We start from the raw sequence: 72089 nt of genomic DNA, 5'->3' as shown, positions 1-72089 counted from the left end.
ACCATCTTGCCTCAGTGCGTGCTTGGTGCCCGACGCTCAAACACCCCATGATTGACACCACCCATCCTCATCTAACATGCTTCCATGCACTGTCTTGACAAGGCTGTGGCCAATGATGAAAGCCACACGCTCGCCTATGCCAATGACACTTCTTAAAGGTTTAACACCTAGCCCCTTCAATGACTATGCTTCACCTTTGCAATCATCTACATTTAATTATGATTTTTTTATTTGATTTTTTTTAGTTTTATATTGTTGTTTAAATGGGAGATGGTGTATTAGCTCATAAGTTTGTTGTGTGAATGGGGTTTACAAATGGTGAATGCGTTTGATGTGGAGATGGATAAATTTCATTGTGGTGATATGATGTATTTCGATTAAGTTTAGTTATAGAGGATGTATTAATTTGTATTTTGCATTGGCATTAGTTTGGACAACTCAAATTGATAAGTTATTAATTTGCAATGAGTAAATGACATATTCCTACCCAAGGTTTAACGAAACCCCGATTGGTACCCTTAGTTTCAAAAATTCCAGATCTCTACCCTTAAATGGACGTCATTAGTGAAGGATGGGTTCTAACAGAAGGGCAAGGTTTTTTTTACCAAACTGCCCTTGGACCTTCTTCTTCTTTATCTCCCCTCATCTTTTTCACAATTGTTGACCTTTTGGTTGCCTCCCAACTGATTTTTTTTAACCAATCATAATAGGAACACTTCTCCAAATTACCACCACCTAGCCACTACTGCTGAACAACAAACCTAACCCAAAACTCATTCAAATTGGCTGGCTGTGCAGTAGGAGGGAGAGTTGCACTCAATGCTGGTTGGGAATTAGTTAGGGCAATACGTCAAGTAGGTGGTGGGCGACGACAGTGGCAAGGAAAATCAGTATTTGATGGCGGTGAAAATAGCTAGAAAAGACCCACAACCAATCAACAAGTCATATTCACTCCTAAACACAACAAAACCCCATCAAATCGAACTTCAAACAAAGGCTCCAAATCAACCCAAACCTAGTTGTGAGGGAAGTGACGGACGATGACCAGCAACCAAATGATTATCAGAGATGGAAGGGGTTTTTGTGAGGGGAGCGCGGTGAGGTAAATGGAAGTGATGGGAGGGATTTTCGTTGTCGGAATCAACAGGAAAATAACAAAATTGCAACCCTAGATGAGCGGTGGTTGATGATTAAGGGGTAATCATGGGTGGGGTCAAAGGGGTTTTGGTTTGTTGGTTGAAAGGAAGTGATTTGTGGTGATAGGCATGTCCGGTGATGCAAAAATCAAGAGACTAGGCGTTGCACTCAAAGGAAAGGCAAAAGTCGCATGGGGAAGAATAAAAAATGGAGAAATGCAAGAGGGAGATGGCTAGATCTAGGCTAGACAGACACAATCATTGGAAAGGATTAGAAAATGGCTGGTGGTGATGCCAACAAAGATGAGGGAAAGTAGAAGATGAAAAGATTGATTTGACAGAGTTTTTTGGATCCTCTCTCTTCTTTCTCTCAACAAATTACCACTTTACCCTTTGAACGTTATATTAAACAATTTTCCGTTAATATCTGAAATTTATGAAACCAGGGGTTTCAACTTGGGATTTCGCTAAACCTCGAGTGGGAATATGTCATTCACTCATTTGGAATTAATTTCTTATTAATTTAGAGTTTCTGATTAATTGAAATTTTGGTTAATTTGAAATAAATTAATCTAAAAATAATAAGACAAATCATAACTATCTCTAAGCCTCTATATAAATGCTAGAGCTTTCTCATTCAAGGCATCATGAAACCTTCATTCACCAATCTTTAAAAAATTCTTAGCATTCAAACATCATTTCGTAACCACTTAAACCAAGAGATTTTATTAAAAAACCCTAGCCGCTTTTACTCTTTGTCCATCACTAAAACACTCAAACATTACATCCATTTTTTTCGAACACATCAAACATTAAATTAGTCCCCAAACACCATACAAATCACACTAATGAATCAAAATCGCTTTCTTTCCACAAACATCAGAATCCAATCCCCTCTTTGGGTTTTCTCTTGCTACCCTTTTACATTTTTGAGAGATTAGTTTGTCATTTTACATTCATTAATCCCTTAGGTAGTTTTTCCATGTTAGAATGAATCTTTTTATGCCCAAAATTGAAGTCAAAAGACAAAACCTTGCAAACCCTATAGTTTTTTCGTAAGCTATTTGACACAATCTACATTAGATTGAAACAATGTTTTCTTTGAATTTTCTGCATTTTCAAAATATGATTTTTCTACGAATGTCTTTGGCTTTAATTTCAATATTATACTCACTTGGAACATTTTTAAAACATGCAAACATTTACTAACTTGTTAGATGTTTGACTCCCACTCCTTTTCTCTATAAAATTTGCCTTGGACTTCTTTGTTTTGACTTTAGTGATGACAAGGCTACAATAGCATGCTCCTTGGAGTGACTTCTTGTAAGGAGGTCATGGGTTGGCTCAAAGTTATTTAAAAGCGTGGTCGAAGTCCAAGAAAAAGGTGCAACGATCCATCATTAGGCCCAAGTCAACAATGGACCCTTCTCAATTTATAATCTATATTTTGTTGTATTTATTATCTTTTGTCAATTTTTCATAAATACAAAAAATCGCCAACAATTGTTAATTTGTCATTAATAATTATTTGAAATATATTTATTATTACTTTTTTTTTTTGGTTATTTTGATAATCCAAAAATCTAAGGGGGAATTTAGTCATTGCCTTATGAATCGGTGTCAGATAGGGATGGGCACGGGCTGGGGCAGGGCCGGGGATCCCTGTCTCCGGCCTAGGCCTGAAAGCCCAAGGGGATTCCCCAATCCCGGCCCGAAGCCCGTTTGGAGAATTCAGGGAATCCCCGAAAAAAGCTCGTTCCCCGAATTCCCCGTTTGGGGGTTTTTTTGTATTTTTGTATCCTTAGTTTTATTATCCTTTTCTCCAAATTATATATACCAACCAAAAAGAAAAAAAAAATTAAATATATAATATAAATATTAAACATAAAGACCCTATCATCAAAAAAGAAATTAAATCTATAATGTACATATTAAATATAAAAACCATCATACTAATATACAATATATAATGTATAATGTCAAATGTATACCATATATAATGTATAATATATAATGTTGAATGTGTAACTTTTGTTTCATAGCATTAACACACACACACACACACACACACATATATATATATATATTACAAATATTTATAATGATTTATTATATTTAATCTAATTTTATTTATTACCTATTTGTATATAGTTTCATAAAATACTTACACAATTATAATTTGTTATTGTACAATGTATAATTGATTTTCAAATATTAAAATTATTATAGGTATATATGATTGATTTTCAATTATTAAAATTAATATATATATACGGACCGGGGCAAAACCTATCCTGACCCCAGCTCGTCCCCGAATTCTGGGGCTAATCTTGGACCTGATCCCGACCGAAAGCCCAAACGATTCGGAGAAAATCTGCCCGATTCGATACGGGTTCCCGCAGGGCCGGGCTTTGTGCCCATCCCTAGTGTCATAGAATAGCTACAATTTTCATCTTCCTGAATTGGTATTAACTATTAACAAATACTAACAAAGGGTGAAACGTTTATGGTTTTTGAAATTGAGGGTATCCTTGAGTAAGACCAAACTTTGGGTGGGAGTTGGTAATTCGGCCTTGCAGCAATGAGCAAACATGTTTGCAACTGGAGACTTTGAGACTCGTGGTGAATGGTAAGTGGTGACCAGCTGTGCTTCTTTATCCGGTACCTATTGTCTCCAGGCTCCAGCCGATCAGAATTCTGTCAAATTGCTTGCGAATCTGTGATTTTCAATTGTCCTCACTCCCAACTCGGTCATTATAGGTATCATGCCCGACTTTGATTCACTATTCTTTCCATCTTAATTTTATTAACTTTCTCTTATAAATGTGACGTAATAATTCACAATTAATTAAATAAGATCTATTACAAACTGACAAACTACTAATTGTCACATTGCGTTTATGAGAAAAGTTTAATGAGAAATGTTTATGTAATATTACTTTTTACAAATTTACGAATTAATTTTATAATTATTATTTTTAGTTTGTAAATAGAAATAGTATTTGAAATTCATACCACTATCACTTGGTATAACAACGGTACAGGAATATTGGTATGGTAAAATTAACTCCCCCTGTTTAATAAGATTTTAATATCATAAAATTAAACCTTAGTAATCCTCAAATTTGATAGATTCAATGACTTGAAAGAAGCTTGGATCCACATCACAAAGTATTGAGTCGTGAAGTCAAAGAACGGAATTAAAATGATGCTTATGGAATTAAAATGATGCTTACTCCAAGACGAAATGGTTTTAAGTTATCCAATGGCGTCGATCCAAAGGCAATTGATCAAATGGATTATTAATAAGAGGGAAAGACTTAGGTATAAAACATTTAATTACCATTCATCTCCCGTAAAACCGACACTCAACATACTAGAGTCTACACACTCTTCTCTACGCTTGTCTATTTAATCCCATTACTGTTCTCACGCCACTACCCAGCACGTGAATATCACATTCCACCAGAAACAAACAATCATCTTCATCTTCATTTACAATACTCTCATGTGAATTTTATATTGGACCATCTTTTATCCTCTACTTTCATTCTCACGCTACCATCGATCATTGCGTTGATTTATTCTATATTTCCTCCTAATCATATGAAAATTTAAACACATTTTTAAAATTACTGTTTAGTACCTATTCAAACTTCTAATACAACTGGATTCATCATTTTAAATTTTGTAAACCAAATATCTTAGAATACTGTTAGTCTGTTAGAGAATGAAAAATCCTTGTCATTTTTAATTTTTTTTAAGTCAAGTCAATATATTCATATCGTTTTGAATTTTCATTTACCTTGCTGGCATTAACTAAAGGTCTTTTTAGGTATTATGTATAATATATTAAAATCTTTAAATAGTCAAAATTATTTATTAAAAACAAGAATTCCTTTTGAGACTAATAAATGCTAATTTATCATCTCCTCAAATTTTACGCATATATATTAATGAATCATAAATCATTCATCATTCTTTAAATTTAAATAGTAATAAAAACATGTGATGTATTGTACGGTTCCACAGATGCTCACGGTGTGATCAGCAGCACCAGATCATAACCTTACATATTCTTTAATGAACCTTGACAAAACTAAAGGACGCGTCAAGCCAGCCTGGCTTTCTTCCTCTCTCTCTCTCATTCTATCCTCTGGTCCCTTCTCATCCACCATAGTTCTAATTATTCGAATAATAAAAAATAAAAAACTAAACAAAAATGCCTGTCACAACTCCTTGTTAGTTAGCTCTTTTTTTTCCTCAAATCTCCAGAAATACTCCAAAAATTCTTACACTATGACACTCCAATTCCTCTCTCTTCTCTTCATTCTTTCAACAATTATTACCACGGCACTCTCAACTGACCTTCCGTTGTACAGAGAAGCACCGGCATTTCGAAACGGCGGAGAATGTCCCAAAATGGCATGGTCCTCACTACACAAAAAATCTCTCAATCCTTTGGATGTTATTCACCTAGCCATGACTCTCGATTCCACCTACCTCCGTGGCTCAGTCGCTGGCGTCTTCTCCGTACTCCAACACGCCACGTGTCCCGAAAACATCGTCTTCCACTTCATCAGCACTCAGCGCCAGCGCCCTGAGTTACGTCGCATCATCACCGCCACATTCCCGTACTTAAACTTCGAAATCTATAACTTTGACACCAATCTAGTCAAAGGAAAGATCTCGTATTCGATTCGTCAGGCGTTAGATCAGCCCTTGAATTACGCGAGAATTTACTTGGCTGATCTTTTACCGTCGGGCGTTGGCCGCATTATTTACTTTGACTCGGACCTTATAGTGGTTGATGACGTGGCGAAATTGTGGAGTATTAACTTAAGAGGACATGTGCTAGGTGCACCGGAGTACTGTCACGCTAACTTCACAAACTATTTCACGTCAAAGTTCTGGTCAAACCCGGTATTTGCGGGGAGTGTTAAAGGGAGAAAGCCTTGTTATTTTAATACGGGCGTGATGGTGACCGACTTACGGAAATGGAGAGAAGGAAAATACACAGAGAAATTGGAGTACTGGATGAGAATACAAAAGAAGTACAGGATTTATGAGCTGGGGTCATTGCCTCCATTTTTGCTAGTGTTTGCTGGGGACGTTGAAGAAATTGAACACAGGTGGAACCAGCATGGACTTGGCGGAGATAATCTTCAGGGGTTGTGTAGAAATCTTCACCCCGGTCCGGTTAGTTTGCTTCATTGGAGTGGTAAAGGTAAACCTTGGTTGAGAATTGACTCAAAGAATCCTTGTCCGTTAGATTACTTGTGGGCCCCTTATGATCTGTTTCGTCATAAGTCCTTGTTCTCTGATAGCTGATGAGAGTTTAATTAAGTGGCGTGATTAACGGTCGTTGATTTTCTTGAAAATGGATGGATTGGATGAAGTTTGGGTTGGGGAACATTAGGTGGAACATGGAGATTCGATGATGATGATGATGTATGTATGCATGCATGTAAATGTAATGGGTTTGATTTTGATATAAAATAGTGGAAAGTAGGAGGTTTCAATCAGGTGGTTCTCCTTTCGCTTTTTTTGGCCAACATTATTTAATTAAAGTTTGTTTCTACTTTTTCTAGATTTATAAGTGGATTCTCTTCCCTATGTAAATTGCCATCGATAAATAATAATAAATTTTTTAATTGAACAGGATTTTCCCTTTTTAGTTACAATTTTTGTTCCATAAATTGTGGGGACATGTTATAGATAATGTTAGGGGGTTGGATACTGTGGTCTTTTAAATAAAGTTATCCTAACTAATTAAGAATTGGCCAATGGCCTCACTTCTCCAGATCTCCTCGTTCAAGCTCTCTTTGAAGAAGAAGGGTAAAACACTCTCTTAATTATTTTTTCCTCATAATTAAAGTGGATCAGTTTATTGACCTTATTATATATGCAAAAATGAAAACCCATGCTATCACTCAGATTACTTGGAGATGGAAAATGTTACATCGACGATCTCTTATGGTAAACTTTTTTTCACAATTTTGATGTGACAGTTTGCAATTGGTCAACTCGTAATGAGTTTCATCTGATAAATTACGATTGATCAATTATGAGCTGTCACGTCAGGGTTGTGAGAAAAATTTTGTAAGAAGAGGTTATGATTATAATATTACTTTTGGAGAATACAAGGTTTATAAATGACAATTAATGAATATTTAATAGTGAAAATGGGTTAAATTTAACTGAAAAAAAGGTACAAATATAATTTCATGGGTTTATTTTATTTTCTCACCTGAGATCACTTTATATTAGCTCGTTTGCTTTCTTCCAGAAGTATTAAATACTTTATCAAAGAGTTTTTGATATTTTTAAAGGGGTTTTTAATACTTTTATAGAGGTTTTTGACAATCATATATATATATAGTCCAATTCTAAGCAAGGAAAATGAAATAAACCCATAATTTCAAAAGCAAAAATAAATTGCATTATAAACAAAAACATGAAAGTCAAACATTAAAATAAGTGCCCAATAAAAAATTACATATGAGATGAGCAAACGACATTTTCCCACCAAATCCCAAGTTTATACCCTTAGTAGCATTTATTCTAAATTTTCATCCTTAAACTAACATTGCAAGTTAATTTATAATTCTGACTTGTGCTATAACCATTCTGCCCTTCACTTTTAATTTCACCCTACCTAGCCACCATCACCATCACCATCACCATCACCATCACCATCCAGCCACCACCACCACCCACCAAACCAACCTGATCATCGTTCAGGCCTGATCTAACTTGATTTCCGCACCAATTGACCAATCCAACATCACCATCAAGGTCCTCTCATCTCTCTCTCCAAAACCCCTATCATCTTCGACTACGTGTTGCCATCATTCGTCGACCACCATAATTTTTTTGTTCGCGTGCTTCAACCAAAATTCCGTCTCTCTTGGCGCTGAAAATCAACCCCATTACCACCAATAGCTTCATTGGCATCCCACCTCAAAAATCCCCAACAACCTCGATCTTGGTTGCCTGTCATTCGCTGTCAATCACTCCCCTTAGGATTTTGCAATTTTGGTGAAAATTATGTTTAATTGGAGGTTGATTCAAGGTTTTACGAGGAGTTTGTGGGTTTGTGATTGATTGGAGGTTGATTATGCTTGTTTTCGAAGTGTTTATGTGTTGTTTTTTTAGGTTGGATTGATTTCAGGTGGGTTTGAAATGGGGTGGTTTGGTTGCAAATTGCAGCAGGTGGCAGCCAACGATCAGGAAGCAACAGTGGTCAGTTTCAATAAACAAGGGAGGATAAGAACTTAAGTTGAGAATATAAGGGAAATGTGATGTCTACGGTATTATATATATATGGGTATTGCTGTCAATCCGCAAATTGGGTGGTCATTTTGGAACCTGGAAAGAGTTTAGCATGTCACACCTAGGGGTGATCGGTTCTGGGCACCCTGCATTTTTTGAAGAAATCGAAACCAGAACCAAAACTGACGGTTCCTGAAATTTGGAACAACAATCAGAACCGATGGTTCCGGTTCCTGGGTGCCCAAAATCAGAACCTGTAACAATGGTTCCAGTTCCGGGTACCTTAGAAAATTACATTTACCCCCTAAAAGTTTATAAAATGACAAAAAAACCCTCAAAAACATACAAATACCACCCCCCTGAAAGAAAACCATGAAGAGGTGGCGGAAAATGTAGATTGAAAGCATGAAAGGGTTGGATTAATAGGATTCAAAAAAATTTCAAACAAAGCTTGAAAACATTATACCTTCTAACATGAAGAGGTGGCAGAAAATGTAGATTGAAAGCATGAAAGGGTTGGATTAATAGGATTCAAAAAATTTTCAAACAAAGCTTGAAAACATTATACCTTCTCCTTTGCTTAAGGTTGATGAAGCCAAGATCCAAAAGGATGAATCCTCCACACTTTAACACCACCTTGAGAGAGTGAGAGAGTGGTCGAACCCTAAGAGAGAGAGATTGTTTTTCTTTGAGTGAACAAAATGAAAAACTTGACCTAAAATGCAACCATTTGCATTTATATATACATGGGCCATTTTGTAATTAGTTATTTTTCACTTGTATGCCCCAATAAATTTTTTTTTAAAAAGGAGCCCAAGTATTTATTAATTTGCCCTTTGAATAATCAATATTATTCAAGGGCCCATTTAAACTAAACTAGTTTACATTAACAACCCATAAGTTTACCCTTTTGCCCTTTAACTATTAAAAGGTTATTTTAGTTCATCTCATTTATCTTAATGCTTTAAGATATAATAATTAAATATAATTAATTATTGCTTGACCATTTTAACCCTTAAAATGTCACAAATAATTTTCTATGTAACTATTACCATAAAAATCGTGTTATTACCCTTGGAAGGTGCTAGCCCCCTTCAGATAATCATTTCTCTCTCTTATCCTTTTCTAACTTCTCAAGGCTATTGGTGTGATCATGTAGGCCACCGTGGATTAGTCGTGAGCTGGTTCTGGATGAATTCTGAAAACCTATCCAGAGGCCCAACGACTATGGTAACATCTAGTAATGTGCCATAATCCTTAAACCACGATGAAGAAATACTTCATCGAACCCATTCCAGATCATATGTACCATGCAGGTAAAGTCCCTCTATTGATATATCTTGATCGAGTACGGATTTATGGAACGTCAAAATCCTAAACTCAATCTTTTATCGAATCGTCGATCAATATGTCCGGAACTCGTCATCACGAACTTGCTTTCGTATGACAAATAATAGACTCTGGCCAGAGATTTCAATTTCTGACATTTATCGACATTTGTCCAGGAACTTGAATCCAGATGGAGTCAGTGGTACTACTGATCCTATATTTTCGAGTCAATGGATCATTTCTTGACCATCGTTTGTTTCCGCATATGAACAACAGATGACCAATTAGGCTTTATCATGCGAAACATGACTAGTCTCGTATTTATACACCGTATGAACCATACGCATCTGTATCGGATCCGACCACAATGTCTCAAGTCAAAGGACTACATCGTGCACTGATATAATCAAATGATAAATCATTGACTACATGCTTTTCCAAATGATTTGTCGTTATTTGGTCACGTTCGAAAAACAGTTCACCAATTGCTAATCCATACTAATGCCCCAGTGACATGACTATCATCGTCATCCGTACTTATATCAACTATGATATCTTTCGGAAACATCCAGTATGCCTACTATGCAATATAGTTGCCCAAATTATATTGCTTCCATAGGGAACCTTTTTGATAATTCATTTACCAATTAAATAAATCATCTGGACAATTCATATACATACTTTATTTTAAATGCATGATTGAATAAAGGAAGCAATTTATATATATGAATTGAAGAACTCTTTCTTCTATTATTTATGATATATTGATACAAGACAAAATGCTATGAAACCGACAACACGAATGGTTTCTAGGGCATACGTTAATATATACTCACATTACAAATTACAATAATCCATTGAAAAATCACAAATTCAACTTCAAAAGAATTTAAAGTACATATAATGTTTATATATCTTTATAACAAAATGGTTCCGGTTCTAGTTCCTGACTACAGGAACTGGAATCGAAATTGCACAATGTCGGTTTCAGATTTTTGGAATCGGAACCTACTTGTTGACGGTCGGTTCCGATTAGGAACCAGAACTAAACCCCAAGTACTCGCCAGTTCTGGTTTTGATCGATTCTTTTGAACACTCCTACTCACACCAACATAGTTTAGAATTTTGATTAGGCATAGGCCTTAGCTAGACCGAGGCTGAATCAAGAGTAGGCCATTAAAAAGTAATTTAAAAAAGAAAAAAATAAAAATACATATTACAAGGATATTGTTAGGGCCAAAAAATGCCCTCGGCCTCAATAGGCCCAAAGATGAGGACACCTTTAACAAAGCTCGGAGCCGTGGCCCAACATCGATTGAGCCCACAACAGAGTTCGCATATTGGGTCCGCTCATTACACCTACCATGTTGCTCACTGCCTAAGCCCAATCAATAAAGGCCCCGATTCGTTTAGGCCTCATCATCAGCTTGTCTGGGCCCAGGCCCATTGATTCAAGATCATCTACTGGACTTAGGGTTTACTTAGACCCCAAGGTTGCCTACTTCCTATTTTAGTACTATCTGGATTCTACCGAAGAGATCTATTACTATCATAATCGATTTGAGATCTGCATCTTAGACCAACTAGGACTCCCTTTCCCACATAGGTAAGGAAGTCAAAGACTCTCCTTTTTTACTAAACCTCAACTCTCTATGACTCGAAGATCCTACAGCTGCTATTTGAACAAGAGGCCAGTCCTCTCACAGAGGAGGACATTACACTTTCTAACCCCGTAGTTCCCATTCTTGAGAACTTTCCATCACAGTCGTAGTTATAGTCTCCGAATAAACTTTTGATAACTTTCTCTTTCCTTAACCCTCACTAAATTAGCCTCATTCAGCTTTGCTGACTTGAGCGTCGGAGTGCCTACAGCAAACACCACCCCGATGTTTTTCGTTTGCTTCATGCTTGTTTTCTTGCGTGTGTAGGTACAATAGATTACTGGTGGCCTTAACCTCATGGGATCAGACCATATTTTCATAACAATAGATTTTTTACATCTACAGTTTGGCGCCCACTATGGGGCCTCTGGCAATCATTATTCTTTCAAACACTGCTTCGCAAGGAAACTCCCTATGGCTGAAAATTCAAATAACGCCAATCTTGGTCTTGAGGGTAGACTCGAAGCTCTAATTGCTCTTATGCAACAGCACTCAAACAAGGTGATAGCATTGGAAGCCGAGAACGCCGCCATCCGGACTAGGGATGTATACGAGCTGAGTTGAGCTGAGCCGACTATCTCGGTACTTGAGCTCGATTCGTGATGAACAGTAATGAGCTCCAACTCGAGCTGAGCTTGGTCGAGCTTTAATATCAGTATTCGAGCTCGAGCTCACGAGTATTAAGGTGCGCTCAAGCTCGAAAACTGCTCGTGAACCAAAAAAATGTTGTAGATCTAATTCATCTGAAGGCAAAACTCGCCCATAATTCAACACAATCTTTAATTTCCAACACCAACAATCTTCCAAAACATAAAATGAAATGACAAGTTTAAAGTTGTTGGATGAAATATGCATTACAATTGTTTGATATATTTGTTGGATGTACATATGTAATATGCATTTCTTGCACAAACACAAGTGTACAACTACAAAAAGGTAGACACTAGACACTTAGACAATACACTTCATGAAGCTCTGTACAAACACATGAAGCTATATACAAACCAAAAGTACACTCTATGAAGCTATGTGCCTATGTCCTAACACATAAAGCTATATACAAACACAAAAATACACTCCATAAAGCTATATACAAACACAAAAGTATACTCCATGAAGCTATATACACAGACAAAAGAGTAGAAAACTAAAGCAAGAAATATAGACTTTGGGACAACAAAATCCGAGAAGACCAGGAGAGAAAAACCCAAAGCCACCCAAATCCAGGCCTCCCACGGTCCCACTTGCAAAGTGTAAATACAAAGGAAGCAAATAGTTTGCAAGTCAAATGTTTGCAATTCACCATTCACCATTCACCAAATTAAAATCAACATAACAATCACCATTCACCAAATCAAAATCAACACAACAACATCATAATATCCCTCTGATACAAACCCCAAGCTTCACCTGCAAAAGATCACTCACAAACAACCACCCAGATCACTCTGAAATTCCAATAATCAATAACCCAGAATTTCCAATCACACCAGAACAGTTTAATCACTTCAAAACAATTGAAAAACACAAGCAATACTGAATAATCTCAATATCTATATTGAATAACCAGGTTCTCTGTATAGAAATTAAAAAAACTACAAAAGGGCTATATATTTACAAACCTGCGAATATATGTTGGAGGGTCAAACAATCTATTCTATCCCTTCAAATGAAGACATAGGAAGGGTAATCTCCAGTGGGTCCTCATCCGTCTAAAACATATATAGGAAAAAATCAGAAAGTTTAACGTTAGAGTAAAAGAAAATAATATTCAAAATAAACGAGACATAAAAACAGTAATAATTTAAGGGTTAATTGAACTTACTTCATCAATCTTCGTTAGTCCGAGGAGATTGCGACACCAATCACCTACACATAGTAGTGCTTGCACTATGTCCGGAGACAGCTGAGATCGATAATCGTCAATAACTCTACTTCCCGCACTAAAGGTAGCCTCCCAAGCAACCGTGCTAATAGGAACGACAAGTATATCATGAGCCACCTTACATAACACTGGATATTTCAAACTATTTGCTTGCCACCACTTTAAAGCATCGAACGCCTCATAATCCACCTGACACTTATAACATGGCTCTTCGAGATGAGAATCTAAGTCTGATTTTTTGAGGGCAACAGTTTCAATTACGTCCACATAATTCATTAAATCTGACCAACCAGAAGAGTCATCATCTGCATTCGTCCCACTCCCACTCCCACTCCCACTCCCACTCCCACTCCCCCTACCCTGCTTGGTTGCAGGCATATGTCGATCAGTAGATGATTGACTATCGGCCACATATTCCCTGTACAACTCGTATAAGGCATCCTGAACTGTTGTAGAATGAACCCATGCTTCAAGATTACCATAAATCTTGGGGAAAGCATAGTCCAACACTCTCATTTTGCACCTAGGGTTCAGAATAGTAGCTATAGCTATCAACAAATTGCACTCCCCCCAATATTTATCAAATTTCCCTTTCATCTTCCTCACCATGGTCCTAACAAATTCATTTTTGTCCTTAGCATGTTTATCCAACAAAATTTTCACCTTACAAAGCTCGGCAAGAAATCTATTTGATGTTGGATATTTAGACCTTGAAATGATGTTAGTGGTAACATTGAAAACCTTCAAAATTTCACAAACTCTCTGCATTTTATCCCAATCTTCATCAAGGGGATAAGAAGTGAAATGTTGGTCTCTTTCAAAGTATCTTGGAAACACCCTTTGGAATTTTAGTGCAGTTGCCAACATCTCATAAGTTGAGTTCCACCTCGTTTTACAATCCACTATCAACTTTCTGTGAGGCAACTGCAATTGCTGCACAATTTTTGAAAGGATTTGTAGTCTAATCTCCGATTGATTGATGAAGTAGACACTATCACAAACGTCTTTGATAATGTGCCTAATCTGATTAATACCATCTTGCACCATTATATTTAATATGTGGGCGCAACACGTAACATGAGACAACTTTCCCCCGCAAAGAAGCTTCTTGGTTACAAAAAAGTTTTCCTTTATAACCTTGATTGCCAAGTCATTAGTGGATGCATTATCAACTGATATCGTGAAGACTTTGTTCTCAATTCCCTATTCCCGCAAACAGTTAAATATGCTATCAGCAATCTGGACACCACCACGAGGAGGCGGTAAACGAACAAAACTGAGCACACGTTTATTCAACCTCCAATTAGTATCTATCCAATGCCCCGTCACAACCATGTACTCAAGTTTCTGATTACTTGAATTCCACAGATCAGTAGTCAAACTAATTCTATCAATATTATTCAAAACAGCCTTCAACCTTTCATTTTCCATTTCATACACCTTCATACAATCATTTTTACTTGTAAAGCGTGATATTTTTTCCCAACCAGGCGTCAAATATTTTAGCAAATTATTAAAACCCTCTTGCTCGACAACTCTGAATTGGTGCTCATGCATAAACACCCCTTGCGCTACTAGTCCCCTCATCCTAGCCATCTCAAACTTCCCACCTATAAGAGGAGGCAGCGAACTACCTGCTGCCATTGAATCTGCAGCTAGAAAGTTCAACTGTTGTTAATTATTGAAAACCCTTCGCCTTAGACACCCTTTCAAATGTCTAGCAAATTGAGTTGTGCTTCCAGTTGCATTAATGAACAATTTGGCCTTACAATGGATGCATTCTGCCTTCTTCGTATTGTCGGGTTGAAGAACCTCTCTAAATTCTGCCCATACAGGATATGTCTTCGCTCTTTTCTTCCTTTGGAATGAGTTATCAGCAGCATCATTTTCTTCTTCAACAGATGGACTAGTACCACAAGTTGCACTTACAGTTGGATCCGGATTACTTCTTGGGGTTTGAACTGGTGAACTTGAGTCAATCAACGTGGGTCGGCTACTAGATGAGCCTTCCATACCTATAATTGAAGAATAAAGCAACTATTAGCATTTGTATGAAATATAAAAATCAAGCAACTATATATGTAATTGAATGCATTTCAAACCATTAAAGTACAAAAATAGTGTGACTATATGAGTGTAACTGTGTAATGTGACTGATAGTGATAGGAACCTTGATTGTTTCCACTTCCAGAATACATAAATTCACTTAAAGATGTAATAAACATGTACAACCTTTGTTTAAATAATTAAAAAAGATTACTTGACAAATATGCCGATTATTATATCAGCTTATATGAAATAATTTGTATAAATAGTTTATATATGTAATATCACTCAATTAATTAATATTGAGCTGCAGGATCAACAAATTTAGTGTGCAATATTCTATGAAACAAGCTCTATTTATTACTGTAGAACAATCTGCCAAACCAAATATCTATGTAAATTTTATGCAATAATGGGAAAGAATGTCTCAGGTCTTACACTAACTTTTATTAAAAGGTGTTGTTATGATTGATGCTGCTAAAGTTGTAGTACTTATATGGTTTTAATGAAGGTTCGCCAGCATTCCAGAAAACCTGATCTATGTTTCTGTAAACACAATAGCTAATAATTCATCACTTGTAATTACATATTCAAGAAAACTACAATGCATGGGACGAGTCATTCACATAACACATCTCTAAAGGCTTATTTTTCATCTCCTAGTACAACCACTTATGAAATAATTGTAAAATTTCAATATGATAAAATTCCAATATGATAAACTTAATGAAAGATACTAAACTAACATGATAGCAATAAGATTAAGTGGGTAGCTAAGTACATACAAACGCAAACTAGATCAAACAAGGCATGCCTAATTCATAACTTATGCAAAAAACAACACACAATGCGTACAACTAATTTAACATAATGAGCAAAACAAATTAATAAGCAAGACGAGAACCCCAACTGTACAACGTAAGAAGATGGCTAGAAACAAAATGCTATGCAACAATGACATAAAGACAGGATGAACTATAAATGTCAAAGATATCTTATAAATCATTGCACAAGATTTATAAGATTTCCAATACTGCATACCTAGTTCATCAGGGATCTAACAAATAACTCGACATATTAGTAAGCTCTTGCAGACAAGAAATCTTTGGTAAATAGACAACCAAGGACCAGAACCTCAGGCTCCATCACCCATACACATTCTTAATTACCCAAAACAGCCTATATGTAAGACTGTGAAAATTGTAAGTGTAATTTCAACCAATTCCTCTTCATTTATGGTTTAAGTACTTTTAAGTTTTAAGATTGTGTGAGGTCAAAATCTATACAAAATAACATTTTCTTTACAATCTCATTAATTATTATTTGAAGTCCAGATTGTATGAAAGTTTGGTTCCTAATAATGGGCAAAGACTAGGAAATAAATAGAAGAAAAAAATATTACCGACAACATTCTACATTCAACATGATATCTGATATTAATCTTGAGAACAATAACTATTGCAATTTATGTAATTACCTAGAACCAAATCACTGGTTAGGACCTTTAGCATGATGGAGATGACGGTGACAGCGAATGGCAGCGGAGACGTTGTCGATGATGGCGGCGTGACTTGTGAGTGACTGATTTACAAAATGGCAGCGAATGGGATGTTTGGGTATTTTAGAGCTAAGGAAGCAATTGGACTATTGGAGAGTGGAGATGACTGTGACAGTGAATGGCAGTGGTTGAGTCGTCGTTGATGACAGCATGGGGGAGTGATGGGAATTAGAGTTAGGGTTGAATGAAAAATCCCAAATGGGTTTATCATTTTTGTTTGAATTGTAAATGGGTGTTGTTTGTCATTTTTACAACTTAAAAATAAAACAAAGTTTGAAATCTTGCAAATTGGCCCTCAGAGCTAGTTTAAGCTCGCAAGCTTGACAAGTCGAGCTCAGCCCGGATCGAACTCGGCTTGATACTGTTCACAAGCGACTCGAGCTCGAGCTCGAGTCGATTGGCTTAGAGTCGAATTCGAGCTTTCGACGAGCTGAGCTCGAATAGCTCGCGAGCTACTCGACTCGTGTCTCATCCCTAATATGGACCGAAAACGCCTCCATCTGGGTCGAAAACTAGTCCCTGAAAGAAAAGGTGAGTCAATTTTATGACCTTGAGCTTCAGCCTTGTCAGGTACAACCCAATCGTTTCTGCGCATCGATTCTATCCATGCAGCCTCTCTAGACTCCAGATCACAGACTGACCGCCTTAGATACTAGATAACGTCAACTCTATTACACGCTAGTGTACGATTAAGCCCAAAATCCAATTAAGCGAGGATTGCCAACAGAGCCACTCTCGGTCGACCCACTCCAAGCACGAGATCAAGACATCCAAATAACAAAAAGCCCACCGTAACAAGAGCCACCCATCCTTACCATCCCGCCTCATCTCCAATCAATCATTCCTACCCAAACCCCACTCAGCTCGACTCGTCCTCGCGGGTCAAGTGGGCTCCCTCACCTTCAATCTACCCCGCTCGAGTCCATCTATCCCCACGAACCGAGTGACTCCCAAATAACTCCTCTCACCATCCATGTAGGCCAAAACACCCGATCAGTCACAATGTGAACCATCCAACCTGTGAGAATGAATGGAGAACCAAATTACCAAGCAGCACATAATGGAATGATTTACCAAACTACCCCACACGACTTGACCCAACGAAACATGTCGAGTGCGAGTCATATGACAAACCAAGCCAACCAAGCCGACCTGGTGGCCTCTGCCTCTCCCATGGAGCAAATATTGGCCAAACGATTGATCGACATAGAGGCAATGATGACACGTATACCTGGAATGCCAATCCCAACCAAAAAGAGTCAACCTCACAGCTATGCCGATTCACCCTTTGTGGATGCAATTGCACTAGCCGAGATGCCACACAAATTCACCATCCCCAACATGAAGCCTTACGATAGCACAACCGACCTGGATGACCATATAGCCTCATACAAGCAGTGGATATTCGCCGCCTCAATACTCAAACGTTGAGGGAAGCTTGCATGTGTAAAAGCTTCGGCTCTAGCCTCTTTAGACCAGCCCTTCAATGGTACACTAACCTTCCAAACAACTCAATCAACTCATTCGCCCAGCTCACTGACACTTTCGTTGAACAAGTCGCCAACAGCAAGAAACTCGATAAGTTGTCAGCCGACCTATATAGAGTCTAACAGAAGTTGGGGGAGCCATTGAGAGAGTACGTAAGCAGATTCAATAAAGAAAAAATCTCCATCCCACCCTATAATCCAGAGATAGCGGTAGATGCTTTCAGAAATGGTTTCCTCCTAGATGGAGAACTATACAAAGACTTAACAAAACTTAGCTACACCACAATGGAAGACGCCCTAACCAGAGCAGTGATCCAAATCATATGGGAGGAAAACAAGGCGAATCGAATGAGGCATGCTAGATATTATGACCGTCACCAAAAGCGGAGCGAAAGAAGGCCAGAGTCCAGATCGTTTGAGCCCTGTTATCAACTCCTGCCCCACAATCCAAGCAGAATAAAAAAAACCATATGATAGCTAGCCAACCAGAGCCACAAATAGGCAATCTGGATCAAACCAATTCAAGATTCTAAAGTACAACCTCAACGTTGAACCAGTTCAGGTCGTGGCAATCATAAAAGGGATGGGACCTATCGTGAAATGGCCAGCCAAGCTCAATCCTGACGTAAAGAGGGACACGACCAAGTGGTGACAATTTCATGGCGACATGGTCATAACACTACCGATTTCATTGCCCTAAGATTGAAAGTTGCAGCATTATTGAAGAAGGGCCATCTCCAAGACCAGTTGACAGATAAAGGGAAGAATACAGTCAGCCAGAGAAGATCGAAAGAAACATCTCCCCCTCCACAGAAACCGACATCGAAAGGGTTCTACTCCATTATCTCTGGAGGGTTAGAAATCAGTGGGGTGAGTTATTCCTCAGCCAAGCAATACGCTCGAGCCAGCCATCACCTAGTAGTCCGGTCTATCCATCCATCCCCTCGGATGCATACCAACCAGATTATTAGTTTGAAGATGATGCGCCAACTATCTTAGTCGCCCCTCATCACGATGCTTTGGTCATCTCCCTCCAGATTGCCAACATCCTAGTCAAGAGAGTATTTGTAGACGGGGGATCCTCAACAAACATCATCTTCCTTGAAGCAGTGAAAGCCATGGGACTAGTTGAATCAAACATTAGCAAACACCCAACCATTCTGGTTGGGTTCAGTTCTAAGCAGAAATACACTATCGATGAAATCACTTTGCATGTCTATGCCAGCGGAATCAACAAACAAACTATCTTCCTAGTACTTGATTGCCCCTCACTGTACAATGTCATCTTGGATCAATCCTGGATCCACGACATGCGAGTTGTCTTATCCACCTTCCATCAAACTATCAGGTTTCCAACAAAATGGGGAGTAAGAGAAATCGAGGGTGATTCTAAGGCCTCCACAGACTGCTACAAGAACGCCTTCAAAGGCAAAAGTCATGCTTCATAGCAACTACAGTTCCATCCAACCCTTTCGACCGAGCCAGATCAACCATCCAGGTAAGAGTTGGATGAAGTGCAGATACATTCGGACCACTCCGATCGAAAGACCCAGCTATGCTTAGAGGTGGAACAAATGGGTCGGGTTAGGCAGGTTAACCCTAACCTGGCCTAAAATGAAGAGGGTTGAACCCGGACCGCCAATAACGTGGGCCGGGTTGTAAAATGGCAACCCGTCGACCCACAGGTTGCTGTTTTGTCCTTTTAAAAGAAAGGACCGCCAACCCACGGGTTGGCTGTTGTCAACCCGGCCGGTTGGCTGTTATACAATAACGGTCAACCTGCCAGGTTGACCTGTGGATTGGCCGAAAAAAATAAAAATAAAAATAAAAAATTTAATTTGTTTTTTCAAATTACGCATTTACCCTTAAAATATAGCCGTTTTATAGCCGTTGGAGGGGTTTTTTTCGTCATTTTCCTTTCCCCTTTTTTTTTCTATAAATTGGCCCTAAACTCTCACATTTTTCTCACAACTCAAATTCTCTCATTCTCTCACATTCTCTAATCTCTAATCTCTCAATTATTCATTTATTCTCTTAATCTCTTTGTTATCAATTTGCTCGTATTTTAATTTTTATTAGTTTTTGCAATTTTTAATTCATATTTCCAATTTCCAATTCTCTTTCTTTAATTTTTATTTCTTCTATATCAATTTTTTTTCAACTATAATGGATAGATATTTCTCTCACATCAATTACAATGATGAAGGAAACTACTATCCTAGCCTAGTCCCGCTGATTTTACTAACATAAATGCAGGAGGAGATTCAAATAGTCTCGCTTTCCCATTCTCAGAATTCGATACACCTCAAAATATGCCCTCGATTCCAACTGCTCCCGGTGGTTCTAGAAGTCGTCCTCGTAATCGTCGTGCTCGTCCAAATTCATCTCAAGCTAAGGCGGGATCATCAACTACCGTCGAAACCGAAGATAGACACACATCAGACGTTTGGGCGTATTTCGACAAGTTTTACGAGATAGAAAATGGCGTTCAAGTCAAGAAAGCGCGATGCAAATACTGTGAAAATATTTATAAAGCTAATTCAGGTAATGGTACTAGTACTTTAAAAAGGCATGCTAATAAACATATTAATCAACATGGAAATAGAGAAAGCAATCAAACTCCAATAACTAATATGGGTACTACTTGGCGTTATAATTCTGATGTATATAGGGAACAATTAGCTTTATATATTGTTGCAACTGATCAACCTATTAATATGGCTGAAGATAAATATTTTGAAAGATTTGTTCAAAATTCATTTTTTCTAGGATTTAAAAGTTATTCTAAAACTGCAACTAGAAATGATTTAATAAAATTTTTTAGAAAAATGAAATTAGAATTAAAAAATAAAATACATACTTGTCATGTTAGTGTGGCTCTAACTGCTGATATTTGGAGTGGTTGAGCTAAACAATATTATATTTGTGTGACTAGTTATTATTTTGATAATGAATGTAAATTAAATAAATCTTTATTAGGATTTAGATTAATGGATGTTGATCATAGTGGTCAACAAATTTATAATAAAATTGTTGAAGTTTTAGAAGATTATGATATTGTTAGTAAAGTGATAAGTTTAACTTTAGATAATGCAAGTTCTAATAGTAAAGCTATAGATTATTTTCAAAGTAATTATCCTTTATATAACAATTTGAAGTTTTTTCACCAACGTTGTGCATGCCATGTTATTAATTTAATTGTGAAAAGTGGTATGAAAACAATTAAAGAAAATATTAATAGAATTAGAGATTGTTTAGCTTGGATTACTAGTAGTAATAAAAGAAATGTTGAATTTCAAGACGCTTGTATAAAATCAAATGTCTCCTAGATCTTTTGCATTAGACATGCCTGTTAGATAGAATAGTACTTATTTAATGCTTGATTCATGTTTACCTTATGCTAATATAATTAGTTATTTTGTAGCAAATAATAGAGGTCCTCATTATTTGGTAGAAAATGATTGGCAACTAGCTAAAGTATTTCATTATTTTCTTAAAAATTTTTACCAATCCACTTTACAACTTTCTGGTGTGTATTATCCTACTAGTTCATTGGTAATACATACAATTATAAAAATTTCCGAGTTATTTATAAAAAATAAAGACAATGAAATTTTAAATGCACCAATAAAGGCAATAGAAATTTTTTTTTTTTTAAATATTGGGAACCCATTCATTTTCTTTATTGTTTAGGTGCTATATTTGATCCTAGAATTAAATTAGCAGGTTTAGAAAATAGTTTTGACAATTTATGTGAAAATTTACAAACTGAAGTATATGCCAATCAAATAGGAGAGGTAAAAAATACACTTTGGTATATTTCCAATATGAAAATAGGTATGGGAACCCACAAAGAGGCGAAACATCTAGGGAAGCTGCATCAGAAGAAATAAATGAAGACTTCTACTCTTGGGTGCACTGAATAGGCCGAAAAGGACCTGAATCCGAAGCACAGCCTTATCTTCAGAAGCTCCACCAACAACAACAACTAATGTATTGTCTTCCATGCAGTCGCAGAGTAATGAGCTTCAACAATATTTGGCAACCCCTGAAATATTACCGGTAGATCCACAACAGAGAGCCAATATTGATCTCTTAGACTATTGGAGAGCCAGAAAATGTATTTTCCCGGTATTATCAAGACTTGCCTTGGATGTTTTCGCTGTTCCTGTCTCAACCGTCTCATCCGAATAATGCAAGTGGAAGAATTTTAAATGAAAAGACTAAACTTTCACCAAAAATGATTGAAGTCCTCACATGTCTTCGAGATAGGGAACGGTTGAGCCATCAAGGTCAATACGAGGTTGTCGACGATACTTTAATAGAATCATTTCAATTTTGTAATATAGATGATACGGATGAGGGAGGTCCTAGTGAACCCCAAAATTAGTTGTTTTGTAAATTGTAACTTGTAAATTAATTGTCAATTATTGTACTCTTTTTTCCTTACCAAGTTTTTGTCCCATTGGGTTTTTCTTGGTGAGGTTTTTAACGAGGCAATAATTATTGTAATTTCTTATTTTATTTTTTAATAAATGAATAAATTTAATTTTTCTTATATTAAAATTTTAATGTATTAAAATTGAATTAATATTTGGAATGTTAACAAAAAAAAATTTGATTTAATTTAATTATTGATATTTGAAAAGAAGTTACCACTTAACTAAAAACAATTACATTTATAAATTGTTAATTATTCATTTGAAAAGTTAATTAAGCATTTAAAGTTAAACAAAATAAAACAAAAAAAAAAAAAATCAAAAAGAGGGTTAACCCAGCCCGACTCACGGCTTAACCCGGCAGGTTAGGGTTGGCGGTCCGGGTTGGGCCAGCCAATTCCCCAACATTGGCTGGCCTAACCTGGCCTGCCAATGTTGGCGGGGGGGTTAGGACCGACCCGCCACTTTGCGCAACCCGCTGCGGGTCGGGCCAGGCGGGCTGCTTTTCCACCTCTAGCTATGCTCTCACCTTAAGCCCGAGATAAGAGAGTGATTTATAGACTTCCTTAAGCAGAATCAAGATTGCTTTGCTTGGTCCCACGTAGACATGACAGGCGTCAACCCTAAGGCAATCGTCTACCACCTTCACGTAGATCCAGATCACCCTCCAATGAAGCAAAGGCGAATAAAGTTCGCTCCAGAACGCAACCGAGTCATTAATGAGGAAGTTGACAAGCTACTGAGTAGCAGATTGATCAGAGAAGTCCATTATCTTGACTGGCTAGCAAATGTGGTGGTCGTGAAGAAAAATAATGGAAAATGGAAGGTCTGCATAGACTTCACATAACTGAACAAGGCATTTCCCAAGGACTCCTTCCCACTTTCGCATATCGACATGATGGTCGATGTGACAGCAGGTCACAAACTCCAAAGTTTTATGGATGCCTTCTCGAGGTATAACCAGATTTTGATGCACCCGGATAACTAGGAAAATACAACTTTCATCACAGAGAGGAGAACCTATTGTTACAAAGTAATGCCTTTTGGTCTTAAGAATGTCAGGGCCACCTACCAGCGGCCGGTTAACAAAATGTTTGCCGAACACCTTGGAGAGACCATGGAAGTATACATTGACGACATGCTCATCAAGTCCTTTATGGTCGAGCAACACCTTGACCACCTCAGCCAAGCGTTCGCTGTCCTAAGGAAATACAATATGAAGCTAAACCCAACTAAGTGTTTGTTTGGGCTCTTGTCAGGAAAATTCTTGGGATACATGGTGACTCAACGTGGGGTGGAAGCCAATCTTGACCAAATCCAGATGGCCCTGAACATACTATCACCAACTTGCATCAAAGTTATCCAGCGCCTTGAGGGGCGTGTAACTGCTTTAAGCCGTTTCATCTCCAGATATGCTGACAAGTGCCACCTCTTCTTCGCCGCACTCAGGAAATCCAAGAAGTTTGAGTGGACCCCCACCTACAAGGAGGCTTTGCAGCAGCTAAAAAGGTACCTAACCTCTCCCCCACTTCTTTCCAAGCCCGTGGTTAGGGAAAAGCTCTATACCTATCTGGCAATCTCGAAGACAGCCATCTCAGCAGTGCTAGTTCGGGAAGACAATGCGAAGCAGCTACCAGTTTACTATGTAAGTAAATCACTCTTGATGCTGAGACACGATACAGTCAGTTAGAGAAATTGGCACTCGCCCTCATCCATGCATCCAGGAAGCTCAGACCATATTTTCAATGCCACTCTATAGTCGTCCTCACCTCCTTCCCATTCAAGAAGATACTTCATAAGCCAAAGTTATTAGGCTGACTCACCCAGTGGACAGTAGAGCTTTGTGAGTTTGATATATCCTTCCAACCACGCATCACCATCAAATCCCAACTGTTAGCAGACTTCATTGTTGATTTCACTCATAACACTACTGCCCAAGCAAAAAAAGAGCTATTGTGCATGAATAACGGGTCGTCTTCAAAGTGGACTCTCTCAGTGGATGGCTCAAGCAGTGTGAATGGAAGTGAGCTCGACATTGTACTTATTACACCAGAAGGGGATATCATCCAGCGAGCCATATGGTATGGGTTCAAGTGCACATACAACGAAGCTGAATACAAAGCCCTGATCTCCAGACTCTCTTTGGCTGAGGAGATTAGAGTAAGAAAGCTGGAGGTAAAGTCTGATTCTCAACTCGTAGTCAACCAGCTGCAAGCACTTACTAGGCCCGAGACTCGAAGATGACAACTTACTTGAACTTGTTCAAAGAAATCTAGTTCGCCTTTGAAGAATTCTCTATCACCCAAGTCCTAAGAACAGATAACACATATGCTGATTCCCTTGCCAACCTCGGCTCAGCCTTTCAAGGCTCCTCCCAATCATTCATTCCACTATTGTTCCTCTAATGGTTAGCCGACTAGAAGGAACATCCAACAAGCAAGTTGCCCAACCCTAAAAAGCCTAAAGAAGTAATGGATGTCGAACCAGCCGACTCTTGGATGACCCCAATAATCAGATACTTGGAATACAATGAGCTTTCAGTCGACAAGAATGTAGCACACTGCCTGAGAGCAAAAGCTGCAAGATTTACCATATACGAGGGCCAACTCCTTAGGAAGTCATTCTCTGGCCCTTACCTCAAATGCATAAGCCTAGAGGAAGCCAAGTATGTTCTTGTCGAACTCTATAAAGGCGAATGCGGGAACCATATAGGAGGAAGCAGCCTTGCCCGTCGGGTGATCATCGCTAGTTATTATTGGCCAGCTATATGCACTGACTCAGCATCCTATGTGAAGAAATGTGATAGCTGTCGAAGGTTCGCCCACGTCTCACACCTCCCATCTGAGCGACTCAACTTCACCCTCACACCTTGGCCATTCATGAAGTGGGGTATGGACATAGGTTGAAAACTCCCGACCGCACCTGAGCAACGAGTCTTCATTTTGGTAGTCACCGATTATTTTACTAAGTGGATCGCAACCGAAGTACTCGCCCAAGTCAAAGACCAAGAGGTAAAAACCTTCATCTGGAAACATGTCATCTGCGGATTCGGAATACCGAAAGAAATAGTCACCGATAATGGATCTCAATTCATCAGCTCAGGCTTCAAAGACTTCTGTGACATGTGGGGGATCAAGTTCAGCTTCTCTACCCCTCGCAACCCCTAATCGAACGGCCAGGCTGAATCATCAAATAAAACAATCATGCAAACTTTAAAGAAGTGCCTCTAGAAAGCTAAAGGTGCATGGGCAGACAAACTACTAGGGGTCCTCTGGTCCTATCGAATAACAACCCGCGCTTCCACTGGTGAAACCTCTTCCTCCCTCGCATATGGATCCGAGGTAGTCATCCTAGCCGAAGTATCAGTCCCCTCAACCAGACTCCAATGTTTAGATGAAGAAGCCAACAACCAAAACTTTTGTCGCAACTTGGACACAATCGATGAATTAAACGAGCGAGCAAACATCCGTAATGCCATCTACAGCAGCAAGCTCCTCGATACTACAATCGTAATGTTAGAGTAAAAGTTTTCAAAGAAGGCGACTAGGTCCTTCGGAAAGTCTTTCAAAACACTAAGGAGATCAACTATGGCAAGCTTGGCCCTACCTGGGAGGGACCCTACAAGATCGCCAAGGAAGTAGGATAGGGTGCCTACAGAGTTTAAACCCTCGAGGGCAGGGACATCGACAACAGTTGGAATGCAATCCACCTCAAACACTACTATTTTTAGTCAGATTTGTCTCAACGTCAATTCTTTATTCTTGTTTTTGTTTTAAAAATGATGAATGAGCCTGTCCACCTCCCCACCTTCAGTTAGCCTTGTGGCATGAATTTAATAAAAGAACAACTCAGCGATATACTGGCATTCACCTTCAGTTTACAGCGACTCGGCCACATCACTGACTAATTCACATTCATTCGGCCTCATAGCCTGAACCAATAAATTATGATCATCAAAAGTACACCGTCAGTCGGCTCAAACTGACACAACAATTCATCGACTTACAACTTCAGTCGGCCCAGACCAACTTAACAACTCACGCAAACTTACACCTTCAATAGGCTCAAACCGACCGACTTAACAATTCATGCAAACTTACACCTTCAGTTGGCTCAGACCGACTCATCGACTTACACATCCAGTCGGCCAAGAATGACTTAATAATTCACGCAAATTTACACCTTTGGTCGGCTCAGCCTGACCAAAACCAATTCAATGGCTTACAACTTTAGTTGGCCCATACCGACACGGTCCTATAAAATCACCTTCAAGCGAAACTAGCAACTCAGCCACTTGCTTTGTCCACATCACAAACACAATCAGTCGACTCAAACTGGCTGCATCGGTTCGCACACTCGAACCGAACCATGCTAATTCGACTATAATGTTTTGCCTAGACAAGATATATCTACGAGGCGATTACCTAGGAAAGAGGGTTCAACCCTCACACATCTACAAACAATCAATCCATCTATCCTTCCATGATGAAAACAGTAAAATGGAAACACAAGTTGAATCATAAAAACCCCAAATGGCTAAGTATCATATACAAAAAGGCACATACGCCATGAAAAGGCAACTTAGGCCCCAAAAATACATAAGGAAAAAATAAACATAAACCTAAGAGGCATCATACCCTGCATCATTGGTACGAGTCGTCTCACACATCTCCAACTCGATCACCCTATCACTGACCCCAGCAGTCTTCCCCGCAGCCTAGTCACCGATAGCATCTGTAACTGACTATCCCAGCTGACTAGCGAGGTCGAATACCTGATCATCGACCCGTTCCTCCGTATAACCTACTCGACTAACAGCCTCCTCCTCCTCCATCTCCTGCAAGAGCTAAATGTCCTCATCTGGGTTCCAGTGGGCAGTGTTATCGACCTTGCAATCCAACATCAGCTTTCCCCTAGCCCCGATGATGGCGTCGTCAACAGTGGTGAGGCACTGCTCCATCAGCGACTCAACCTCCACGTTCTTCTCGGCCAGCTCCTTCCTCAATCGCTCCAACTCAACCTCAACCTCCCTCACTCGCTGTTGGGTTTCTCGCTCAGCCTTTTGGGCCACCACCTCTCTATGTAGCAGATTGGTGTTGGACTTAGAAATGTCATGTATTTTCTTCTCTTGCGACATGATGGATTTCTTAAGGTACATGCTACTTGTGGAAGCCTGCATAATAAAATCATTCGATTGGTGTTCAGTTACTACAAGTACAGTAAGATAAAAGCTCAGTTCATACCTGGAAAGCACGGGAAACCCCCCAATCAGCAGTTACAACCGCACCCATCTGATTCAATTGGTTCTCATCCGCTGGGAACATGAATGAATCGGCCAACTTGCTCATGGAAGCAGCATCTGAGTAGGTCGATGTAAAGGCTGGGATACTAAAAGTAAGCATCTCAGTCTTCTCATCCAAGACCACCACCTTGGATGACCCAACCTTGGTCGCAGCTGGCTATCTGGGTGGAGTCACAACCACATCTTTCACACTCCTCTCCTCCCTGGTCAAAGAGTCTTTTTTTTTTTTCTCTTTTTGTGATGCCTTGCGATAGACTCACTCGCGCTCAGGACGATAAACTTCTTTATAAGCCTCTCTGCAATCATAAATTTCTTAATAGTTAATGGGTTCAGGCTTGACTTACCAAACAGAATATGAGTGTAGTAGCGAATGAGCAACACACTCCAAGTCTGCTTCAACGAAGGGAAATGGATACCTCTCTGAATTGCCCAAACTCCAGCCCACAAGTGACTCGCCCTCAAATTCGCCTTATCTAACACTACTCGCCAATCTCTCTGCTCCCTGGGAATGGCAAGAACATTTATGGTCTACACGTCCAAATCTTCCCCACTCTATCCAGCCCGATTGAAATCAAGATCTGCAAAGGAAAAACAAAATAAGACTTTAATCAAAACAAGAGTAAAGATTAAGTTCCTCACCAGTCGCCCGCAAGGTAGGGATCTCGCCCTGGCCTCTCTCTCCGAGGATTACTTCACCCCTCAAGAAGAAAAAGCGTTCCTTCCAGCTCTTGTCACTTGACCGAAGGTCAGTCACAAGATGGGTCCAGTCATGCCTGAGAGTGACTATGTATCTACCCTTATCTTTGTCGCTCTCCTTCAGGAAATAGGAATACAACAACTCGTGCAGTCTGAACATCACTTGATTCTACACGCAGAGAACCTCTAACGTCATCAGCAACCTCCACCCATTTGGCATGATCTGAGTCAGCACAATCATAAAATGATTCAAAACCTTACAGACAAGGCGAGGTATCGGAAGCCTCAACCCATCATGGAACCACTTCTCATAAGCACTCACCCAATCTCTTGCCTCCTAGTCGACCCTCTTGTACGACTTAGGAACTCTAACCTCAATTGGCTCTAGAATATGGTAAATAATCCTAATCCGCCTCACATCGTTCTCCTTCAGTAAGGACGGATAGCCCTTATTAAGTATCTCGTTGTCGGGCCGACTCGGCTTGTCCTCGAAGCCACCATTGGCAAAAGGTGAACTCTTGGAATCGTTAGTTTCGTCGGAATCTTCCCAACTTGTCCCTTGCTCGTCTGGATCATCATCACTTGCAGCAGCACTGCTCAACCCAAAAGCAGCCACATTCACCCCCTTTGGTATGCCGACCGGAACATCTCCACTCTCTAGCATCACTACCATCGTTGGGGCCTTCTTGTATTTATTCCCAACTTCCATCTCCGCCCCACTCGAGTCACCCGACTCTGACTGCGATATTCAACTCCTTATCTACTCGACCCGGGCAACCAATTGGTTCTCCAATGCCAAATCTTATATTCAGTTTCAAAAGCTCTACTCGCCTAGAGCGACTGACTGACTGGCTGTAAAACCAATCTGATTGTTTGCCTTTAAGAAGCTTTTGGCTCGGTTAAGACGACCGAGTACCTACTACCTCAAGACTCCCCGTTCAAATCCTTTTCCATCGATCTGGGAGACCGAGAGACCTACGTGACTTAGCACTTACCAAAAAACCAAACTTTTTCACTCAAACCACCTCACTCGACCCAGTCAAGCAGACCGAGACGACCCGAATGGGAAGCCAACATAAATCGATTTCATCTTATGTCCTCCCTAAACCTAGAAAACCCAGAACCTTCAAACGTAGACCACACCAAATCGATCCTAAACACACAAAACCTCCTGAACGTCAAACCAAAGAATCAAATCGCCACCAAATCTACCCCGTTCAAACCAAACAAACGCAGCACCTCCTCTTTTTCAAAGTCTCCTAAAAAATCTACCAAACCTTACCCAAATCCTTTCAAAAATACTGCAAACACAAAGAAAGGACGGAAGGAAACGAAAAACAACACAAGGAAGTAGTATTTACCGTGAAAATGGCCAAAGTCTCCGAAATCTTTTCGCTGCTGCAGAGAAAAGCTGAAACAAGGAGAAAACGGGAAGAAAAAAGAGAAAAATGGAATGGAATGAAACGAACAGTCACCTCAACACTTTTATTGACAAAAGCTATCAAAATTTACTCGTGGCAACCTCCGATTGGTCATCAAACAGTGTGACTCCATTTTCCCGCCCAAACTTAGAAGAGAGATCTTGGTCGTACATGTGTCAAAAGATGAATTATTCAGCTTCACATTAACTATCCAGGGTTCGCGACCGCCACATTGTGCATATACCCTTGGAAATGCTAACCACTTGCTCGGTTCGCCCGACCGAGTGGAGTTAACGTCGGACGTACTAACTATTTAACCTCGACTCTCCAACCTCATGACAAACACAGCCAAAGCAAAACACAACCTCCACCTTCTCAGTCAGCCCGATCGAGTGAACCAGCCACTTGCTTGGGAGTGCGCATACATGACTCACTCAGATTCAACCGATTAGCTGAAAGGCACGTCTACCAGAGTGATCCTAACACATCTCTACTTGGTTCGATGTACCAATTGGGACACCTTCAGGAGAACACATCATTTCACTTGATTCGATGTGTCAAGTGAGGACACCTTCAAAGGATATGTTTCACATCGTTTCACTTGGTTCGATGCACCGAGTAGGGACACCTTCATGAAAACTCGCGACTTCCACTCACTCGGTTCGATGCACCGAGTGAAACCTCTATGGTCAGTTCTACTTTCTCACTCGATTATGTATGTTAAGTGAGAGCACGTTTATGTTTCACCTCCATTTATCCACTCGGTCTGGTATACCGAGTGCGTTACCTACAATGAAAGTTATACTATTCTGTTCTGCGAACCAAGGAGCGGCACCTTCACATGTTCAACCATTCGGTCACGAAGGACGACTGAGTACACCTTCACGCAACATCTACTCTCTAAGCTAAGCACTCCTTAACTTAGAGAGTGGGGGGTAAACTGTTAGGGCCAAAAAATGCCCTCGACCTCAATAAGCCCAAAAACGAAGACACCTTCAACAAAGCTTAAAGTCGTGGCCCAATATCGATTGGGCCCACAACAAAGTTCGCATATTGGGTTCGCTCATTACACTTACCATGTTGCTCACTACCTAAGCCCAATCAATAAAGGCCCTGATTCGTTTAGGCCTCATTATCAGCTTGTCTAGGCCCAGGCCCATTGATTCAAGATCATCTACTGGATTTAGGGTTTACTTAGACCACAAGGTTGCCTACTTCCTATTTTGGTACTCTATTCTACCGAAGAGATCCATTACTATCCTAATCGATATGAGATTCACATCTTAGACCAACTAGGACTCATTTTCCCACTAAGGTAAGGGAGTCAAAGGCTCTCCTTTTTTACTAAACATCAACTCTCAAGGACTCACAGTCCTACTAGGACTCGAAGATCCTACAATTGCTATTTGAACAAGAGGCCAGTCCTCTCACAAAGGAGGACATTACACCTTCTAACCCCGTAGTTCCCACTCTTGAGAACTTTACACCACAGCCGTAGTTATAGTCTCTGAGTAAACTTCTGGTAACTTTCTCTTTCCCTAACCCTCACTAAATTAGCCTCATTCAGCCTTACTGACTTGAGCGTCAGAGTGCCTACGACAAACACCAACCCGGTGTTTTTTGTTCGCTTCACACTTGTTTTCTTGCGTGTGCAGGTACAGCGGATTACTGGTGGCCTCAACCTCACGAGATCATACCCTATTTCCGTAACGGTAGATTTTTTGCATCTATAGATATATAATTTGGTGGTCTTTAACTTACGTTATAAAAGTAAAAATTTAAATTATAATGATATTAATGTATAAAAGATATATATATTTCTTTGTAATTTTGTAAACAATATATATATATATATATATGTAGGAGCCAGATTTGAGAAGGCATTAGCTTTTGGGTTGAAGATCGGTAAACTTAAAAGTCATGATAAGTCTATTTAGCAAGTCGTATAAGAAATAAAGGCTCCGTTTGGTAGAGAATTTTTTAGTATTCTATCTAAAACACACATTTATTCTCTTATTCTAAAAATATTATTCTATATTATTCACTTTCTTTTAAACCCCCTAAATTTGTTAATTTAACTAAACAACCCAAATTTTTTTTAGAAATTGACAAAAACACCCCAGCAACCCACATTTACCAAATTCCGGCCACCATTGCCGGAAGTTGGTATAATAGCTTACTACCGACTGAATCTGGCCGGTAGTGCACCGATCTAGCTTTTTCGGCCAGATAATCTGGCTGGAAAAGGTCAAATCTACAGCCGGCCAGATCTTTGGCCATAGCTAGTCGTCAACGAAGGCTGTATCTTTGGCCGTCGTTGACCACCAAATGCGGCCAGATCTTACCATCAATGGCCAGTGATCAACAAACGGCCAAGATATGGCCGTCGTTGACCATCAATGACAACCGTATCTTTGGCCGTCGTTGACAACCAATTACGGTCAGATCTGGCCGTAAAGCCATATCGACGTACAACCGGCCAGATCTAACCGATCGTGCACCAATACGACGACTCCGGCCACCCTCCAGTGATGGTAGTCAGCTGTCCATGCTTAATGTGTGGGTTAGGAGTATATTTTTGTTCATTTCTAAATCCTAAATCGTAATACCTACTCAATTTTATTTTTTTCAAAATATTATTCTAAAAAATATCAGAATAATGAATCAAACCGACCTGAAGAAATTAAGAATGTTGTTAAGAGTTGTAATAGTAATAATAAAAATTCCCGGCCCAACCCAATAAGTATGTCTACGTGTAACTTGTGGTGGATATTTGTGATCAATCCAGAATCACCCCTTTCCCTCCACAAAAATACCAGAAAAAACTAACCATAAAACCAAATCCCAATTAAAAAAAAAAAAAAAAAATTATTCAGACAAAAATTGGAAACGAGTGGTCTAAATTAGAAGCATATTCAGGGAAAAGAATCCCAGTCTTTGCCCCCACAAACTGCAAGCAGAGCCGAGAGCTCACTCTGCAGAAACATGGCCACGGTTGCCTCAGGAAGTACTACTTTAGGACTCATTAGTCCCCGTACTCTCAAATCAAAACCCCCATCCTCATCCCCATTTTTTGGCAAAAAACTGAAACTAAAATTAACCAAACCCTCTTCAAAAATTAACACTATCTCAAACATTGTCAAGTCAAAAGTTGAGTTGCTTGATGCAGTTCGCGATCTTGTTGTTGGTGTTGGAGTGGGGTTACCGTGCACAGTGATGGAGTGTGGTGATTTTATATACCGTAGTACTTTGCCCAAGTCCAATGGGCTAACTGTTACTGCCCCTGGAGTAGCTCTGGCTCTTGGTGCTATTTCTTACCTCTGGGCCACCCCTGGTGTGGCTCCTGGATTTTTTGACATGTTTGTGCTTGCTTTTGTTGAGAGGTTATTTAGAACTACTTATAGGAAGGTCTGTGATTTTCTGTTTCTTTAATTTGTAGTTTTTAGCTGTTTATTTGGTTCATTAATACTTTTGGTTTTGGTGGCAGGATGATTTTGTTCTAGGGAAGAAGTTGGGTGAGGGAGCTTTCGGTGTAGTTTACAGGGTATCCTTGGCTAAGAACCCTTCTTCCAAGGTATGGAATGTCTGATAAGATAATTAACTTTCACTTTAATAAGTTAATTAAACTATGATTGTATGAATGTAATTTATTTGAATTGAATTTTTATAGATTCTTTACGCACTAGTCCTGTAGAGAATTGATTTTTTTTTTTTTTTTTTAATTGGCTTTAAATGATAAGAGATGAAAACAATTTTTAATGCTTTCTATATGATGCTTTCCTCTGACAGTTTGGTAATCTAAATTTTTATTAAGTAGATAATATATTATGCTAATTTATAGTTTTTGGCCGTGACCAGAAGGAAGGTGACTTGGTATTGAAGAAGGCTACCGAATATGGTGCAGTGGAAATTTGGATGAACGAGCGTGTACGAAGAGCTTGTGCAAATTGCTGTGCTGATTTTCTATATGGCTTTCTTGAGGTGTTGCTCTATTATGATTACTTCTACCATTGATGTATTAAGGGTATTATTATCTCAAGAAGTTAATAAATACACTTTGATAGTCTATGCCGATTTATGTTTTCTTATTTTCCCTTTCTTGTGCTTAGAATTGTTGTTGTGGAATTGGTTTCAGAGTTCATCAAAAAAAGATGGTGAATACTGGCTTGTATGGAAGTATGAAGGAGAGGCCACACTTGCAGATTTGATGCTAAGTAGAGAGTTTCCCTACAATGTTGGTACTTCCTCTCATCAGCCTTTTATGTATTCTATAAGCTGTCAGAGTTAATTCTTTCGTTCATTGACCCAAGGAATATTTTGTCAAACCTACCATGCCAAGTCTGAGAAATTCATGGCTTAAATCTTTTCAGAAAACCATTCATGTTTCCAAAGATGTTATTGCAGCATTCTGAGTTGGCCTTCTCGTTACCTGGTCAAACTGTTGTTCTTTCCCCTCTGAGATTAGATGAAACTACCTTTTTCTAAAAGAAATATGTTGTTATTGAAATGCGAAGAGCTTTCCATTTAAATTTGTTTCTTCCTTTTGACAATGCTGCAACAAATCAATCTTGGTTCAATTTAGCTTCACAAATACCAACTATAGTGATGGTTCAAACGTCAGGTAGAAACTATGATTCTTGGAGAGGTCCAGAACTTGCCTAAGGGAATAGAAAGGGAAAATAGAATCATTCAAACTATCATGAGACAGGTCCTGTTTGCATTGGATGGCCTTCATTCGACAGGGATTGTTCACAGGGATATTAAGCCACAGAATATTATTTTCTCAGAAGGTAATAAAATCCAATCCTCATATTAGTCAATGAAAAAGATGAATGAGTTTGATTTTACTAAGGTTCGTAGCTTCTTGCTGCCATTTGAAACACGCCAGGTTCTCGTACCTTCAAGATCATTGATCTTGGAGCCGCAGCAGATTTGCGAGTGGGCATAAACTATATTCCAAAGGAGTTTCTTTTGGATCCAAGGTATGTTCTTTCCTGTTACATGCTATGAGCAACTGTCTGATAACTGACTTGAGGAAAACTGTTACCAGTTATATGTTTATCAGCAAAGAATTTCCCAGTAATTGACGTCCTCTATCAAATAAATAAATGTGTCTTTAATTTTTCTGCTGTTAATTGCTTGGTAATTTCTAGAACATTTAAAATAGTTTTATTGAAGTCAATCTTTTTCCGCCTTTTTTAACTTCAGAGACTTAATTGTTTAACTTATAATTGTTTAGGGACAGTGTTTAGGTTTTAAATGTGTCGCTGCAGTTGGCCAACATGTTGTGTACTAGATTGTGACAATGCGAGGTCATTAATCCAAGAGATATGCTGAGAATACTATCTTTCTCACACTTGCTTCTTGACACATGTACAAGAGACAAATTAAAATTATGCTGTCAACTTTTCGCTTTGTCTCTTGTATACATGTCAAAAGGAGAGTGATAGATTGTGGAAGAAAGTGTGAAAACAGAGTGTCCTGGCATTCCTCTAAATCCAATGCTCAATAAATGTGTCTTAATTTGAATTTTATATCCAAGATAAATTTTGATTATCAATATCTATATCAAATATGACAGATACAAGGACATGACATTGGAAAAGACTGTTAGGTCGATTACTTATTAAAGCCTTTTTCTTTCTCCTTGGCATCCTAGAAAAGTGTACAGACAATTGAATAGGGTGTAAGAACTCATCAAATTGAGCATGTTACTTGACATCATCAATGCTATTCCAGTTACTAATTGGAATATGGAGAAATTGGAACTATAACGTAAGGAAATGAAACGAGGGTTTAATATAACAATCCAAGATGCCATAATTTGAAATATGAATTGAACACAACTATATGAAGTTGTGTTTGGATGGCATGGTTTGGTGTGCTACATGCTTGTGCATCAAAAGGAAATGAGAAAAAAGTATTAAACGAAATCAGTTATTTGCTGTGGAAACATGATGGGACAGTTTCAAAGAAAAATGAACAACAACGGCTTATACAGTATTCATGGAAATATAAACAACCTATGGTTGCCACTTGCTAGTTCCAGTATTCTCACTGCTCTTTTCCAGGTTTTGAAATTCAATTCTAGGAGAAAGGTGAAATGTTTTTAGAGTTAAGTGGTTTGAAACAAATGGAGGAATAACGGTTCAGTTTCATTTTCTAGTACAATTCTACTTGTACATGATTGTTGACGACAGGTGCCACTTAGATTCAAATACAAAACACAAATGAAAAAGTTTGTAGTTGTCTGATATACAAGCATTTCATCATTTAGCAAAATCACCAGCTATTCTATTTTAGCATGATATCTGGCAGACTTCTTGAAAATTCCCAAATGCTTGTGATGTAGGAATCAATTTTATATTTTAAAATATACCTCCCAAGTTTTCATATTTATTAGATACCAAATATTTGCATCCCACTTAATATGATGCGATGTTTTTTTTTTGTCATATGGAATTCATGACCTTCTTTTGGTTCATCTTTTTCAGGTATGCTGCACCGGAGCAATACATCATGAGCACACAAACTCCATCTGCTCCCTCAGCTCCAGTTGCCACTGCTCTTTCCCCTGTCCTATGGCAGGTTCAATATCTACTCTGGATCACCTCAACTTCATTTTCATTAATTAGCTTCCCTTTCAGGGAAAATTAGGTTCTTTTTTGTTGGTTTTGTTAATGTTTTGTTGCTTGTTGAGCAGTTGAATTTGCCAGATAGATTTGATATCTACAGTGTTGGCCTCATATTCTTGCAAATGGTACGTATTGCTGAGCAGCATTAGTAAATACTTATTTACTGACTTAACATAGTAAAATTCATACACTCGCAGTATAGGTTATAATTTAGAAGTATTGCATTTTAGTAAGATGGTTACCACCTGGTAGTCCATTTTCTGCAACAGTAACACAGCTAATGTTTTGTAAGATAGTATAGCAGCACTATATCCATTTAGTGCTTTAAATCTGTAGGTTGTAAACTCTGGAAGTTTTCATTAAAATGCTATAGATTATTATGAAATGCTGGATGTGCTAAATTGGATTATGCAATTTTAAAAAATTAAAGTATTGGAACCTGATGAATTTTGAATCCTTAATTTCTGGTTCCTGAAGATTAGCTCTTAAAATTACAGATGACTTATGACATTCTTTAGAGTTATTTGATATTTCCAGATGTAAATTTCATAGATAATAATGCAGGGCTACGTGGACTAAACTCATCTGTGACAGCAGTTTTGCTGGAGTTTTCAGATTTAGCTCAGATCATAATGTTACTATTTTGTTCTTATAGGCATTCCCAACATTACGCACTGACAATAGCCTTGTCCAATTCAACCGTCAGCTAAAGAGATGTGATTATAATTTGAATGCATGGAGGAAAACTGTAGAGCCTCGTGCCAGCCCTGACCTCCGTAAGGGCTTTGTATTATTAGATTTAGATGGTGGCATAGGATGGGAACTTTTGACATCAATGGTTAGGTACAAAGCACGTCAAAGACTCAGTGCAAAAGCCGCTCTAGCTCATCCCTACTTTGATAGGGAAGGGTTACTAGCTTTGTCCATCATGCAGAGTTTGAGGTTGCAGCTCTTTCGAGCCACGCAGCAGGATTACAGTGAAGCTGCCCAGTGGATAATTCAGCGAATGGCAAAATCTGGAACCCAGAAGGAAGGCGGTTTCACAGAAGCTCAGCTTCAGGAACTAAGAGTCTGTGTCTGAACTACATTTAAATTTGGAAATCATATTTCTTTTTGAAGAATTGCAACTAGACAATCCTTTTTTTTTTTTTTTTTTTGATTGTGCAGGAAATGGAGCCAAAGAAGAAGGCAAGTCCTCAAAGAAATGCTCTTGCCGCAGCCCTTAAACTGCAGAGGAAGATTGTGAGAACATTGAATGAGAGTATGGATGAACTTAACCAGCGAAGGAAGAGTTTATGGTGGAGCAGGTGGATTCCCAGAGAAGAATGAAGAGTGTAAATACAGAAATAATTTTTTCCCCTGTTTTATGTAAATTTTGTGCATTAATTTTAACGGACTGTGATAGTGGAAATAGAATAATGACTTGGGATGGAAGAAATTAGCTGGTGTCTTACAGAAACATACCTGGAATTCTTTAAACGCACGTGCAAACTCCTTAAATAATATATTTACAGAATGTACTTAATGAAGTGAAACTGCCATGAAGCATTCTAGTTTTCCTACAGTTTGCAAGGTCTTCAAATGAAACTAGTGTGAGAATAATATGTAAATTTATTATATTATACAGTATATGTAGTATATATAAACTTAACTGATACTATTCTATTATTATGTTATGAATTTATTTTTATAAAATATATTCATGTATACCTCCCTATGTTAAATTCTTGTTTGTATTATTAACTAACATATACATTGAGCGGGTATAATATGCATTTAATTAACTGGCTGTAACCTTAATGTTGTTTACAACCAGCAGTGATCCTGCTGGCAATGGAGTTCAGTCAACGTTATAGACAATTTGATGTGATAATTTCGTACAACATTAACTTAACGCTGTTATCAAACAACTACAAGCAAGTTTCGTATTAAGCAAAGTTAATGGAAAATTAATTTGCATGATTACGTGTGAAATAAGACAACTGGGTTGTTTAGTAGTTCCATTTGAGTGATTGAAGAGTTGATTAATTAATTAAACTTGTAATTATTGAGGGGAAAGTGATAGAAACACAGCATGTGGGAAGGGAGTTACTTAATAAAGAACCACGAAGAAGTATGGTGATGGAGTACTAACTGATTATTTAAGTGATATAAGATAAGAAAATATATAATGTTGAGTCTATCGGAGGCAATGGCATTGTTAATCACGAGAACTTCACGTGCAACTCTGACCTTTCTTGTTCAGTGTTCAGTACAACAAAGCCATTTTTATAAACATGCAGATGCAGTACAACAAACCCAACATGAGAAACTTGAATTCAAGCCTGTAACACGTTGATTATAGCGCAATTCGTAGATCAATATTATTATTGTCTCCAGCTTTTTTGAATTCCCAAAGTTTTTTGGGTGTTTATCACTCCATGATAATATTACTTATTCTGCATGGAACCACGAAGCAACTACGATATATATTTTTCAAACTGGTCTCTCTTTTCAATTTGGAAGAGGAAGAAATTTCATGGAAACATATACAAAAAAATTTTAATTATATAAGCTGGACGCATATATATATATATATAATAATAAAATTATATTATCAATTATGGTGATGATAATAAATGCTTATATCATATGATCTTATAAAACAAATAAATAATATTGTATGTTTTATCTTAATTAATCAAGACATATATAGTTCTACACTACATATAAACCTAGGGAATTGTTGGTCTACCTGCCTGTGGAAACATCCTGATTTTAACTTTTTCTTTTTTTATTTTTTATTTTCTTTCGTTGGCCGACATTGTAGAATATAACCCTGAAACTGATGAACTTGTTATTCGAAAATTAACATTTGGTCCGTAATAATAATTAATAAACACCCAATTGTCTTAATCAACGAGCTGTTTAATACCGATTACTTTGCCTAAAAGAGTGCGAAAATGAAAATTCCCAACTGAGCTTTGACCTTAAAGATGGCAGGTGATATTTTGGTTCTTTGCTCAGGATTTACCCATCCTCATATACACAAAATGAAACTATATTTAACACATTATTCTTTGTCTTTTTAGAAGCTGTAATCTTTCTTTGATCATCTATATCAAATCTCAATCTTTTGAGTCGCATAATCAAAGTACATATATAAACAATTTGGTGTAGTATCTTAATATCTTGTCTACAGTTAAAAAAAATCGACGGATGACCGATGACCAGTAAGGGCAACAAATTAAAGGTATTGCTTATGAGCTCCTGAATGAGATTGACAACTTGAACCCATTTTTTTTTATTTCTTTCTTCAAAGAAGAATACTACAAGAGAGTGATGATAAAATAGTTTATTGGAATCATATTGGTGTTAATATATAAGTTAAATGGGGGAAGCACGAGATCAAGCAAGTGGTGCTTTTTGTTTTTGATGAAGTATGATTTTAATTATCTTTCTTTAATCAATCCTTGGTGGGGTTTTGAGCCATTAATTAATTTTCTTAAGCTTATTGTTAATGCTGCAATATATATATATATATATAAGAATGGAATCTTGGTCATAACCTTGAAATTTCACCATCTTTTTAGTTTTTAATCACAGTGTAGGAATTGGCGAGTCTTGGGAACACTTTGTGTTGTCTTTTTCATGTTTTTCATGGCGGAAGTGACGTTCAACTCCTGCAACAAGCTAAAATTTGAAGGTTTTCAACTCGATCCTAACTTTAATATATAAGAATTGTGCGAGTATATGCAAATTATATATGCTTGATGATCACTCTTATATATTTCTTTTATCTCTCAACACACTAATAAATGTGACCACCCTGTCAAATGTTTCTTTCAAATTTCAACTTACGTTAAGCCAGATGTAAATTAGATTCAAATTCCTGGCAGATCTCAAGAATTACATTGTCGGTGGGATCTTATTCCCATCTTGTCTGCTCCCCAGTTTACACTGTAATATATGGTTTAGCTTCATTAATTCTCAACCTACAACAATACAATGTGCGTTCAAACTCACTACCCATTACATTCAGATATTTGATATTCAAGAGTATCATTATGTCTTGCGATTTTAATCCTTGTTTATTTAAGTTTAACCCACGTTAAATATTTCTTAGGGATATGACTAGACAAGAGATCAGAATCTTGCATATATGAAATATGTTACATCATCCATACGTATGTTCATCTGATATGTAGTTAAAAGAAATAATTGTGAAATATAATTCAGCAATATTCCTGAAATATATATTACAATTAATGAGATATTTTTTTTGACATCTTATTCATGGACATGGACATAAAGCCAAAGCCTCCTAATTCTCTTTGCTATTAATAAGAAGTCAGTCTCAACAAAACTTTTATTGCTTTCTTTCTCATTCGAAATGATGAATGCAAGTTTTTTTCTTTTGTCATTAACTAAACCAAGAAACAAATTCAAGAGTTAATCCTAAGCGATGGGTCTGGTGGTCAAGAAAGTTTATTCTCTTTATTGACTTTTTGGGTTTAAACTATCGTGGGATCGCCTATTACATTTGTAACTTACCTAAAACATTAGATTTTTAAGATGGGTCTGGTGGTCAAGAAAGTTTATTCTCTTTATTGACTTTTTGGGTTCAAACTATCGTGGTATCGCCTATTACATTTGTAACTTACCTAAAATATTAGATTTTTAAGATGTTTAATAAGTCTCGATGATTAGTTGAGGTACACACAAACTGACACAAATATCCCGATTATATAAAAAAAACAAATCAAGGGGTTAAAATATAATTTTTTGTATAACGTCAAAAAGGAAAATACAAATTCATACCGAAATCCGAGTCATTTTGCAATTGATAGGCATGTCCCCACTTGGATGATGTTGCATTAGAGTCAACATGATAAGATTAGGTCATTATAACCTTAAATTAATAAAGAATATGCTCATTAATATGCATTGTTATGTAGGATTCAACTGAAAAAGCCTATTGCCTAATTACGTGGATAAGTTTATACATATAGTGAAGAGAATTAAAATCTCATCATCAAAGTATAATAACCTCATCACCAAAAGAAATTGAAAGGTAGCCCACAAACTATGGTCATTGGCTACCTTATTGAAGCAATGGCCGACCCATTGTTCTGGTTGTTGACGGCTACATGAGATATGCTATAGAGTATGTATCATGTATGACATGGCCATTAGAGAAAGAGAGAGAGATAAAGAAAAGTTTTTTCGTTTGGATTTGTTTTGTTATCAAATTGGTGTTGGGTTTATGCATGGATTCCCAACTGAGCGTAGGGTCCATATGGTGTTGAATGGTGGGTTAGGGGGCAGTCGCACGCCCTTTCATGCCCCATCGATGGCTCTTTGTTAGACCAATTTGAGCCTGGACCACGCCCTCTTCTTACTATAAGAACCCCCCTTCACACTCCCACATCATTTCAAACTAAAGCAACTTATTTTTACCAACTTAAAAACCAGTTTTTTTCTCTCTCTTTCTCTCTTCTAAGCTAAAGAAAGAAGATGAAGATGAGCAGTGCTACCATGGGAGCTTCAAAGAGAAGGTTCTCAAGCAGAGGGCTAGGAGGTGTCCTTAGAGAGCAAAGGGCTAAGCTTTACATTATTAGGAGATGTGTGGTCATGCTTCTTTGTTGGCATGATTAATTAACTTCTCCTCTTAGCCATAGCAATGGTGAAGAAAATGAGGATTTCTTTCTCTTCTCTTTTTTCCTCTTTTCTTTTGGTGGATTGTAAATAGAAGCGGCCGATAATTAATATAGATATCGGAGAGTACTTCAACAATTTTTGTACCAGTTGGCCTTGTGGGCTATATATATAAACTAGATAGCTTTGAATTAAAACTTTGATATATATGTATGGTTGCTGATGTTCTTTATTCTTTTTAACTCATCATCTTTTCTTGTAATCATTTTTCTCTCATGGGAATCAGTATTCATTGATGGTTGCCTAGAAAAGCAAAAGCTTGACCATGAAATTTCTCTATAAACTTCTCTTCACCCTTCGATTTGTGATTATATATATATGGCTCTTAAACCATCCCTGCACTTACATCTAATTGCAGAGCCATCATTAATAATGGGTTAAAAGCCTTCATCAGAAGGTCAAAACAACTTCTACTTTCATCTTCTACACCCACGGTATCTGAGTATTATACAAGAAGTAATCTGCAGATTCTTTTGCTTCAAATAAGATTTAATGGGTTAATTCATGAGCAGAATGTTAATAATCACTTTTAATATAAATTTCTATGGACTGTATTTTTTTCTTCCTTAAACAAAATTTAGTTGGATTCTGAAGTCACGAGCTTCTTAACTTTACGCAGAAAGCAAATGCCTTTAGATTAAAGGAATTGAATAGAGAAATAGTTAAGATATTAAATTTTGTGCCCCTTTGAATAACCTTTGACCAAATAGCGACAAGTTGTTTATGTTCCAGTTAAAAAGTTAGTGGGTGCTAATAGGGAGTTGCATGGCATTAAGTAGCTTTAGATGGGTTCAGACTTCAGATAAGGTTAATGGGCCCAGATATCCACGTCATGGACTATCATTAGGCCCATTAATCATTTGAAGTGACAATTAGGTGTAATTAAAAATTAATCGTACTTTCAAACTATTTATCTTCCAATTATAGAGTAAACCAATTTTTCCCACCTAAATAATGGTTTAATGTTACATTTTTATCCACAAACTTTTAAAATATTATTTTATTAATCAAATCTATACTCTATTTCTGATTTCAACATCGTTACGACCCCACACTATCACCATTCTCTTCTTCGATCATCACTCACCAAAACCCTTCAAATCGTACTCCCGTCGACCTGTCAATTGTTAGCAATCGAGCGATTAGGATTTATATGACCACCCATCCAAAATCAAATTCTGATCAATCTCAACCACCAAAATCTAATATTTCACTATCAAAAAACTCATCGGCTTTTCTTCTTCAAAAATCTTAATAGTCTAGATCAAATTTACTTTTTATTCATTATTAGAATATAAATTTAGATAATAAAATAGTATTTTAAAAATCTGTGGATGGAAAAATATCATTAAACCGTTATTTGGGTAGGAAAATTCGTTAACTCTCCAATTATATCCAACTTTTTGCAGCACAACGTCCAAAACACTAAATTTTTATCATAATCATAATTAGATATGTGGGTGGTCTTATTGCTAAAACCTGTTTCCACTTTATTGAAATATCTGTTTTGTTCGTTTATAGTCTTGAGAAACACATAATTAATTAAATAGAGATTCGTTAATCAGTCTTGATTATCATAAATTTGGTTTGATTTTCCTGTCCTCAACTAAACGGCATTTCCAAATATTTTAAATGATTTTTGTTCAAGAGCATCCAAACACGGCCTTGGGTTTGTGGATTAAAATTTAGTTGTATGTGTTGATGTGTCATAGTGGTCAAAACTCCATTTGTGGGCCTGTTGAATTATTGGTTTACAGCCAATGAATTCACGTGTGCCACGTGTACGGTTAAGATGGTCCTTGTGTTTGCGTTTCAATCGTGTTCTTTCTTTTGTCTTGAAGGCTATTTGTAATATAATGATAAAACAGAAGAGGTGACCGAGCAGGGACAGTGACTTGTTTTTCGTAGGCGATGGAGTCCGAATAGAATGTTTTTTGGTGTACCAAAAATGTTGAGAGACGCACATTATGTGGTTGACACGTGCATTTAAGAACATCGTAAATGATTAATAAAAGAAAATAATAGGAGTACTAAATTACAAGGGTATTGGAAATTTTACGCAAGTTTATTTAGTGGTGCATATGGTAGTTTTAAGTAGTAGTTATAGAATAATGTTGAAATAATTAAAATGGAAGAGTGGGGTCAGAATAGCGTGAGAAGATGAGGAAATAAAATGTAGAGATAATATATTGTTGTCGGCCACGTCGGATTAGGAATAGCCGACAAGTGATAGGTCAAATAGCAGGCTTTACCAAGCCCACGTGCGCCCTCTTAATTCGCAACCCCACCACCATCACATATGTCACTGTCTTTTTCAACCCTCTCATTTCTCTCCCCCCTTTTTTTTATTAACTATTTTTTGCCCCTCCTTGTATTCTTGAAAAATTACATAGAGTGAACAACATTTTCTCGCCCAGGGTTTCGTGAATCTCCAGTTTCTCACCAATTGTTTCATAAATTCCACATTCTCACCCTTAAATTATTTTTTTTAACAATTAAATGTAAAAATTTCAAAATAACCCTTCACATCTCAAAATTCTCTCACAAACACCCTTTCTTTAAAACTACTACTCTTCCACCACTTCTCTCTCTCTCCCTCAGCAACAACCTTCCATTTCTTTCCCTAACTAGCAGCCACGCTCCTCTCTCCCTCCCTAACCCACAGTCACCAACCCTCTCACAGCCGCCGGCCACCACAGCCTAATCAACTCCCCCAAGGTGTTGATGTTTGGCAGCCCATTACGGCCAAGAGGTGGCCAAATTGTGGCTGCCCGATCTGGCCGACCACAAAGCCAGATTGGGCCGTCACGATTTTTCCATTGTTGCTCCAAATCGTGCCGCCCCGATCTAGAGCAGTGGCGGCTAGATTGTGGCCCGATCTAGCCACTGCTTTAAATAAATTCAATAGAGTTTGTTGGGATTGCTGGTGATGTGTTGTTTTGATTGTTGGTGATGAAGTTTGTTGAGATTCAAAGAAAATTTAGAGGGTTGGGTGGGTTTGGATTGAAGAGGGTGTTGGTGAATGAATTAGAGATGTATAGGGTTTTCATAAAATTTTATTAATTTGACTGGATGGTAATAGTGGTTAGGTGGCGGCAGTGGTTAGGTGGTGGTGGCCGTGGTAGTGATTGGGTGGTTGGAGATGGCCGGATGGGGATGATGTGAAGGTTGAAAAAGAGGATATTATTAAAATAAATTTGAAAGAAAGGTGGTTCTTTTTCTAATTCTGCTAGTTTAGGGGTTAAAAAATTAATTTATTAATTTATTTGTCCAAAGCAATATGATAATAGCACTCTCTATCTCAAAACTTAACAGTAACTGACACTGCAAATTTAAGGACGAAATCCAGAATTTATGAAACCATGGGTGAGAACTAGGAGATTTACGAAGCCTTGGGTGGAAAAATGTCCTTTACTTAATCACATATTTGTCTCTAGGGTTTGGCCTAAATACCCCTCAATTCAGAAAAGATTTTTAGTAACAATCTCATTCCTAAATGGATGGTTCATTCAATTAATGATGTGGGATGTAATACAAAATTTTATAAATGATTTATCTTTTATGAAACAAGTGTAATAAAGATTTTGGTTTAAAACTGAAAATAAAGAGAGAAAATAAAAAGTTTATGCAACCAGAGAAAAAGGCAGATAATATGCATAACACATTCTTTATCTTCTTCCTTTCGATGCGTAAGTATTTTATGAAAAGAAAAATCCAAGAAATGTTTGCCATTGAAAAGTTGAAAACAGATATACCCTTCAAATTCTTTGGATTTTGTTAGTAGAGATCAAAGCTTATTTTCATTTTTCTTTCTAAAATGTTTTCGTATTTGTTAATTTTGTGTAATTTGTGTTTTGTTTTAATATTGAAAAAAAAAAAAGTTGGTTACATGAGATTGAAAAGAAAAGAAGGGTTCTATATACTTTTTACAGTCAACTAACAGGGAGGACATTGTTAGTGAGAACTTCTTTTGGATGAATGTTAAAACTTTCTCACATAATCCATCCACCACCACCTTAGCATTACTACCTTCTTATTCTTCTAAACTACAGATAGCAAATTGTTCCGGACCGTGAATTTCTTCGATGATCCATTTGAACGAGATGGTTCTCACTAGAGAAAAGTTTTTGAGTTTTAATTATTTTCAATAGTTGGTAAGAAAATTAAAGAGGGTTATTATATATACAAAATCTAATGTCGGGTAGTTGCAAAGCTGGTTTGATGCTGATTTTGAAGACTATAGCAGTTATATACAAATAAATTTTGATGTTTTGGAGACAATACTAAGTGGTTGGCAGTTATGGTTAGGTAGTAAAACATGTTCTTAATTGGGTTAGTAACAATATTAAAGCTTTGGATTATATATGCAGGCATACTGTGAAAGATTTGGGCTACCCACATATTAGATTAAGATTCGGTATTCTTGTTAGCCGACCACATTTTTGTTTTAAATTTAGATTTATTAAACTAATATGTTCTGAAAAATTCTTTATTTATACACTTTTTTGTTCGAATTATATAAAAATACAAATATCCAATATTATCAAAATTGTACATATGTGCAGAATGAATGAAACTGGCCAGACCTGGAGAAACAAGCTTCATGCCAAAATTCCGCCATCCCATTGGCTGTTGTCTCATCTTCAATTCACTCTGAACATGGAACCAACGGACCATAGCACTAAATCCTTTTACAACGAATACTGGCCAGTTTTCTGGTTTTTCCATGGAAGATTTGTGTTGACATCGAATGAAGGAGTACCCTACTCTTTATACCCTTCAACGTGCCAGCAAGTTGACTACAAGATGTCTAACCCATCTTCCCCCCAACCAATCATATATTCATATGTCCTGAACAAGCCAGCATGCCCTGGGACCTCTTTATGCCTAGAAGACCCTTTGTGTATTCTGTCATTTTCAAGCCAACTTGTATGATCTGTAAGTCCTTTACAGGTTCATGAATGTTTCAATTTTTCTAAGCTCTGCTGATCTTGATTCGTTCCATTTATGTTTCTTCAAATTCAACACAACACGAGTTCTGCCAATGACTAGAAGCCCCACATCGAAATTTAGTTCGCCATTAAATTCTATTCTAATACTCTCTAAGAAAACTAGAATTATCTGAAATGGTAACTAGTTGATTTAATTTATACAAACGGGTGTGTCATAATATTAACCGAATTTCAAACTATTTTGAAAAAGTTTAATACTTCTAAAAAAAATTGCGATTCTAGCCTCACACTGACATGCAGTCCAGCATCCTAGATTCTCTAGACAAGAGCGTTAAACTTGTTTAGATGACAGAAATTAATCCGGGTCTGATGCAGTTTGATGTATTGCTAGATGAACAAATGATACAAAATATCAATCCTGAAGACAGTTAAGCGCCAGCTTGAAAATTTCAGCAACAAAGGTCTTCGAACAAACTTAGACTTAATCAGCACTTAACACACTTATCTGGAATAAGTATGAAAACTACGCATACAATATTTTTATACAATATGATGTGACAAAAAATAATCGGTTGATTTTAAATTAAAAATAAACTTTTACCTAATCATCTTTTGTCACGTAATGTTATATGAGAAATATTATATAAAAATGTTAGATGTATAATATTACTCCTGAAATAAAGTATTGCAGATGAGATAAAAGTTCCAGAAAACATGCAAGATTACAGGATAGAAACTAGTTATCAGAATTCAGATGTACATTGTTTGGCTATCATAACTTAGATGGCCTTGATATGGGAAATTACAGCATAAGTTATGTAGACAGCTACATCCCAGCAAAAAAAAGTAGGAAATTACAGCATAAGTAACTTTGCTGTATACTGTAGGTGTCCGGCAAAATAAGTTCAAGGTCACCTGAGGACATTTTACAAGCAAAATTCTCACTTAAGTGTAACCACAAAATATTCACTGATTTTTCTTCTGCTATGCATTCATTGTATTCATTCGCCTTACTTCCACCAATGCAAGGAAGCTATCCTGTGAACAGAATCCTACAAACAACATGCGAAGGTCAGGATACATCACAACAAACAATAACCGAAAGAAAATATGATTTCAATAAATACAACATAAGGTTAACTTTAGAGAAGAAAACATACAAGCTGGCTCAACCGAAATTCGGAGGAGTATCAAGTTCTATGTTTGCGGATCAATGACCAGATTTTACATTCCTCCAAATCCTTCTTCAAATTTTCTGTCCTAAACGAGCATAATCAGAAAGACAGGGCTTTCCATTGGATCTTCCATCATTCTCATTTTCATCCCTAGTTGAAGACTGGCTTTGGAGGAGCTCATCACATAGATAGCCCTTCCGCAAATTGTTGCGAGTCCAACAGATACTGTAGTTCACTCTCTGATAATTATGTTCTCCCTCAGAATGATTATCATTATTATCTACAATCTGATTAGCATTCATTCTGCTTGGGCTGAGAGTTGTAACTAGGCTGTTCACATTCAGGTTCAACCTCTTCTCGACATGCCTCATGTCAGGGAGCTTAGATAAATTAAAACAAAACAAGCATTGTCAGAATTTATTTTCAAAAGATGTGTGAAAGAATAAGTAGAAATTCCCTGCAACCTTCATTTTATCTTTCTAATTTGATCAATTTAAATTGTTTGATTAACAGGCAAAGCACAAGCACATCAATATTATTGCTTTCAGTTTTGAACCCTTCAACCCGAATTAAATAAAGACAAAATACAGAAAGCAGGTTTCTGCACCACTATTTGGACGAAAGAATCCTTACTTGAGTTAATGGATCTGTGGAAGTACCAGTATAGTAGACTCTGTCCATGTCCAAATCAAAATACTGTCTTTCAGAACGTGGTGGGTCAGGAGTCACTGACTTTGAGTGACAGGATCTACTTTTGCGATAATGGCATCAGTGCTTTCAGAAATTCTTGTTCAGTTTTATCACTCTGTTTCGCCTGTTGTTCTGATAAAGTATTTTAGAGTACAACATATTCTCCATCATTCTCATCTTCCCCTGTCCTAGGTGATATTGGTGCATCACCCAATTTGTTTTTCTCAGCTTTCCCTCCTCTTACCATGCTCATATAAAACCATAATCTTCTTACACCCTCTCTGAACTCCATCCAATGTCACTGGTTTAGTTCTGCCAGTCTTGTGCCACGGACATCACCAAAATCATCGCCATTTACTTTCGGCGTTTTCGAGTTCCAGTACGTAAGCCTTGATTGCTCTATGAAAGAAATGGGACACACTTCCATCTTGCTTAACACCTAAAAGTTTTCAATTTTTTGAACTAAAATTAACGAATAACAGGATCAAAGGAAAAACCAGCTCAAACTCTCATTACCAACCTGGCAAATTCTGAGGATGGTGTGACAGATTCCATCATCTTGCTCAAGAGTCGGAATGAACTCATCAATAAATGGATGGGTTTTGAAGCCCTCAACACCAACTTTTGCAAGTAAATGCCATATAATTTCCTGATCAGATGGATCAAATTTCACCCCTCTTGGCAATCCTGGCCACTCTTGAGCACCTGAAAATATTGGTTATAGATGCTTCATTTCAAAAAAAATATAATAATATATATATATATATAATTATGAGAAAATAAATATAAATAAACACCTTACAAAAGTGTGAGATTATAACCGAAATACAATAATTAGGTCAAATTGAGTCTACAAAACCATAAAATTTTATGCTGTACTTATGTATTTGATGCTTTCAATTGTTCCTGAAAAAATTGTGCAGCATTGGCCCTTAATTAAAATTAGCATTCCCCATTAAGAGAATGAACCAAGTGAACCATAAGGTTGTTACTCTTTAAAGTTCAGGCTGGTAAAGTTGACATCAAACTTCATCTGCACTAGAAGTGGTGAAATGCAAGTCTCAACCTAAAAGGAAAACCCAAACTTCTAAATCAACACGTACACAAACAAAAAGAATTCAGGTCAAGATTCTTCATGGAGCATAGAAATTTCCTTTCCAGATAAATGAAAAAAGATAATCCATTGATCAATACTATACCTCTGATCTTACATACTTTATCCTAAATCACAGTGCGATGAAAAATATCACCCAGTCCACAAACAGATAAAAGCACTATATCCTGAATATTAAAGACTACTCTGCAAGGCTCTCATAAACATCAAAAGATGGAACAAGAAGCATAAGAAAAATAGCATGTAGTAACAAAGATGGGGAATTAGAAGCATTTAACACTTCTAACTTATACAGAAAATTACATATAGGGAATGCAGTGAAAATAGAAATTCAATCTAGTTAATTTGATTTTTTGTTAGTTCATGGTGAAGAAAAGAAAACTGGATAAGTAGAATACCACTGTATTGCAAATCATACAGGGAAGAGAACCACAAACAGATGGTGAACACAAACTTAAATCTGTTGTCCCCACAACTAAAGAAAAGTACCAGGGAAGCAGTCTCCTAACCAATATAGGATCTACAGGCCACCAAGTATCACTGACAGCACCGCCAAGCTAAATGGTAAGCAAAGAAAAACATACATATAAACACAAAAGATGAATAAATAAAAGTGTAATTGTGGTACATCTTAAAACTGGATTTCTTTCCAGCAGATATTCTTAATTCTATCAGTTTAAAACATATTTCCCAAATTACTCAATACTTTCATAAGCTGTTTGAGCACCATTTTTTCTCTTTCTAATTTAATAGCTAGGGCAAAAGTCAAGGAATAGCCCTCCCCCACCCTTAAACCACAAGGCAGGTTTTGAACCAGACTGAACTACCTCCTTCATTTGAAAAGACTAAGTCATTTGACCTCAAGGCCATTGACAATGACACAGCTGACTCCTGTTCTTCAAGTGCTTAAAACCTATTTCATCATAGAGTTACGAAAAAACACTCATGAACAACCACTCAGTGGGATTATGGAAATTATGGACACCACTTGTCAGAACACTCATATTTCATAGAGTTTAGTGAATATTATTTCACTTTTCATTACCACTAGATCAATAAATCATAGACGAACTTCAAGCAGGATATTGGTACGTCCAAGGACAAACATAAGTACTGTGTCCTTTCTAAAGGTATAATGCAATAATATTGTTTACTAGTTAACTGCACACAACAATATTTCAATTCACTTGAGAAAGATTTTCACTATGGTACACAAATAATTATGAAGAGATAGAGGACATTTTTTAACACCTTCCTTTTAAAATCACAATATCTAGCCTGCAAACTTTGACCTATGAAAGTATCCTAACACTTTAAACCAAGGAATAGAAAAATCAAAAACTAAAATGATTTGTTGTTGATAGCAATAACACATTTACAAGCTTGAGAAGTAATGCCAAGTCTCTAGATAAACTAATGTTTATAAGTAAAATCAGTTCATAAGACATGAGTACATCAGCTGTGCAAAACAATCAATCAAAATCCCGAAAACTATGCATCATAGGCATTGTACATTACATCAAAATCACTAATAAATTCAAGGAATCATGATTCCGTTTGAGAATAAAACTGATTAAATAGGAGGCAGAAGAAAGTAAGAAACTTACATCAGTGTTATCAATAACAAAATGGCAATTCGGACAAGCTTTACTTGGATTGCTTTTCCATTTAACTCTTTCGGGATCGGATGTCCCAGATGCACTCTTGATTTTTGTTGCAAATCTGTTACCGTCCACCAACCATGATGGTCTGCACAAAGTACAAATTTTTGCACTCAAAACCATATTACATAACACAGGGCATATTTGCATTTTTCTTTTCAAAAACCACACCTCAATTAGTGTATGAGTCACCTCAAATCGTGATTAGAAGTTGCAAGAATTTGTAAAATCTTGTCAAAGAAAGAATTTTGTAAACTCCTTTCAACTCTTCGCCCCATGAGCTGAGGTATAAACTTTAAAGCAAGTGTGGACATCCAAACTTATGAACTTTAATGCACAGCATAATCAAACATTAAAGTTACCCACAGTTTTTCTTAATAAAACCCATAAATACCAAATCAAATAAGTCAAGCAGGGAAAGAAAATGATAGCTCCACTCTCAATTAAAAGTGAAATATTCAAAAGCCTTTTTCATTGATAGTTCAGCTCTCAACCCAAAGTACCATGGTCCACAGCTTGACGCACATCCTTCAACCTTGAAAACAAGCAAGTGACAACTAGTTTGTACATATCTATCTGTAGTTATCTCATTATCCACTAACATTCTAAAGATAACCATGAACAGTGTCATATGATTCAGTGAAAAAACATATTTTTGAAAGTTTGTATCTTATTAGGGTTCTCGAAAATTTTAAAAATAATAAAAAATAAACCTAACTTTCCGTTTAAAGCAAGCAGAGAATCAAAAAGTCTAAAACCTTCTGAAAACAAAATCACAAGCATGTACGATAATGTAATCACTTCCAACTGCATTACAAGTTTTCACTTCCGATTATCAAAACCTACTCACAGGAATCAATGAAATCACCCACTTGATATTCGCTTTAAACATCTTAAATAACCCAAATATAAATTACCATAAATAAACCCATATTAGGTAAAATAAAGCCATGCAAAAACAAGTGATTTATGAGCTTAAGAAAAGACAAAGCTCAACCTAACCGTCCTCTATTCTCTATCCTTTTTATCATATCAAACACAGATTAAAGACAGAAATGCTACTTATTGTCTGTGATCAGAATGCTTACCCGGCCATCAAGATTTCTCTGCTTCGCTTATTCGAGTCTGTTTACTGTTAATTCGATGATGAAACAAAAAGGGAATATTTAGAGATAGCAAGCAGGAAAGTTTCTTTTTATATTATTTTATGAAATTAATTTAATATTTTTTTTGTTTTAAAATTTGAAACCGTATTGTCACTGCAGTTCTTTTTAATGGAGAAATGACTTGGAAAGGGCTCATTTTCTGTACTAATATCGACTTGAAAAATAATGGAACTAGTTCTGGCGGGCGGTGAAAGGATTCAGTGTGGTTGACGCAGTTTATCCCTCACTTTTACAGGAAGCGGACCATATAATCTTCTCTGATCAACGGCTGCTGATTGTGCTTTTGGTTGGTGATTTGATATTGACTTGTTAACTCCACTGATATATTGGTTTATACAAGAATGGTGTTTCGAAATAGCAAGCTCCCACCACTCGTTTCATAAATTTTAGATTCTTATATTTAAATTCACGAAAACGAAAAATTGTTGAATGTTGTGGTCAAAAAGTAAAATAGTCATTTAAATTGATATTGCATTAAATCTAAAATAAAAATAAAATAAAATAAAAAAAAACCCTTCACATCTCAAATTTTTCTTATAGCTATAGCCTCCCATTTCTCCCAACTCACTAGCATTGTTGATGTTGGCGCCAACCGTTTTCCATGGATCATTGTTGGATTTCTCACCCAAATCAACAAGATTCATCGTCTTGGCCCCAAATTGAACACTTTCCTAGCCTAATTGCCCATTTTTGGCTGGAATCCCACCATCCTCACAACCCTACCCATGCGATTGTCGCTTTTAGGCCAACCGGCCTGATTTTGGCGCCGTTGGCCTCCCCCAACACCAACACCACCACCAGCATCCTCCTCCTTACACCAAAACCCCTATGATCTCACCTAATTACTCCCTCAATTGTCGGTCGCAGCTAGGTTTAGGGTTTTACCTTTTCAAGTCGGATTTTGGCCTATTCGGACTACCAAAATCGCACCCATCACCACCCCTAGCATCATTGGCCCCCCTTCATCAAAACCCTCATCTCATCTAACGGTGGTTGCTCACCCCTGCACCTTACCACTTCCACAGACAAATGCCACCTCAATCAGCAACTGGAGTTAAGTTTGTTTGGAGTTGTATTTTGAATTTGGGTTTGCTTTGAAATTCAAGTTCGGTGAATCTAGTGACTATTTTTGGAGTTTGTTTTCGTGGATTGGATTTTTGTGCGTGTGTGTAGTGAACTTTTGTGGTTGATTTTTTATGTTGATGTTGACAGCAGTTTGTTGGCTGATGACAGTGATGGATTTTGTTGATTTTTGTGTTTTTCATTTATTTTAATCTTTTTATAAATAAATTAGGGTAGATTTATTTTAAAAAAAAAAAAAAAAAAAAAAAAGTTGGATGGTGATAGTAGTTGGGTGGCAATGATGGTGGCGACACTGGCTAAGTGATGGTGGCAGTGGCAATGGCTGGGTGGTTAAGATGAGGATGATGTGAAGGTTGAGGAAGAAGACGTTATTGAAATAAATTTGAAAGTCAAATGATTATTTTCTAATTCTACTAATTTGAGGGTTAAAATATAATTTAATGATTTATTATGATAATAACAATGTCTGTCATAATCCAAAAATCGCTAACAATGTTACTTTAAGGTTGGGAACATGAATTTTATGAAACGGAATGGAAACTTGTTATCGGTAAACCTTGGGTGTGAACATGTGGTTTGCTCCCAAAAATATGGCATTTGTAATCACCCTAGGCCCGAACCTGGAAATGGCATGCATATGTATATAAAATACTGATTTCATTCATTGAAAAATTATCATTATTTATTTAAAATTGTTAAATATTCAAATAATTTATGTTTTAAAATTTAGAATTTGTATTTAAAATATTAATTATACACTTAGGTGGTGTTTATTTTTTATCTAAAAACTGAGTGGACCTAATTGTTGAATATGTCTAAATGTACAAGTTTAATCCATATGTTTGTTTCTTCTTTTTCATTGTAAGATTATAAATGTTGGATCGTTTGTTTTTATTGATGTTTTGACACATAAGTCCTTATGAAGTTAATTTCATATTTCTACATGCATGATAATTATGTTATTACCAATTATGAAAATCAAAATAAAATAAAAATTAATGATAACCATTTTATTATATTGTGTTTATATAATAAGTAAAAATTTGTTATAACAAAAAAAAAAAAAAAATTAAATTAATTAGATCTTTGAAAGAGTTAATTTTCAATTTGGTCTCACAATTGTTGTTTGAACATTTGATCAATTGTTCCAAGCAAGTTGATTGCATTGGATAGTTGATTTCTATTTATGTGGCTAATGATAAATAAAGAAGAAAAAAAATATATAATGTAAGAGTTTTGATAAAAATAATATTATATAAAATTGATAGGAATATAATTAACAAATAAAAATGTTATTAATTCAGATGTTCTAGTATTAAGATAAAAAGTTTTTCGGCCTTTTGATTTTATTTTATTATCAAATAAAAATTAAAAAACAAACAAACCTAAAATGTGTAACAAACAGCCCTAAAGTTATATAATACACATAATAATATTAAATTCAATTCAATCCAATTCTTTCCTACTCACGAACCACTTCAGTCAAGCGAAAGAAAAATTACTGCAATCCAGTGCATTGCGCAGCACTCAAAAGTTTCAACGTGAATTTTCTTTTCAAAGCCTAAAACTACCAGAATTTTCAATTGGGCTCGGATTAATTAGTGTAATGGCCCGATCCCTTTGTGCTTATGCAATCTCGTACTAAGTTTTACCTTAAGTTCGTCAGTTTATTTATTGTTTATTTTCCAAATTTATCCTTGTCTTTCACAATAATCATAAAAATAACCCAACTTCTACCCATTTTTACTTAAAACATGCAACTCTATCCTAAGGTTTTTGTTAAATCAATCGTTATGTTATTGTGTTGTTTTCATGTTTAGGCTTGCACACTGTTTGCTTTTTCATAAGATTAATTTAATATTTAAGGTTTACGTTAAATATGGATAGATTTAATGTGCTTGTTATTGGACTACGCTGTTGAACAAGTGTTATGCGATCAATTCCCAAAACGCGGATTCAAGTCATTCGTTATTCTATTGTTGTTATAACAATATATAAGTTTACTTTTTACCCAAATTAGGAATCTTTTTTTTTTTTTTTTTTTTTTTTTTACAAGCTACATTTGTACATGAAAAGGAAAAATAATACAAAAACAGTAAACATAAGATTTGCATCTAACATTTGAAACATTTTAAAAATCTTTTGTTATTTGTGTTTTTGATTGATTAATTGATTCAACATTGCATTACGGATTGCATACAAATCCCTATGTAGATTTCATCAAGGTATCAACGTTTGGTGCAAATTTTAGTATCAACAATGTGCATGGGCTTGTTTGAAGGGACCCAAGCAGATGAATTTTTACAAGGGAAGTTAGCCGAACTGGATGGTTGAGTTAGATTTTTAATTTATATTTACAAATTATATATATATTATTCCCTTAATCTTTTTTATTCCCTTTTAAAGTATTATATTTTCTATTTATTTAAAGTGATCCTATTTACCCCTCATATTTTATCTCCTTAGCCCCTAATAATTATTAAATTTTAATTTTAATTTTAATTTTATCTGTTATTAAAATTACTAAAAAGACATAAAAGAGTTACAAACTTATAATATCTATAAAAAAAAAAACCTCTTTAAATCATAAACCACTATTCAATAAACTCAATTCTATTTTCAAACAATGAAGACGAAATTCATGCAATTAAAAGATTTTAATTAAGATCATAGAAATACAATGGACATGGAATTTATGCTTTGCAATTATAGGTTGCTTTATAATTTTTTCTTTACTTTTTTCTTCTTTTGCACTTTTCCAAAATTTATAAGTTACTTTAATGCATTCAAATTTCTTAAATATTATTTTTCCAATCTTGAAAGTAAAAACACATGTAAATGACTGAATATTACATTCAAAACTAGAAGTATAAAAAAAATCAAAAATATAAACAAAAGGGTAATTTTGGAAGTAGGTGGGGGTTTATAAAACATTTGTATATATTAAAAATATTTTAGTGGGATAAACTTAGAAGTCAAGTCTTGAAAGATAAAATGTGGGAAGTCAATAGAATCGCTCATTTATTAAATTGTGAGGAATTTAAAATTGTAATTATAATCAAATTATATTTTTGCAGGAATCGAATTTTCTTATATTAGGCTTAGGGCTATTAGCTGAGCCAAGCTGCTCATGGTCGGCTCAGCTTGGCTCGAAAAAAGCTCGGCTCAGCTTGTTATATTATTCGAGTCGAGTTCGATCAGCATGCGGCTTAGCTTGATAGGCTCGTGAGTCTAAACTGGCTTGCATAAGCAAGGTTATTTTAGTAGATGTCAAAAACTATGGAGGACTAAAACGATTATTTTAATTACTAAACCTTTGTAAATATAACAATCACCCCCAATGTAACAATTAGTAAAACCCGAAAAAAGCCCCTACAATCAGATCCCTAAATCAAAATCTCTAAATGCCTCAAACTTGAAATCCCTAAATGCCTAAAGCTTGAAAGCCAAAGGAAGAGTTATTCTTGAGACAAACCCACGACTCCGTTGAGACTGCCATAGTTGAGATTAGCTTTAACAACACTTTTGAAGAAAACCATGTTCTCATATTTGGCTAAGCATGACCCTTCAAGAACGACCTCGAGCATCCCATTTTCAGAATGTGAATACGACTTCACTTTGGGAAGAAGGCTAGGACACAACCCTCTTGACCTGAGAAGATCATGGATTCAAGAAGACAAACAAAGAGTTGGGAAAGAGAGAAAAATCAAGAAACAAGAAATAAATAAGGCTGTATTTCTAGTATTAAAGGTAAAGATTGCCATTTTTTCTTTCTTTTTTTATTTTCTCTTTTTGGAGAGAGTTTAAAGAGTTAGTTTTGAAAGACAGTGATGAGACTATTCAAGAAATAAGTGTATTATGATCTGCTTTTTTGGGGCTACTGATGTTTTTGTTTGTGCAGTAGCTTGTTTTGCTGCATTTTCCAATGAGCTGTAGACCTGCTCCTTTTATAAGGTTGCTGTTTTTTTTTTTTTTTTTTTTTCTAGCAAGCTGCATATTTGCTCCTCAGATGTCGCTCTTTTTTGGGCCTCTTGTTTAGGTACCTTGCCGCTGGTTTCTTTGCTGCTTTGGGGCGCTCTATGACTTCCTTAGGATTGTTTATCTTGGCTAGGTGGTGTCTTGTACAAAGGATTGTATATCCTTGTTCTTTTGGGTCCTCTTTTTTAGTTGCTCCCTACTATTTTGCCGAATTTGGGTGTTGGTGAATGGGGCCAAAAAATTAAAAAAGGTTTGGCTAGAATTAAAGAAATTAATGAATTTGGTCAAATGAGCCTTGACCGATCGGCTCGATATTGGCTCACTAAGCCGGCTCGCGAGCTAGGCTCGAATTACCTTTTCCCCTTTGACAAACTATTTGCAAGTGTACGAAATCGCACAAATAGTAAAGCTTGAGTAAATGAGTGTCAAATCCCAAGAGAACTATCTACCAAGTACCAAACTAGTCTATTTTGTTGCTATTTGATGAAACAAAATTTTAAGAATGAATTTAATGAAAAATAAAACAAACTAAAACCTAAACAAAAGCAGAATTTTATTAATACTTTGGTAAAAAGATCAATATGACTAAACCTAGGGCACAGATTTCACACCAATTCAATATATGCATTGACAATTATTGCTAACCTAATTAAGCTTATTCTAAAGGCCAAACTCCCTAATATTCCGTCAACTTTCTCTCGAACAATTAGCAAATTAGCCCTTAAGCAACAACCTAAAATATCTCTAAGTAAGATTTAGAAGCTAAGAGATCATTAAGTTCTATGGAATTTACCAGAGCCTCACAGAGCGTAGTAACCTATCTCTAGCGTTCGCTCAATCTATGGTTTTATTACCTTAGACTAATCAAGTTTCATCTCTCGATCTCAACGCAACCCATAAAATCATTCAACTCTTGGGCCCTTAAGAATTGAAAGTGTTATGCCCAAAAGCCAGGGCTGACGTGAGCTTAAATCAGCAAAGACCAATAAGAATTTAGGAAGGTTTTCTGCCGTCTAGATGTAGCCACGTCCTGCAAGGATGAAAGGGGTAAGGCCATCGTCAGTGAGGTAGGTGAACGATAGACTTATGAGTGACTAAGAGTTGTCCACCTGCTGAAGCCCTACGCGATTTAAGGATATCTATTATGCAGACAACCAATGGGAAGCGGGTTAGGAATTGTACCAATCCTGCCCGCAAGCAGAATCATGATTACTAGCTTGAATCCTCCAACTATAAATAGAGAGCTCTCCTCTATCTTACGGGATTGGCTCACCCACTGTTCAAAACATATACTCTCTATCTCTGTCTCTGACTCTGACTCTGTCTCTTTCTCTCTCTTTATACTTACCTCCTCTATTGTAATCCAGCTCGTCGAGTGTGACCTGATCATAATCACTCATTAATATAGTCATAGTAGACGTAGGATTCACTTTAGAGCATCCAAACCACTTTAAAAATTGCTACCTGTTCAATATCTCTTTCTATACTTCCATACCATGTATGATTTCTAAATCCGCTTAGCATTTCACATGTGTCAATAGTTGGTGTTAAAATCAAGCATTAATAGTTTGGCGCTAGAAGGACGACCTAATTTAGTATCCGCTCTTCATTAGAAACCTCTGACCGATTTTGTCCACCAACAGATGGCTTACGGTTTCGAAACTGAGCGAACCAATGTCGACAATGAGGAAATCCCTTAGGTACAGAATGACACTTCTCCTGAAGTGCAGCCAGTCCAGTGAAGTATCATGGCAGATATTCCTTCCGGCTCACAACTCGACCCAGTCGTGATGAATTACCTGGAAAGGTTAAACAATACTCTCCAAACGGTTAGCTAAAGGCTAGACCGTTTGGACCGAGTTGTACCATCGGATTTTAACGAGGCGGTGCCATCTCCAAAAATGGTTGCAAGTCGCAGGAAAGCGCGGAAAAAAGCAAAGGCCTATACTACACGCATTACAGCACGTAAAAGTAAAAGGAAACAAGTGGCGAGTAATGGACCAAAGGGCTCCTAGAGGCTAGAGAACATCGGTCACACAACGGATAGAATACCCGTGGCATTGCGACTTGGTGACATGTCGCAACATGAGCTGTCTCACTCCACGTCATATGGGCATACCCATAAAAGTGCAAGGTGGGGAGATTCCTAGCCTCGTCAAAATAATGGTCACGACCATCGCCACCAGGTAACCCCCACCGTTCGCAGGTCGGTTTGACCACCGTGGGGGTTGAGAAAACTCCCCGAGCCATTCGCTACCCTCACATGGCTCTAGCCAGCGTGTGTCAGGGCATGCCGGATCCTTTGACCGAGCAACGAAAGGGCCCAACCTTCGGTCTTTCCTCAATCACAACCGTGAAGGTCGAGCCCACATTGCGGAAAGTAACCCTCTGATAGATCCGCTGTCTCAGATTGAGGAGTTGTAGAGACAATTGGATTAGCTCAAGGCTCAGCAAAATGAACAAGGGAAGGTTGCAGAGGCGTCCTCATTTTCTCCAACAATACTGGCTGCTCCTCTCCCATTGAGATTTAGGATGCTCGACATGTAGGCATTCGATGAGAATTCTGATCCGTAGGACCACCTCTACGAGTTTAATGACCTTATGGAACTCCACCAAGTCTCCGACTTGGCCAAATGTCGTTGCTTAGCAGTGACACTAACCGCTCATGCCAAGCGCTGGTTCAGGTCGCTCCCTGCGGGATTAATAAGCTCATGGTGACAAATGAGCTCGTTATTCTTGAGGCATTTCCAGGCGAACATGAAGTTCTTAATGTTGTTGAGTTATCTGAGTAATATACGATAGAGGAGGGATGAGTCCCTCTAATCTTATATAGACAGATTTCACTAAGAACTTTACAAAGTGGCTAACACTCTTAAAGAGTCTGTTCGGACTCTCATTATCTTCCTAAATTGATTTATGGAAAAAGCTACAATCAAAGGACGATGTTTCTCCCACTCGCTTCTATGACCTAACCGAGAAGTACCTCCGAATAGAAAATTTTGTGGCTGCTCTCAATCGTCACAACCCTGGTCCTTCGATTTGTGTTCCTGACTAGAGGGAGAATAGTAGAATGGCTGATCGCGGTTGGGCTAATGACAATTAGCGAAAAGGGAAAAAGCAACGATTTGAGCCCAAAAAGTCTTATGCCCCAATTCCTCGTCACATAAATCAATACACTCCTTTGAACGCCTTAGTATCGATAATTCTAGATAAATCGAAGGAAGCCAGCCTGCTCGAAGAACCGGAGCCCATGAAGAATCCCCCCTCAGCCAGGAACATCAAAAAGTATGGCCGCTATCATCGGGACAATGGGCATCACACCGATGAGTGTCGGGCTCTTGCTCTATTAGGCGCTGGGTTTCTTGGGAAAGAGAATCAGGAATAGAGCTGAGATAAGCCTGTTTGATATTGGGATCATCGGGACCACCAATTTCATAGAACCGGAGAGAAGCCCGTCTCGAGGTGCCCACTCGGGAAGCTCGCTATGACCCCTTGAGTGTAATAAGCGCGGTGCCACGAATTGCTAAGATCCATAGGGAAGAAGAAGTTACCTTCTCTGAAAAAGATGTAGTACGATTGCATCACCCCCATGACAATGCACTCGTCATCGCGCCTGAAATAGGTCAATGTGAATTCCATAGAATGTTGGTGGACAATGAAAGCACCGTGAATATCCTATTTCAGCATGCCTTTGAAAAAATACAATTGGACGAGGCAAACCTAAAGCCTGCCTCCTTCCCCCTCTATGGTTTTGTCGAGGATCATCAGATTCCTAGGGGAACAATTGCACTCCCCATCACGTTGGGTGAAACCAACGAAATGACCAAGATGACGGAGTTCTTGGTGGTAGACTGTCCGTCCACCTTCAATGGCATCCTGGGACGACCTCTGCTACGAAATTTCAAGGCTGTCACCTTTATCTACCATCTGAAGATAAAGTTTCCCACCCCGACAGGGATCGACGAAGTGCAAGAATCCCAACGCAAATCTCGCGACTGCTACATAAGGGCAGTCCTGATGGTGTGCAAGGGAAAAGGAAAGCCAATAGGTGTCCTCGAATAGGCTATGGCAATCAGCAGAATTGAGCCACGGCACAAACTAGCAAGAGACAACATGGATCCTCGCATCCAAGAATGTCCTCACAACGAGCCAGTTGAGGACTTATCTGAGGTATCAGTTGATGAAAATAAGTCGACCAGAGTATTAAGAATTAGGGGTAACCTTAACCCCCAGCTCGCCGAAAGCCTGACAAGCTTCCTCAGAGAGAATGTCAATGTTTTTTCATGGACTCACGCCGATATGGTCGGGATCAGTCCGAACGTAATATGTCATGAGCTAAACATTGACAGCGTAGTCAAGTCGGTTTGCCAAAAGAGAAAAGTAATGGACCCTGAACGCTATACCGCCCTGAAAAGTGAGGTACATAAGCTCATCTTGAACGAGTCTATTCGAGAGGCATTTTACCGGAGCTGGGTTACCAATCCAGTCTTGGTAAAGAAGCCCAACGGCAAATGGCGAACATGTATCGACTTCACCGACCTCAACAAAGTCTATCCGAAGGATAACTTTTTTTACCAAGGATCGACTAGCTTGTTGATGCCACCTCAGTGCATGAGCTGCTCAGCTTTATAGACGCCTACTCGGGGTATAATCAGATCCTAATGTATGCACTAGATGAAGAGCATACCTCGTTTGTTACAAATCGGGGACTGTATTGTTATAAGGTCCCTTTAACTTAAAGAACGTTGGGGTAACTTACTAGCGGTTGGTCAACCGTAAATTTTTTGAACAGATCAGCAAAAGGATGGAAGTCTATGTTGATGACATGCTAGTTAATTCGCATGTCGCTTTAGATCATATAGCGCATCTTGCTGAAATGTTCAACGTGCTCCGTAAGTATAGGATGAAGCTCAGCCCTCTTAAGTGCTCATTCGGGGTATCCTTAGGAAAGTTCCTAGGGTACATGGTTAACCAGCAGAGAATCAAAATTAACCCTAAAAAGATCCATGCTCTCCTCGATATGAAAAGCCCCGCTAGCAAAAAGCAGGTTCAGAGCCTGAATGACAAGATAGCGACTCTAAGTCACTTTATATCGAGATCAATAGATTGATGCTTGCCATTTTTTAATGTACTTAGGGCTAACAAGAAATTCGAATGGACTCTAGAGTGCGAACAGGCCTTTCAAAGTATAAAAAAACACCTCGGAAGACCACCCCTCCTGTCCAAGCCTATTCCTAAGGAAATTCTACTCCTATACCTGTCTGTCTCCTAGCATGCAGTCAGCGCTGCTCTCATTTGGGAAGAAGGAAGAGTTCAATGGCCAGTGTATTACGTGAGCAAGCAACTGTTGGACGCCGAGATGCAGTATCCAGAAATAGAGCGATTAGCTTATGCCTTGCTGATCGCCTCCAGAAAGTTGCAACCCTACTTCCATGGCCACACAATCCATGTTTTGACCAACTACCCACTCAGACAAGTTCTTCAGAAGCCGGAGGCATTGGGTAAGTTACTTAAATGGGTAATGGAATTGAGTCAATTCGATCTATATTACAGACCGAAAGCAACCATCAACTGGCAGGCTGTTGCTGATTTCATTTCGGAATTCTCATACCAGCCCAATCAAAGACCCGAGCAATCGACTAGCGAAGTCATCCAAGAGATTGTTCGGACCTGTCAACCTGGAGCCTTTATGTTGATGGTTCCTCGCATAAGAAAAGGGCCAGAACAGGTCTTCTCCTCCTCAGTCCTGAAGGGACGCACGTTCATGGAATCCTCCAGTTTGGGTTCTAGGCTACTAACAATGAGGCTGAGTATGATGTGTTGCTCGTTGGTCTGTGACTAGCGAGAGAAATGGGATCTGACGTGATCAGCAATCACAGCGACTCCCAATTGGTTGTAAATCCGATCTTGGGAGAATACCAAGCTAAGGAAGAAAACATGATCAACTACATGAAGAAAGCAAAGGTCTCACTCGAGCCTTTCAACCACTTCACAATCACGCAAATCCTAAGAGATAGTAACTCTGTCATGAACGCCTTTGCAAAGATAGCCTCATCGCTAGACTTAAGTATGTCGGACAATATTCTCGTTTGGTACATAGAGATTCCTAGCATCAGCTCACCTGAATGACAGTAGCCACAACAAAATCAGTCTCTTGGATGACCACAATCATACAGTATCTCCGAGATGGGACTTTGCCCAGCGACAAGACTGAGGCAAAAATCCTGCGCACCAGAGTTGCTCGCTACACACTCGTCGGGGACCAGTTGTATAAGCAAGGGTTTAGTGCCCCTCTCCTCTAATATGTGACTAACGCAGAAGCAGATTATATTGTAAGGGAGATACATGAAGGGATCTGTGGTAATTACACTGTCGCTCGATCCCTCACCAGTAAGATTGTCTACCAAGGATACTATTGGCCCCTGCTTCAAGAAGACACTTTCAAATTTATAAAAAAGTGTGACAAGTGCCAGCGGTTCGCGAACATCCCGTGAGCTCATTCCCACCAGCTAACCACAATGACTAGCCCCTGGTCATTCTTTATGTAGGGAATTGACCTCATCAGGCCTACGCCCGCTGGGAAAGGGGGCGTCAAGTATGTCATGGTCGTGATAGATTACTTCACAAAATGGGCTAAAGCCGAGCCCTAGGCCGCAATCACTACTAAGAAGCTCAAGGACTTCGTCTTTAAGAACATAGTGTGCCGCTACGAGATTCCTCATACCCTCATCTGTGATAACGGAAAATAGTTCGATAATGAGGAATTCAAGCAGTTTTGTGATGAGTTGGGGATCCACAAAAAAATTCGCCTCAATCGCAAGACCCTAAGCTAATGGTCATGTTGAAGCTATCAATAAAACCATTAAGCACACTTTGAAGGCAAAGCTTGGCGCTGTTAAAGTTAATTGGGTCGATGACCTTTCTGAAGTTCTGTGGGCATACAAAACGACTCTGAGAACCTCCACATCGGAAACATCATTCTTGCTAGCATATGACTGTGAGGAGATGATCTTGATGGAAGTAGGGAGCGCTTCACTTTAGAGAAACTTGTTCAACGAAACAGACAACAAAGTGCTTCTACGCGCAAGCCTGGACTTAGTTGAAGAACATCGCGACAAGGCTCGGTTGAGAATAGCATCTTACCAACAGCATGCGAAAATATTCTTCAACTCCAAAGTCAGAAAAAGAGACTTCCAGGTCGGCGACCTAGTTCTGAAAGAAGTCTTTCACGAAACAAAGGAACCAAGCACGAGAGTATTAGGACCCAACTGGGAAGGACCATACCTCATCACCAAAGTGATACGACCAGGAACGTATCACCTCAAGAGGCTTAATGGTTTCGAAGTATTGCGAGCTTAGAATGCTGAACATCTTTGCCCCTATTATCAGTAATTTCGAGCTCGCTCTTAGTTTTTCATCTCTTTTACTTGTAAAGTTTTCCTTGTAACCTTTATGAATAAGATCGCTCTTCTCCACCATTAATAAATGTCTTACATGATCTTGTTCGTTGTAATATTTTTACAAGTTTCCTGATGAGATATGATATTGGTTTTGTAAAGTACTCGAAATTGTAAATGTCTAAAAATACTCTTTTCATATATGTAAATTAAAAAAGTACAGAGGGCAGCCAAAAAGAAAGAGTCAAAAGGAAAAGCAAAAAAGGCGATCACTAGCCTCCACCTCCAGGCTCGCGGGCGTGACCTCTTCGACCCTCAATTGGTTGCCGACTATCAAGTCAATTGCTGGATCCTTGGGAATGTATTCCTCTAGCTGATCATCCTCCGAAGAAAGCTCTTGTTCCTCCTCCTCCCAAGCCTCGTCATTAACTCGGGCCATGGAAACAAGGATGTCTTGATATTCAGGGGGGAGGTCAGAGAGATCCATTCCCGGGTTCCTTGGACGCAAGCTGTAAATAGCGTGAATTGCCCAGTCAGCGGCCTTCCTTTCGAGTTCAAGGCTTTGCCGCTTCATCTGATCAGTCAATGAAGTGACCCGTCCTCAGGAAAGCTCGGGGTTTATTTCCAGTGCTCTCTTTTGCTTCTCAGAGTTCTCACACAATCGAGCTCTCTCTTCCTCCGCCTTCGCGAGCGCTCCGAGTTTTCCTTTAGCTCATTCTCTTTCTCGCCATCCTCTTTAGTGAGTTTGGCTACTATCCTCTGGAGCTGTTTGTTCTCCTCGTCTCTCTTTTCGAGTTCAGCCTTATGGAAATCCATGATGCTAAGGGCAAAGTTTTTCTCCACCAGGTATTGATTTGCCTGGATGTTGAACAACTTCGCCTCCGCATCCCGAGCTTCGGGGTCCTTCTTCAGCTTGACATTCTCCTCTTTCAGGTCGTGGATCCCTCCAACATAGTCTAGATTGACCTTCTGCTAGGCCATGTGCAAGGCGAACAGGGTCTGCATAAGAAAGGAAGCAAGAGTTAAACCCTATCTTCCAGAAAATTATCAAAGCCAAAAAATCAACTAAGGATGAAGTCCTCGATGAGGATGAGCTACCCTACCTGGCTCTGTAGCTAAAGAGCAGTGGTCATCAAGTCCATGGGCCGGGAAGCCATAAACTCCTCGAAGGCCGAAGCCAGTTGGCACTCTAAGTGGGTATACACCACTGACTGTAAGTGCTTCGAGAGTTGCCTCATGGAATCCAACATTGGCGTGTCTGCCCCCACAAGAACTGACAACTCATCAACCCACTATTTGCCCACTCTTTTGCAGGTAACCACAATTTCCCCCTCTCTTCTACCTGAGCTCTCGAGGATCGCTGAAGCGCCTGGTATGCGCTTCGGGCAAAAAGCCTGGTAAGGCAACGAACTCCCAGGCTGCACCCCTACAGCCTTAGACTCAGACTCAGATTCTTCATTATACCACTGTTTTCTCTTCTTAGTCTTTTGCCCCATGGTTTTCAGCTTGGGGATGCAAGCAACTACGGACCGAAGAGTTTCCTCATGTCGCTCTAAGGGTGTTCGCCCTTCGGCGCTGATCTATATCCCTCCTATGGAGATATCACCAGGGACCGCCTCGAATGGCTTAGTCGGAGCGACCCGGGGAAAGACGAACTTTCTTGGAACCTTGGGTGGCATGATCGCTACGCACCATAGAGGTATGTTAGTAAAAACAGGTCGCCGCAAGCAAATAAAAAGCGTTCTAAGTATGGTGATACTCACGGTTTGACTCCAATGATGCTTCTGGATTAAAAAAGTCGTACTTTCTCAAGTTGGTAGTAGTCATGAGCAGTCTCGCATCACAACAATGGTCTGGAAGACGACCGAACACAACAATTCGGTTATAATCCGTCAAATTTGCCAACTTGGTCATCTTGTTTCTTGCAAAGAGACAAAAGGGTTCATTAGACGCAAAAACCGAAGGAGGAACAGTTCGCAAATGGGAAGAAAAAACCTACTTGGCTCCCTAAACTGACAAACGCCATCATATTCAAAAAAAAAAAATTTGGTTTCATAAGCCTCGATGTTATTGGGGTAACCAAATATTCCTCCCTCGATCGTCGATCGCTTTAAGAGGTAGAAAAAATCTTTATCTTTGCTCTTCTTCATGTAGTAAGAGTATATGAGCTCCAGTTTGTCAGCTCGCCAAGGTCGTTTTCGCCACATGCAATATACATAGTAATAGCTATCATATACGCATCTGGCATCAGTTGCATTGGTGTGACCTTGAAGTGGTTAAGGATCGACCTAACGAAGGGATGAAAAGGTATTAGCGCCCTACATTTAAAGATCGTTTCTGAGATCGCGACCTTTCCCTCTAGGGGGTTCTGAGCCGTACGAGTTCTATGCTGATAGACATTCATGCTAAGCGTGTGCTGGTCCACTGCCTTTTGTAACTCCTCTTGGATCATCATTGACAAGGTCTCTAGCATGGGACCCACTGGGGCGGCTAGCGCTTGTGAGCTCGTGCCCTCGGTTGCCCTAGTCGCTGAGGTGTCTATTGCTCTTAAGGTTTGAAAAAGAGGTGACGCAAAAAAATAATAATAATAAAAGAAAAAGGAAAGCTTAGTCTTCGTACAGTGTTCCGTACAATGACATAGAAGAGCAAAGGAAACCCTAATGCATCCTCTTAAAACCCTAAAAAACCTTTAGGGGGTGAACCCCCAAGGATTTGTGCCTTAAGTTCTCGCCTTTTAGAAAAACTAAACCCCTCTCCTCACCACTATCCTGGGATACCCACTGCAAGAGCTTACCAAACAGCCCATACCCGCCATTAACATGAAAGTCGAAATAACCAGTTGAATAATGAAAGAAAACGAGGGAAAAACCCTCTTTACCTCTTGACGGCGGGGGAAGAGCTTTTTATCGTAACGGACAGTGCGCATCAACGGAAAAAGATGGGCTGACTTTGTGAGGGCTTCGTTTTTCTTTTTGAGAATGTGAGTTCTGTGGCAAAAGTCTAAAGCAAATTAGGGGTTTTATAGGGGGAAAGCGACGATTAGTTTCTTGAGCAAGGGACGTTTGGGCGGGACACGTTTCTCACCATTGATTACGACCACGTGTCGTTAATCCACAAGAAGTGTAACCCCCACACTTCATAAGCTCTAATCGACGTTTTCCCCCATTGGAGCAACCAAACGACGGCATAGTTACCCTCCTCCACATTAAATGGTCCCTTATCCGCATTTAATGCCTTGAAGGAGAATGTCGTTTCAGCATGACTCGCATTAAATGTGCATAGCTGGCATTTATTGAGCAATGGACAAGCCTGTTAGAATAAAGGTTATTTTATTGGTTAGGTGAATCATTGCGCGCAACGGATAACATTTGAAGAGGTCGTTCGAATAAGCACTCTTTGTCACACATCGACTTCAAAACAATGCGACTCCTTGCCTTTGATAAAAGATGTGATGAGTCTTCTTAGGTCACGAGTTATGGTCGAGACTTAGGACATGTTGATATGGCACTGATTGTGATATGAATCAGGTCGTTGAACCTATTAGGAAAAAAAAAAAAAAAACACATCAAGTCGCTAGTATGGTTCTCAAGGATCCGTACAACTCGATTGGCTCAATCAAGTGTCATCCGGGACAAGCTGAGTCGCGGCATAATCATGAAGTTCTCAAGGTTCAATCCTTGAACCTTAAAAATTGGGGGGCTTTTATTGTGCTCAAAAAACCAGGGCTAACTTGAGCTTAAATCAGCAAAAACCAATTAGAATTCAGGAAGGTTTTTTGTCATCTAGATGCAGCCATGTCCTGCAAGGACGAAAGGGGTAAGGCCATCATCAGTGAGGCAGGTGAACGACAAACTTATGAGTGGCTAGGAGTTGTCCACCTTCTAAAGCCCTACGCGATTTAAGGATATCTATCGTGCAGACAACCAATGGGAAGCGGGTTAGGAATTGTACCACACCTACCCGCACGTAGAATCATGATTACCAGCTTAAATCCTCTAACTATAAATATAGGGCTCTCTTTATCTATACTTACCTCCTCTATTGTAATCCAGCTCGCCAAGTGCGACCTGATTGTAATCACTCATTAATATAATCGCAGTGGATGTAGAATTCGCCTTAGAACATCTGAACCACTTTAAAAATTGCTACATGTTCAATATCTCTTTCTATACTTCAATACCACGTGTGATTTCTAAATCCGCTTAACACTTCACACGTGTGAATAATTAGTGTCAAAATCAAGTATCAACAGAAAGCATTACATACAATAATAAAACTTAGAATTAATGCTTAATTTAAAATCAACAATAATAATGTCAACACATATTCATAAATTGGGCTACATCTTTAGCCTTAGAAAAGGAGTTTAGTTCATAACTGTAGTAATAAAAACATTGTTTGTATTAACAAACATGAGTTCAAGAAAGAAAAAAAGAAAAAACTTCTCTAATTGGCGAACGAGAACAGCAGGAATTCCGATCTCCAAAATGGTAGCCGCTCTTTTTCCTTCTCTAATCTCCCTAAAAACTAATTAAAGATCCTTATTTATAGTGCTAGGGTTTGGAGGTTAATTAGGAAATAATCTAATGCCTTAAACCATTCAGATTTAGACTAGGGAATACAATAACCCAAACAAGCCCGTGATCCATCACTGCAACGATAATAAACTGTCTCTGCAGCGATCTTTCTTTCTGTCCTATAAGTCTGTAATATTCCGAATTTGGAAAATTCATAAACATTAACTTTGTAGCTATCTGAATAAGCTTTCCAACGCCACAAGAATCATTGAATTTTGATTTCTACAGCTCAAGTTATTATTGAAACATCAAAGCTTGCTCATCTTGAAGGATTTCCAGGTTTTACGTCGTATATTCAAAGCGTCACAACTTTCTCGTTTCAACTCTGATTCTTGCACTATTTGGTCCTACTCATCATGAATTTCATCGACATCATTCTTCTTCATTCAAATATCATTTTTAACCTGCAAATACTCAAAATACACCCATGATCCCATAAAAGGTATTTATGAAATAATTAACTCAAATTTCACATTAAAGATACATTTTTCCACAAATAATCCAATTAAATCACTAACAAAATATGTATTTTCAAGCTCTTATCACCCTTCAACGAGCTGAGCCGAGCCAAGAAATCATCGGCTCAGCTCAGACTTGTTTCCCCTTCCCCTTTCACGAGTCAAGCTCGTTAAGCCAAAAACTCAACTCGGCTCGGCTCGAAAACAACCCTAATTAGGCCTTTTGTTTTTAATTTGCACTTTGTAGGAATGGGCCGAAATGAAAGAAGTGTAGGCCCAAACCCAGAAAAAGGAAGGATATTATTTATTGAAGTGAAGGAATAGTTGGGGTAAAAGTGTAATTTCTCCTCCAACGCATATTATTGCCTATAAAGGGAGAACTGATCCTTGTAATTAGACCCAAAAAAAAAAAAAAAAACAAAACAAAACAAAAAAAGGAAATAATATTTTCTCTTACTTTGCTTGTCTCATTTTCCCTCACTTCCCCTTTAACGAAACACAAATTTCCTCACATAAATTCCATGAAAATCTATACTGAAGATTTTAAAATCGTATTTGAGTGTGTTTGTTTCTCTATTTCGAGTATGATTTTTGAAATCTTACCCAAAATACATATTTCTTTCCCTATGCTAAAAATTCAATTCAATTATATTTAACTATTTTTAAATCCCATAGGTTTGTTAATTTAACTAAACACACTTAACCAAAAAAAAAAAAAAGTTTAGAAATTGACAAAAACACCCCTACCCACCCACATTTGAAAGATTCCAGTCACCATCGCCAGAAAGTGGCCGAAATTTGGAGTAATAGTGCACTACCGGCTGGATATGGTCAGTAGTGCACTGATCTAGCCTTTTTCGGTCAAATCCACTATGGATCGAGCTAGAAAAGATCAGATCTACGGCCAAGGTATGGCCATCGTTGACGACCAAATATGGCCAGATCCAGCCGACCATGTGCCACTACAACGATTTCCGGCCACCGTCCAATGATGGTGGCCGGCTGCCGACATTTAATGGGTGGATGAGGGTGTTTTTGTTAATTTTCAATGTTTTATTGTATGGGTGTTTAGCTAGATTAACAAACCTAGGGGTGTTTTTGTTAATTTTCAAATCCTACCTTGAAATAACCACCCAACCGAATTTTTTCAAAAATCCTATCCAAAATAATAAAACAAACACACCCGAACAATTTTGTTTGCCATCCCACAATTTATATCTTAACTCCACCTTTGAAGATGATATAATGATAAAGAATTAAGTGTCTCTCTT

The 72089-nt window shown here is 38.0% G+C and overlaps 5 protein-coding genes and 1 pseudogene across 6 annotated transcripts; 3 read left to right on the top strand and 3 right to left on the bottom strand.

Annotated features, from left to right (window-relative positions):
• The first annotated feature begins 5321 nt into the window (after positions 1-5321).
• On the top strand, positions 5322-6787 carry LOC116107524 (probable galacturonosyltransferase-like 3). Its single transcript, XM_031393797.1, has one exon. The coding sequence runs from the start codon at positions 5436-5438 to the stop codon at positions 6465-6467; it is 1032 nt and encodes a 343-aa protein (XP_031249657.1). The 5' UTR covers positions 5322-5435; the 3' UTR covers positions 6468-6787.
• Positions 6788-13053: 6266 nt separating this feature from the next.
• Positions 13054-14333, bottom strand: LOC116107454 (zinc finger BED domain-containing protein RICESLEEPER 2-like). Its single transcript, XM_031393724.1, has 2 exons — positions 13227-14333; positions 13054-13113 (listed from the first exon to the last, which is right to left on the bottom strand). Exons 1-2 carry the CDS (start codon positions 14331-14333, stop codon positions 13054-13056), a joined length of 1167 nt encoding a protein of 388 aa, XP_031249584.1.
• Positions 14334-14489: 156 nt separating this feature from the next.
• On the bottom strand, positions 14490-15299 carry LOC116107453 (zinc finger BED domain-containing protein DAYSLEEPER-like). Its single transcript, XM_031393723.1, has 2 exons — positions 15056-15299; positions 14490-14935 (listed from the first exon to the last, which is right to left on the bottom strand). The coding sequence occupies exons 1-2, from the start codon at positions 15297-15299 to the stop codon at positions 14490-14492; spliced, it is 690 nt and encodes a 229-aa protein (XP_031249583.1).
• Positions 15300-33117: 17818 nt separating this feature from the next.
• Positions 33118-38399, top strand: LOC116107514 (serine/threonine-protein kinase STN7, chloroplastic-like). Of its 2 annotated transcripts, none has more exons than XM_031393784.1 (10): positions 33118-33643; positions 33723-33809; positions 34094-34216; positions 34371-34469; positions 34857-35025; positions 35124-35217; positions 36730-36823; positions 36939-36995; positions 37526-37939; positions 38038-38399. In XM_031393784.1, the coding sequence occupies exons 1-10, from the start codon at positions 33221-33223 to the stop codon at positions 38197-38199; spliced, it is 1722 nt and encodes a 573-aa protein (XP_031249644.1). In that variant the 5' UTR covers positions 33118-33220; the 3' UTR covers positions 38200-38399. The 2 variants fall into 2 exon arrangements, with proteins under 2 accessions (XP_031249644.1, XP_031249645.1); XM_031393785.1 differs by having other exon boundaries at positions 34371-34473; positions 34861-35025.
• Positions 38400-42272: 3873 nt separating this feature from the next.
• Positions 42273-42838, top strand: LOC116107541. The gene has a single exon (XM_031393816.1). The coding sequence runs from the start codon at positions 42367-42369 to the stop codon at positions 42505-42507; it is 141 nt and encodes a 46-aa protein (XP_031249676.1). The 5' UTR covers positions 42273-42366; the 3' UTR covers positions 42508-42838.
• A 5871-nt stretch (positions 42839-48709) lies between these two features.
• Positions 48710-53331, bottom strand: LOC116107452 (annotated as a pseudogene).
• Positions 53332-72089: the final 18758 nt, after the last annotated feature.

Source organism: Pistacia vera, unplaced genomic scaffold (assembly GCF_008641045.1).
Source record: "Pistacia vera cultivar Batoury unplaced genomic scaffold, PisVer_v2 Contig539, whole genome shotgun sequence".
Lineage (NCBI taxonomy): Eukaryota > Viridiplantae > Streptophyta > Magnoliopsida > Sapindales > Anacardiaceae > Pistacia > Pistacia vera.
This window is presented reverse-complemented; position numbering and strand designations above follow the sequence as displayed.

What these genes read in the sequence shown, in the direction of transcription:
- LOC116107454 (XM_031393724.1), bottom strand. Translation starts at nt 14,333, where the DNA reads ATGGTGCAAGATGGTATTAATCAGATTAGGCACATTATCAAAGACGTT. An exon ending in GACTAACGAAGATTGATGAA is followed by an intron (nt 13,114 to 13,226) that starts GTAAGTTCAATT and finishes TATATGTTTTAG; the next exon opens with ACGGATGAGGACCCACTGGA.
- LOC116107453 (XM_031393723.1), bottom strand. Translation starts at nt 15,299, where the DNA reads ATGGAAGGCTCATCTAGTAGCCGACCCACGTTGATTGACTCAAGTTCA. An exon ending in GAAGGCAGAATGCATCCATT is followed by an intron (nt 14,936 to 15,055) that starts GTAAGGCCAAAT and finishes TTCTAGCTGCAG; the next exon opens with ATTCAATGGCAGCAGGTAGT.
- LOC116107541 (XM_031393816.1), top strand. Translation starts at nt 42,367, where the DNA reads ATGAAGATGAGCAGTGCTACCATGGGAGCTTCAAAGAGAAGGTTCTCA.
- LOC116107514 (XM_031393784.1), top strand. Translation starts at nt 33,221, where the DNA reads ATGGCCACGGTTGCCTCAGGAAGTACTACTTTAGGACTCATTAGTCCC. An exon ending in CTAAGAACCCTTCTTCCAAG is followed by an intron (nt 33,810 to 34,093) that starts GTATGGAATGTC and finishes GGCCGTGACCAG; the next exon opens with AAGGAAGGTGACTTGGTATT. An exon ending in TTTCCCCTGTCCTATGGCAG is followed by an intron (nt 36,824 to 36,938) that starts GTTCAATATCTA and finishes CTTGTTGAGCAG; the next exon opens with TTGAATTTGCCAGATAGATT.
- LOC116107524 (XM_031393797.1), top strand. Translation starts at nt 5,436, where the DNA reads ATGACACTCCAATTCCTCTCTCTTCTCTTCATTCTTTCAACAATTATT.